This window comes from Nicotiana sylvestris, chromosome 6 (genome assembly GCF_000393655.2).
Source record: "Nicotiana sylvestris chromosome 6, ASM39365v2, whole genome shotgun sequence".
In the NCBI taxonomy this organism is placed as follows: domain Eukaryota; kingdom Viridiplantae; phylum Streptophyta; class Magnoliopsida; order Solanales; family Solanaceae; genus Nicotiana; species Nicotiana sylvestris.
In genome coordinates, this window is record NC_091062.1 from 128,341,106 (window position 1) to 128,413,194 (window position 72,089).

Sequence of the window (72,089 nt, forward strand, 5' to 3'; positions counted from 1 at the left end):
TTCTTCAGCCATGTTTTTAATAAGCTAGTCCTTCTCAGAGGATTCTAGTGTATAGTAGATTGGTTGGATAAAGTGAGGTATAGTTTCCACATATATGGAGTCGTTTTGGTGAGTGTCAGGTGCCTGGGTGTAATGGTGGTCATTGGTAGAGTTTTGAGGGTCAGGAATGGATTGTGGTGTATTCTAGGGAGTATGATAAGTGGCAGTTGGTGAGTACTGAATTAGTTGATGGTAGTGTTGTGGCAAAGTTGGTATTGGTAAGGGATTGAGATTTTGGGGTGGGTTGCGTATTGATGCAGTGTAGGAAGGTTTTGCGGATATTGGTTTGGTGTGTTTTGGGGAGGTGCTGGGTTCTTTGTGTTTTGTTGGTTGATGTCGGGGACATTTAGGGTGAGTGATAAGTTTTCCAAGTTGTGGACCTGCTCAAGCTCTCTTTGTAGCTCCAATATCTTTTGTTCCAACCTCAAGTCTAGATCATTTGGTGCCGGAGTACTCCGACCGTCTGAAGTTTCTACATTCTCAGCATTATCCTTTCGGATACCACTTAAGTCATCCATTTTTGCTTTTCCTTTGCCTTTTGTATTACTTGGACAAGGAGGAGGTGGAGGGCCTCTAGATCTAGTGTGATATGCTGATGATGCCAGTATGAGCGAACCAACCTTCAGGGATGGGAATAAAGAATAAGGAAAAACAAAAAGGTAACAAGTTAGTAAGGATTCTAAAATGTTTGCAATATTTAATCACATATTGCGAGAATGTAAATTTGTGTCCTAATTGGGAGCCTCGTTGTGCCCGAGGTAGGCTTAGTGAAAAATAAATTTGGAGAAATGTAGTGCCAATAATTGCCTCATTTCATTAATGTAAAAATAAACGACCCAAAATGAAATTAAATAAGATAATGTCACTAATGGCACTTGGCCTTATTACATTTAAAAAGCAAGTAAATCTAATCTACTTGGTTCCAGAAGGACCCTCTTCAGACTGGATGCTCTTGTCGATCAACTCTCCCAACTCGCGTAGGTTCAGCTGCAGGAATGCCCTTTCAGGATGCTCTCCTTCATTTCCTTCAGCGTTCTAGTAGTCAGTGACCCTTTTTCTCATCTTCCCTTCCAACTCCATTAATGTGTACTCTAGATATTCCAGTCTCTCGCTGGATTTAACATCTCTTTCTTTCCACTCGTTAATCATCTCCATATCAGCCTTATGCAATTGCATATGCTCAGCTTCAGATTCTCGAACTTTTTTCCGTAGCTTGTTGTACTTCACCTTTGCTTCGGCAACCTCGTCTATAATCCTGTTTCCTGGTCCAGCCCTTGGCTCAATGACCCCGGCTATGTTGTCTTCCAACCAAGAAGGGTAAAGGTATGAGTGGCCTGTGTGACATCGGTCTGGCTCAATAGTATCCTTCTCCACAATAATCTTTAAAGTCCACATGTGTTGCGCTTCGTTCTTGTACGGGATGGTGTCACCTTGGAAATTGGCTCTGAAGTGACACATTTTAGTGACCCTTAGTATGATTTGTCTCCTTCCTACTTGTCTCATAACCCTGAGAGGAGCGTAAAGGTATATGCCCCTCAACCCAATCAACACCAAGTATGCAAAATCTCTAGATCTGATAATGAATTCATCGGTAGGGAACCACTCGAACATCCACTAGACTTGATCCTCGGTCAAATTTTTTAAAAACTGTACCCATCCCGCAGCGTCCTCTGGCTGAGCAAACATGTTTCGAATATAGTTCATTCTTTTGGGATGATGGAAGGTTATGTGATCATTCCACAACCTTCGCGGAAATTCTTGACGGTATTTTCCCTTTTGGAGATGTTCCAACAACCAAACCTGTAGCAGCAAGTTGCAACCCTTGAAGAACCTGAACCCCTTCTGACACGCTCCAAATCCCGGTACATGTCTACAATGATCATAGGGATAATAGTGTATGTCTCCCCATCGATCCCATCCATCAGAGTTTTGGTCACCATGGCCAGCCTAGTATGGATCCTATCCCCTTGGATTGGGAACACCAGCATGCCCAAGAAACATATAATAAACACAAAGACCCTATAATGAATCTAACCTAAAGAAGTGATTGAGAACTCATCATAAAAAATATGGTAGGAGCTGCTGTGGCCGTATCTTTCATAAAGGAACTCAAAAGGTATGTAAGAGTCCATTAGGCATTTTAAGTTATAATTCTTCTTCAGCCTCATCATCTTCAGAAATCCCCTAGTAGTTAAGTGCTAACAGATTAGGGCTATCCCAAGGTATCCCAACAAATCCTCCTATTTCTTCTAGAAGGGGAGTCATTTCTATGTTCCCAAAATGGAACACAACCATTTCCTTGTCCCAGAACATAGTTGCAGCCTCGATCAGTATTTTGTTGGGCTGAAGGTCCAACAGAGAAGGCAAGTTTCCTAAGACTCATTTCATATGGTTTTGGTCACATGAAGGAAGATCCCTCCACCAATCTAGCAAGAGTGAGGATATGCTACCAACCATACCGAATCTGGAGAACTCGTGCCTTATTTTCTGCAAAACAAAAAGAGTTAGGCCATTTCCCCCTCTAGGTTCGTCTATTTATACAGTAATGATTAGCATATTGGCATTTATTTCTCCAAATTAATGCACATAATTGTGTTTACGTCCGTTGGGAATATGGAAAACCCGATGGACTTTGGACAAGTCTTGTCTTAAAGGGTTATTATGCGGACAACATATTAACCCGGCTAGGTTTGACCATGCACGTATAATTAACCAGAGTAAGGCTGCTATAGGGGTCTAGACTGGGACCCTCAAGTGGACAACTTGAGGGAGAAAGGCACGGAACCATTGAATGCACTGCTGATCGACTAGTTTTACCGCAAATACGCCTTTTCGAATTTAAAGGGTGATATATAGGAAGAGCGCAAACACTCATCAAGCGTTGCTATAGGATTAATTACGCACAAGTGGAATATGATGTTGAGTATGATTTATGTAGAAATAAATAGCATGTGTCAAGTATTTGCACATAAGAAAACATTAAATGCAGTATTTAAATAATTGAAAGACAGTTACAGAAAAGAAAACAAAGAGACAAGTCAGTTTCAGGAATAAAAAAATCATAAATGCTTGAAAATAGACAGTTAAATTCAAATAAGGGGAAAGGGTATGGGGGATAACGTATGTTTGGACTAATTCACAAAAGATAAGTTCATTATGGTAAGAGCTTAAAAATATCCCCAGCAGAGTCGCCATGCTGTCGCGCCCCCTTTTTCCCTTTTTGATAGGGAAGTCTGGGTTTCGACATTCATGGGGGAAATAACTTGTTTCCTTCTGGGAATCTATGTATTTGGAGAGTCGCCACCTAACGGATTATGGTGTGTTAGGGCACCTAGAGCAATTAACTCATGAGCTAGTTTGCATTACCAGAGATTAGGGTAAGGGCTCGAAATAACTTTGAGGGGAAGGTGTTAGGCACTCTTCGCAGTCCACAACGGTGGGTCCCGGCCGAACTTAAACTATATGAATTAGTCATTTTAACAAATAAACAGTTTCAACACATACTCGCAAATAAAGGCATGTTTTAACATTCTAAGTACATGTATGATTCAAGTAATGAAAACAAGGGCTAAGGTTGGAACAATCTTGCATATATATATATATATACAAGTAAAGAAAAGGAAATTCATTTAAGACATATAGGAATTGGGAAAGAGGGGTCCTAGGTTGGTTAGCCTACAGGATCACACACATGCAATGCCCGATCATAACTCCTCAATGAGGGGCTACACGTGACATTAGCGCGCAGTCATCATATCCTTACTACCCAATTCCCTCCCCTTCGTCATAGCCTAAAGCGTTCTAGCAACCTTAAAAGATATCCTATACGTGCACTACCCGTTCCTTCTTTGTGGCCCGAAGGTATTTAGGACCTCTAGTTTGGGTAGTTCTAGACCATCCTAAAGTATTTAAAGGAGAAAAATCTAGGCGACAATCAAAACAAATAAGACTGGACAAAAGAGAACAATTAAACGCTCAGATTTTACCTCCACAAATAGAGCAAGCAAATGCACGTCTTAAACACAGTTTTAGATATTTAAGAGAAGCCTTAGAATATGATATCTAGGTGAGCAGATACGCAGTACTAAATTTGGACCAAAGTGTCAACGACCTATTCAGCTTGCCTACTGATTTTAGACCTGTTGAATATGAGCAGTCATAGATAACAAAGCATAGGTTTACAGTTGCAGGTTTTTTAATCGCCATATAGGCTTGCCTAAGCGTATAATAGTGATGTCCCATGAGTATGGTATCTATTATTGATTAGGAATGCAGTAAAACAGTAAATAATTTTTAAACGGGCAATTTGGATCTTATAGGAATGCTTTCTAGTAATATTAATTAATGAGTGTTGAGGGCTATTAAAGAAATGAGTAGGTTAGTTAATCTTATTCAGAACTTATAGGCATGAGTCAAAGTTAAACTGATTTTACATCTAACTAAAACTGATTTTAGATCCTATAGGCAGGATTTCTATAAACTGATTTTAGACCCTATAGGTATGATTTCTACAATTAAGCTGATTTTATAACCTATAGGCATGGCTTCCAATTATGTAAAATGTAAAGCAATCAGAACTTATTCAAACCAAAGCAGTTCCTATAAGTATATTATCTAACAAACACATTTGAATCAAAATGGACCCTATAGACATAATTTCTATTAAAGCTGATTTTAAATCCTATAGGCATGATCTCTAAGGAGATGAACTTGAGTACATGTTGTAATGGAAACTGAACCTCAATGACTTTACACCCTATAGGCATGATATCTAATTATATGAAATGGAGCAGGTAGAATTCATTTCAACCAAAACATTCTATAGGCATATTGTCTAACACAACACATTTAAATAAACCCTATAGGCATGTTATCTACCCAACTTTACCCACAATATACAACTACCCTCCCTTTTCACTAGTCACCCCAATATTTGTTTACAATTAATTATTACAAACCAAGAATTGAACGAATTACATAATTATAAATATACATTAAATATAGGGAGCCTGAATTAGGCCCAAAGTAATTTCCAAGCCTTCAGTAGTGTCAAGTGCTCAAAGTTCCATAGCCAATTTCATGTCTAGGTGTGTTAGAGTTCCCTAAGAACCTCAAGGATCCCGGGCAGTTATCACAGACAAAACTTTCTCAAATAAGGACTGATTTATGTGCAGTGTGAAAGTGCTAGCCCTGATATGCCAGAGTTCAAGGAGACCTCAGGGATCTCTAAGCAGTACACATACCAGAGGAGCAGGACTTAATGAACTAAGAGTAAGTGGGAGTGCATAATTTTAACGGTGTAGAGAAGGGTCTTAGGGGTGAGAAGATTTTTTGAAAACCAGTACTAGTTTGAACAAAATAGTAGTTGGAAAAGCATGAAAAAGAACATCTTGAAATCAGAAAATCAGTCCTAGAATAGCTTCAAAAAATACTTTGGCAAATAGACTTTACACAAAGAGAAAGGGGTGGGGGACACATAGAATACACCTTAGTGATTGCAAACAAATACACAGATTCATCAAGAAGTTGTGGAATTAACAAGTTAGTTAACAAAATATGTTAAGACACATAGGTCTTAGACATGACCAATACACACAACTAGAGTACCTTTGAAAGGGCTAGATGTCATAACAGCATCTCATTAGTGGAGTAGAGTATGTAAGACTTAGATGAACAAACTAGACAAGCACTTAATGAAGCATTCAAAGTTTTTTAGAAATACTAATCACTTATAGGACAAGCAGAATTTGGACATGCTTGGTTAGACAGTAAACAAATAATGCAGCTTGGACATACTAGTGAACGAATAGGATTCATGCAATTATCTAAAGCAGGATTGGGCATGCTAAACAGAATACTAGTTATAGCTTTTAACAGAAAAAACTTAAACATGCTGAGTGAAACAATGACTAGGCAGTATAATCTAAGCATGCTGGTTACACATTAAGCATATGACAGTAGAATAGCAAGTAGAATTGGAAATCACAACTAATGAACTACAACAACAAAAAAAACACATAGTTTTGGAATGTGAATTGAATCAGGACATACCAGTTAAGGAGAGAATACAGAGTATAGAGCAGAGATGGTGCAAGTAGATAGCCTGGGCTTACAACCGGTTGGATTAGTGCGAATTGCAAGTAACAGAAGAGAATAGAGAGCTTTTGAGAGTGTAAGAGTGTAGATGAAATAGTGTTCGTGTCTAGAGGTTAAAATAAAGAGAGTTTTTATAGTAGCTCAAGAGTAGAGCAAATAAGGTAAAACAATCAAAAATCAGTAATCAAGGAATTTCAGAATCAGTTACATAAAGATTCAGCATAGTTTTCTCCATTAATTAAGGAAAATCAACCAATGGTAATGACAGGAACTAATTAAGGCAACAAGTTCAATCAGACCGAGTAAAGAAGTAAGAATCAGAGATCTTATTACGGAAAGGAGTTCAAATTAAAACAAAGAACTTCAGAATAGAGAGTCAAGGGTTTAATAAGGAAAGAATCTTGCAAAGAGTTAGTCAGTATCGCAGACAATTTTCAAATAAGGCAAGAAAGGAATAGTCAGGAAACAGATTGATAAATCAAGAATTCAAATCAACACTGATTAAAGGGTGAAAATATAGGTTTACTATGAATAGGGAAAAAATGAATATAGACACATAGAATCAGTAAAAAGTCGAACCAAGAACCTTAGTAGAGGCACATTAGGATAAATATCACAAGACATCGAATCAAACTAAAGAACAATCATAGGAACCAAAGCATAGGACAAAGCCAGTACACAAGTAAACTGGACAAACTCAGAATCCAAACAAAATATCGAAAAATTTAGGGTTTTTAGCATAAACGAGTTGGAGTTAAAGCAAACCTTACGAAATCGGTTAAAACGCATAAGAATTAGAAGATTAAACACTCAAAATTATCAAACATTTTAAAGAAAGAAATTTTCGGGAAACCCTAGTTAAGTAAAAATGAAAACCCATTCGAAAATCAGAAGGTTCTTGTAAAACTCATATGAAATAGGCTCGATCCATCTCAGATCTTGTACAGATCTAAGAAGTTCAAAGGGTAAAAATTAGGGTTTCGAGAAGAATAACACAGAGGTGAAGAAGCAGGCTTAGAAATCCATAGACATAGAAAGATCATACTCAAATCGAATTGGAACAACCTGAAATAGGCGTGCAAAGACCAAAGGAGTAAGAAGACTAACCCTGGTCCTTTGAGGACCCTAGAGATGATACCAGCATAGGAGAGGCTATTAGAGGCCTGGGGGTGGTGAGAAACCAGCATGAATGGCTATAGATGAGTACCGGCGAGGGTGGATTAGGGTTTAGACTTGAGATCATTTGAGAGAAGAGGGAATTAGGTGACGGCGGTTCGTTTATTTTAGGAAGGGGAATCTGGACCATTGATCAAAATGATCAACGGTCAGAATTTGGCAAGAAGTGGGTCGGGTTGATGCTGGGTTTGGGCTGGGTATATTTTAGGTTAAAATTGGGCTAGTTAATTAGGTTGGATTCAAATGAAAAAGGGGATATTTGTTAAATACGTAATTAATTGACAAACCAATTTTTAAAATGGTTAATAAATTATTAAAAAAAACTTTCATGCATGGAAATATTTTAAAGTTATTACTTAATATTTTAAAAATATAAAAGGCTATTTTCCAGTAAAAAATAATGTAATAATGCATGCATAAGCTACAATTGCAAAGTAATTGTAATTGCATCCTAAAAATACAAATGTGGCTATTTGTGCGATAATTGAAACTTAATACAACATGCAAAATGATAATATTAAGCCGTAAAAATTATTATAAAACTATTTTAAGATGTAATCAGTGATTGTTTTATAAAAACAAATACAGGGATAAATTAATTAAAATGTTTTAAAGATGCATAAATTGTATGAAGAAATACTGGTTGATGCCAAAGCATAGTTTTGAAAATATTATGAGAAAAATTGGGTATCAACATTAGTTTCTATAAATTGGTATCAGAGCAGGTTCTTTCCATCACGCTAACACCTAGAAAGGATCCTCATGGTTGCTCCGCCAAACTTTGAAGAAGGTCAATCTACCTACAGACCACCAAGGTTCAACGGACAATACTATAGATGGTGGAAGACAAGGATGCACGACTTCATCATTGCTGAAGACTCAAAGCTCTGGGATATCATCTGTGATGGACCCTTCATTCCTACGAAGACCATTGGAGACCCTGCAGTTACAGTTCCTAAAACAAGAAAGGAATTCAACAATGTTGACCCCAAGGCTGTAGAAAAGAACTTCGTCCCAAGAAAATCCTCGTATGTGGATTAGAGTAGATGAGTACAACAGGATTTCAGCATGTCAATCTGCTAAAGAGATTTGGGAAGCTCTCCAAACAACTCATGAAGGGACAATACAAGTAAAGCAGTCGAAGATTTACATGCTAACCACATCGTATAAGCTTTCAGGATGAAGGACGATGAATCAATTCGGGACATGCACACTCACTTCACATCTATCATCAATGAGTTTCACTCTCTGGGAGAGATTATTCCTAGTGACAAACTTGTAAGAAAGATACTCAGTGTATTATATGGTTCCTGTGAAAGCAAAGTAAACGCTATCATAGAGGCAAAGGATTTGCAGAAGCTGCCCGTTGATGAACTTGTTGGCAATCTGAAGACTTATGAAATGAAGAAGAAGGATAATTAGAGAAAAGAGCCCAAACGGGAGAAGAACCTAGTTCTCAAGACATACAACAATGACTCAGGTGGTGAGGATGCTGATATGGCTTACCTGACAAAAAGATTTCAAAAAATGGTTCGCTGAAATGGAGTCATTACAAAAAAGGGCAGCTCCAGTAAGCCAAAAGGCTATGACCTGTGTCATAAGTGTGTCAAGCCAGGGCACTTCATAAAGGATTTCCCTCTCCTCAAGCAAGATCAGTACAAACACAACATTGACAAAGCAGCAAAGAGGAACCTTGTTCTTGACAAATGATTCAAGCGAAAAGATGTCGCTGACAATGTTGTGAAACAATCTCTTGCTTCACGGGGAGAATCTTCCAGCGCATCCAAAGAAGATGATGATCAAGGTGATAGTTCCATGATGGCAGTGGAAAGTTAAGCAGCTGAGTATGAAATCAATCTTTGCCCTAATAGCAAAATCTAAAGATGATGAATATGACGATGATGATGATGATAAGGTAAACTTTCTAGATGTTCAAAGAAATCTAAAGACTTATTCTCCGAAAAAACTTATGCCTTTGGAAATGTTTTAATTTATGCTTATCATAGTCTTGTGAATTATAAAGATGCATTAGTTGTGGAACTAGGAGAAGCAGAACAGTCGAGAGATGATCTAGTAGTCGTTGTGGTAGATTTAAAAGAAACCATTGAGAGTCTGAAGAAAGAAAAATATGCCTTAACTGAAAAAATTACAAACATAGAACATGAAAGAGATGATTTAGTGGTTGTTGTGGTCAATCTAAAAGAGACCATTGAGTGTGTTAAAAAGGAGAAAGAAGTTTTAACTGAGAAGGTTGCTGACATTGAGCATGTGAGAGATGACCTATTAGTAGTGGTTGAAGACCTAAAGGAAATAATTGAGGAACTAAAAAAGGAAAGTAGGCCTAGGAAAACTCAAAACGGAAAGGAAGTTGCAAGTGAGGCACACCTTAGGCTGGAAAATGAGTTAAAATTAGTGAAATCTAGTCTGTGTGCCGAGCTTGAGAAAAACAGACAACTTCAGGAAATCTAGGTAAAGTGAAGAGTGACCTAGAAAAATCTCTTAAGTGGACCTAGTCTTCTGATGCAATCACTGCTATGTATACAAACAGTGAGGGAAATAGGCAGGGTATTGGGTTCCAAAAGGAAAAGACTCCCTACAACCCTCATAGCAACTACGTTACTGTACCTGATAACTAGCTTTGCACTCACTATGGTAACACCAGGCACTTTAAGGAAAATTGTAAGGCCAGATTTGAGTCTCAATAGAAAAACAAAGTTTTGTGTGATGCATGTGTAAAGGGAAAGCAAGTCAGATCTTCTTTCAAGCCTAAAAAGGAAGTTAGTACCTCAAGTCCACTCGATTTCCTCCATATGGATCTATGTGGACCTATGAGGGTGCCAAGCAGGTAAGGAAAGAAGTACATTGTTGTTATAGTAGAGGACTATTCCAAATTCACCTGGACTTTGTTTCGCAGAACCAAGGATGAAACCTTTCAAGTGTTTGTTGCATTTGTAAAGAAGATCCAGGTGAAGATGAGAAATAATGTAGTATGTATCAGGTCTGACCATGGGATAAAATTTGACAATGCAAAATTCAACGAATTCTGTGCTGAAAATGGCATCATTCACAATTTTTCAGCTCCAAGGACACCTCAACAAAATGGTATAGTGGAAAGGAAAAATAGGACTCTTGAAGATATGGAAAGAACAATATTGATTGATAGTGACATTGCAAAAAGTATCTAGGCAGAAGCCATCAACACTGCATGATATTTGGTGAACAGGTGTATGATCAGGTCCCTTCCGAACAAAACTCCATATGAACTGCTGAACGGAAGAAAGCCCAAGCTGACACATTTAAGGACCTTTGATTGTAAATGTTTCGTTCTCAACAATGGCAAGGAAGCACATGGAAAATTTGATGCCAAAAGCAATGAAGGAATCTTTCTAGGCTATTCATCACAAAGCAAAGCCTACAAAGTATACAACAAAAGAACTCAATGTGTTGAGGAAAGCATACATACGATCTTTGATGAATCTCACCATTTATATGGAAAGGATTTACATGATAAGAGTGATCAAGACAGAGAACAGTCAATTGTCCCCGGTGAAGTTATTGACATGGCAAATGGAAAGGCTAATATGATGAGCCACATCAAAGATTCAAATGAGAATGGTGCAACAATATCTCCAACTGATGAAGAGGAACCTAGTTCCTTAATCATAACAACTGAAGCTGAGAACAGAGTTGTCGATGCTGTCCAAGGCTCCCCACATGATGAGATGAGAAGAAATCAAGGTTCATAGTCAAAAATACCTAGACCTTCTCACATGAGGTTCAGGTGTCTAACTAGAAGCACAAAAGTTCATGCCCCCCTTGAACACGTAATCACTCCTCTTGATTCAGGCATTCAAACTAGATCAAAGGCAAGAGGCTCAATTGTCTTCTCAGTCTTTCCCTCTCAAATAGAGCCCAAAAATGTCAAAGAATCATTGAAAGATGCAGACTGGATTACAGCTATGCAAGAAGAACTCTATCATGAGAGAAACAGTGTATGACACCTGGTTCCACGACTTGCTGACCAAACCGTAATAGGAACCAGGTGTGTATTCAGAAACAAACTTGATGAGTTTGGAAACACAACAAGGAACAAGGCAAGGCTAGTAGTTCAAGGATACAATCAAGAAGAAGGGATTGACTGTGATGAAACTTTTGCTCCAGTTGCTCGAATGGAGGCGATCAAAATCCTCATTGCCTTTGAATCTCATATGGAATTCAAATTGTTCCAAATGGATGCTAAAAGTGCATTTCTAAATGGTTTTCTAAAGGAAGAAGTCTTTGTCAAGCAATCACCTCGATTTAAGAATCATGAGCATCTTGAGCATGTCATTAAACTTGACAAGGCTTTGTATGGGCTAAAGTAGGCTTCTCGTGCTTGGTATGAAAGATTGTTGAAATTTCTTCTAGAAAATGGATTTACAAGAAGAAAAATTGACAACACCCTTTTTCTGAAGAAACGAGGGAGGAACCTGTTCATTATGCAAACCTATCTTGATGACATCATTTTTGGAGCAACGAACGATTCTCTGTGTGAGGAATTTTCAAAACTCATAGGGAGTGAGTTTTAAATGAGCATGATGGGGGGATTCATTTTCTTCTTGGGTCTACAAGTCAAGCAAACTCCTAAGGGCACTATGATAAGTTAGCAAAAGTACATCAAAGAGCTTCTGAAGAAATTTGAGATGGAAAGTTCAAAGATCATTGATACACCCATTGCCACTACCACTCACCTAAATATTGATGAACCTGGTTCTCCTGTAAATGAGACCATGTATAGATGAATTATTGGGTCACTTCTGTATCTCACAGAAAGTAGACCACATATTGTTTTCAGTGTGGGACTCTACGCCAGGTTTCAATCCAATCCAAAGGAGTCTCATATGAAGGCTGCAAAGAGAATTCTGAGGTATCTCAAAGGAGCACAAGACCTAGTTCTCGACTATCCCTCAAGAGATAACTTTGACTTAATAGGGTATGTTGATACTGACTATGCTGGTTATCTTATGGACAGGAAAAATACTTCTGGCATGGAACATTTTCTAGGACCGTGTCTTATCTCATGGGGCATAAGAAAACAAAACTCAGCGGCTCTTTCAACTACTGATGCTGAGTATGTGGCAGCTGCCTCTTGCTGTGCTCAACTGCTGTGGATCAAGCAGCAGCTATAAGATTTTGGTGTGTTCTCTGATTGTGTGCCCTTACTGTATAATAACAATAGTGCTCTCAACATGGCAAAAAATCCAGTTCACCTTAAGAGAACAAAGCATATTGATGTGCGACATCACTTTCTTAAAGACAATGTTGAGAAATAGTACACATGCATGAAGTTCTGCAGCACAGAAGATCAAATTGCAGATATCTTCACCAAAGCACTGAGCATAGAGCATGACAAGAATGACTTGGCACTAGGGTTGATGAAATCAAGCTGAGGACCTGGTCCCTCCATGATTGGCTATGAAAGAAATGTATAGGTAAAATAGCTAAAGAGTGTTTTCTGGCAAAGACTAACTCATATGTATACTGTTACACGTAGACATGCCTGATGATTACAAAGCAAACAAGCAGCTAATGCATTGCACATTGGTCAAAGGATGAGGCTTACATTTGCAAAATCTGTCAGGGAACCTGGTTCCCTCGACACACTTAGTAGTTCCTCTATACTCTCATGCCCAATTTTTAAACAGTTGAAATAGTGCCACATCATTTAATTGTCAGTTTCTTTTCTTTCCTGCTTTTGAACCCAAGCATATCTCCCGTTAAGAAGCGACCCGACTACCCAAATTGACACATTTTCCTAACTGGTCTGTCATGACCCAAATCGATGGGCCACGACGGGCACCCGGTACCTTACTCAAGCGAGCACCAATGTAACGTATCTTTCTTGTTACATTATCATATACACGTGACATACGAGCCTAATAGGCCAACATAATCATTTATAAACTCAAAACATAGGCCGACAAGGCCGGACAATCTTTCACGTACATGACATATGTCTACAAGCCTCTAAGAGTACATAAATGTTATAAAAGTCGGGACAGAGTCCCGCCATACCAAACAATACGCGTCTAAATCATACTAACCAAGCAAGCAACTCCGAAGAAATTGGAGCGCACCAACATCTTCCGCTGAGCTGATAGCCTACTTGGAGGGCTCTAGACCTATCTATCGGGACCTGCGGGCATGAAACTTAGCATCACCATGCAAAAGGGACGTCAGTACGAATAATGTACCGAGTATGTAAGGCACATAAATAAATACATAAGAGACATGGAAAAAATATAGAGTACATGACTCAACCTATAAATCTGAATAACTTTGTAAATCATAAATTATTTTTAGCGTCATGAATATGCGTATGAATGTCATGTCGTGCATAAGTACATGTTTCATAGCATCATCAGCCTCTGAGGGCATCCCATCATATCTTCTCCGCCACTGTGGGCAAAATCATCATCGTATACCAGCTGATCAGGTGGTGGTGCGTATATAAAGCCATAACCTTTCCCATCCATATACATATATATACATACATATATACGCGTATATAACGTTGTTTGAATCATATTTCAGCCACTGTGGGCAACATCATCATCATATACCAGCTGATCAGGTGGTGGTGCGTATATAACGTCGTAACCTTTTCCCATATATCATATACATATATTTACATATATACGCGTATATAATGCCATCTGGACATGGGTCAGTGAACATGTATGAAATGCATGAAAAATACGTAATAATCTCAATATTCCTTCCAGATAAATTTTTTTAACTACGTATTGTTCTGAGACCCACGAGCAGAAGATAATAATATTTCATGGGGAATCAAGAATATAGACACCCCTACTATTTCTATGAATAGAGTAATTTATGGAAACTGTGTCTTTGCTCGTTTCATTAGTATCATATGGACCATGCCAAAAGAAAGAAGGGTAGCCTTAACATACTTTTTCCTGAAACTATTTCAACGGAATGAAGATTCTGCTTCTGAATCCTTGAACAAAATTGTGGTTCGAATTTTGACTAAGGATTTTGGACGAAATGTTTCCTGATTCAACGTTCTTGCTTCTTGAACGCTGATGCTTTGATATTTAGCCAAGAATGACGTTGTTGCTTTGTTACTTTGCCAAGAATTGGACGTTGCTGCTGAGATCCTTATTACAAGGAAATTAGATCCATTCTTTTTCTAAAACTTTTGAAAGACTCACCTTTTTTGGGTTTACTTTTTATGTTAATTTTTATCCTAGTTTGTCCTACACATGCCACCTATTATCAAGACTAAAGAGTCATTCCTATCCTATGTTACTTGCTGCCACGTAGGGATAGGAGTTATATTAGGCTTATCCATAAATATATCCCCAATTAATTTGGTAATGTCTCGTTACCCGGTAATTAATCAATTACCCGCAACATTGAGAATTATTCCTACTTACTTAAAATATTACCCACTTTTCACATACCTTATATGCCTTACTATTATGGTCATGTGGTACCTTGTATGGTACTAGTCCATAAATACCGAGTATTTTAGCTTGAGCCGTGTTTTATCCCAAAATGCCAAACTTTGACAAAAAATCATTTTTTTAGACTTGCTGCCCCTTTCACCTTCATGAATTTACTAATCACTTGTGAAATAGCATAATCCTTATAATCCCCAAATAATCTTTTCCTTGTACTGATGTCAATTACCTTACGACAAATTCAATATAAAATATTGCAGGGTGCAATATCATTGTAACTTATTTGTGTGAAGCGTAACATCACCGTAATGTAATAGTGTTGGGTACAACACTGTCGTAACTTAATACTGCAGGACATAACATCAATCATAATATATTATTGAAGAGCATAACATCGATGTAATACTGCGGGGCGTATTATTCCCTCATTTGGAACATTCGTCCTCGAATGTTGACCGATGCACTTATCATTTTCGTAACTGATATCTTTCGAATACTTTAGAACTTCCCTTGCTATCTAGGCGATTGTTCTGTGAATAAGTCCAAAGTCTAGGGCATTCCCACCTTAGGCCTCCTTCTCACACCACAACTTGTAGTCAGAATCCTTTCAATCTCGTAACTGTTACTACCTTTCATCATGCAGCCTGTACAATTTTGACCTTGTAAGTGTACCCAATCTCTAGGATTCATATGTAGAGCTTGATAAGATGTTCTTTTGGGCATCTATGAGTATACTGAAGTTCTTCGCTCGGTACTTTGTTGAATTCACGAATATTGCTATATCTTATCTCATAGGTCCGTTTAGCCATCCATATGAATTTACTACCATAACACTTACTTTAATTTATCATTGCTGAGGTCTGCTACCAAATCCCAGCTTACTCTCGTTGCTTATTCCATATGTATAAATTTATGTCTTTTAATGCTTCCTCATTACTGCTCATCTTTAGAATGACGGCTTAATCTCATCTCATACTTTGTGACTTTTGTCCATCCATTATTGATTCACCTCAATATTGATCTACAATATACAACTGATAACTTGAATCTTTTTACGCAATACTTTGTCCTTAGGGATTACGTTACATCAAGGAATATTCGAAGTAATTTTCCTGATCCACTTAGCGGTGATATTGTACTTCAATATATGTATTCTATAGCATCCCAAGGTGATTCTCTTACGTGGGTATTTTAATCTCGTACAATTCCTGAGCCCCTTTTCTTTCTTTCTCTTTTTTTCAAATCATTACTCAATCGAAGGCCCGAACGTCATCCTTTATCTGACACAATTATATCCTCATTTTATTACTAGGTCAGTATTTCATTCCTTCTAAATGCTATTAATCTTAGACTTCTTTGAGTTCATTAAGGCTATAGTGAGCTTTGTATAACATAGAGAATCCATTAGCTCCCTTGTTTTCATGGGCCTAATCCTGAGGACTAATCCATTCTCGTCACCTTCTCACTCGTCTTTTCTCGTTCTTACATCAGTCATAAAACTTTTGTCGCTTTACTATACTTTAGCTTGCGACCTATACATATCTATTTATACTACTCGTAATCTTCCTTCAACTTGCTTGAATTTCCTTGTGTTATTTTAGAACATCAAGCGAGACACCGTCTCTAACTCTTCTTTACTTTCTTAACTAGATCTGTCAGTATTTAGAAACCATAGGTTGGAAGACATGTCGCCGATGATTCCGTTATCACTCATTGTTATTGGATCCCCGTGATTATAGCCTTCTATCTAAAGTATGGATTATTCATGATCTTCTGCCTTTGAGTATCTCATACGTTGTTCACATTTACCTTACATACCTTAAAATTTCGCATCATATCTCCTATCCTTTTCCTGACCTCACTTCCACCTAGGTGTAATTCACGTCCATAACTTGAATCTCTATTATAATACTCGCACCTCTGCTACATATACAATCTGATGGGAGCTTCGTACTGACTTCTTATAAGGCTGGTACTTCTTCTAACTGGCTTTCCTGTAGAGCCATAATAGATTATAGTTGTTATGTTATTTATCCCGAACATCTGATATTAAGAGTGATTCTTTCATGTTCTCAATCATAACTTCTATAATTCTTCTAGTTCCAATAATCAGACTCTTGATTTACTTGGGTGATGTAATTTTTTAGCTTTCTCTTCCTTCCGATCAGCCTTTATGTAGGCTTAAGCTATCATCTGATCTGTGGCTCATGGTATTAGTTATTACCTTAACCTTTCATAGGCGTTATAGAATATTTATGATACATTCTTCTAACAATTCAATCTTTTGTCTATGCCCTGGGCTCAATTCTTTTTTTTTTTTAAAACTTATACCGAAGTCTTTTATGGCTGTATGATTGTCAACAAGTATAATGCTCCAAAATCTTGAGTGTATCCATAACGTACTAACTCTATATCATTGATCGAATGATTCCTTTCGTTCCATCTCAGCTTTCTTTAAACATATGCAATTACTTTCCTGCTTTTTATGCCCCTTGTTGCGTGCATAATTAACTCATCCTAGTTCCCACATATGCCAGGATTTTTTTGCAACTCATATAGTCTCGAATATTACCTTCGATCATTCTCCTTGTTCATTAGCCACGGTAGGTGCCACTTTATTTTGGAGGGAATACAATTTTTGTTGTGAGACTACTTTTACATGACCCTTTCTTCATTAAGTTACTATGCTTAGGTTGAAACCTTCTTCCTCATTTCCTGAGCTAGTCCTTCACTATAGTACTTAGGGAAGATCCTTTGACTCTTGTAAAGATGCGAGCTTGTTATATCGTATACTTGACGAACCTTCTACTGTCCTTCCTTTCCTATACTTATCCGTAGTTACTTATCTCCACTCCCTTGTGCTTGTGGGGTTGCTTCTGGACTGATATTTTGACCGTCTTCCTGGTGGCACTCTCTTTTATTTTTGTAACACTCATGCAGTACCTTTTTAACTTCTCCAACTCCTATATAAATATATCTCAAGTATTATGATGTCATAACTATGAGGCTGAATTCTCCATGTTGGGGTTTACTACATTTATATTGTTTGATCTGCTGATTTGTCTGTAACTTCTTATCTAGTCGCGACTAGGCTCTTCCTAAATCAACTACTAACTACTCGTTGGTCCATTCTCATGTCAATATTCCGCGAAATCTTTCTTAGGTTATTTCCTTTGTCTTAACTTATGTCTCGCACTGACTCCTTTTCTATCAATAACATCTCGGGCAGGGAACCTTACTTCCTCTCATTGACGTCGTGTTTGCATAATGTTCTGGAAATGTAGCATACACGTAGGAGCTGAATAAGTGTAATCTCATTCCTTTTTCGTGTTTACCGTATTCTTCATTTATTACTCCACATTCCCCCCTTTAGGGGAGTACTAAGACTTGGAGCTATGACGACCTGCCTAAAAATGTTTTTCCTTTTCATCTTAGGCGTCCTTTCACATCATCGATGACTCTTACTGGCCTTGCGGTAATCCTTCCGTACCAAGGATAGCAAAATCCCTTACTCACGATGGTGAAATTTAGTATAACTGGCACATACAGTCCCTTAAGCTGAACTTTGCTCACATTTGCTTGTTGTAGGGAAGCGTCTTCCTGAATGATCATTCTCTGAATTTCTCATGAATCTTCTTTTGTCGTCCATTCTATTATTGCCGGAACAAAATCTGAAATTACCATGATGCCGAGTACTTTCCAATCATTCAGTCCCTAATTCATGTTTAGTTTATCTTGTTCACCAATCCATACTGGTTCTATTACTCTGGGGTCTAACTTTTCCTCTTGGTAATCACACTAGAGTTGCGAATTTATTTCTTGAAATGAGGACATGATTGTATGTCCTATACTCTTTTGTTGTCCTAAGGCCTATCACTTCTCGTTTCTTCCTTCACTTGACTATAGATTTTGTAATATTGTCATCTTTTGATATACCATTGTCATCCATGTATCACATCTTACTCATAATGTTTTATTAACTCTTTTCTTATTTCCCGCTAACATTTATGCCTATCACTTTATTCTGAAAACTTGAACAAGACATTCTTTTGCTCTTAGCTTCCCTTTGCTCTATCCAATGGCTCTTCATGTTGCTTAACGTTCTCGCTTTACTAGGGACGCGAGCCACACTAAGTTAATATTTATTCCTTCAAGGATTATAGTGCATGTATTTGTAGTACTCATATCTGGCTGCACTATTTCAGAGTGCACCATCTGGTGTCTCATAAAGAGATCTATTAGCATATTTGCAATATCCTTCAGAAATGTCAACTGACGCAAACAATTCATTCATCATATCTTCTTATACTACTTCTGTTAATCCTATAGGGCATATCTGGAATGGGTGAGACCAATTGTACATACCTCTGTTGCTATTGAATATAACTCAAAAAGCTTATGTTCCTCTGCCTCAATTATAAACACCATTAGCCTTCATTAATTGGGTGCCTCGTACCCTTCTTCATCTTGCTTCTTTTGCTTGTTGAAACCTGTATTTATCTTCTTAATCTCTCATTGTCTTTTACCTTAAAGATGGATAGATATTCTTGCCTTAAGGCTTCTTATCAGGAAGCTTGCACCTTTCAGTACACCCATGATCTGTTAAAGACCTCACATTTACTTATCGTAGGCATTATACAAAAATCCAATTCCTCTGACTCAGCTCTTCCACAACTATCCCTCTTTCCAATCCTTCTTTCCGGATGTAGGTATCATTTTATTACGAATAATAAAAAAAGAATTTCGGAATTTGAATTCTTATAAGTGAGCTCTACCACACGATCTAGAGTAAGAAGAAAGAGTGACAATCATAAATGCCCTTATAGCCTCCTGCTTATAAGTGTGGTGCATGACATACCCATAAATAAGACTCTACTAGACACGGCTTGTAAACATCCTTAGGAAAGAACTACTCTGATAACACTTTTGTCACAACCAAAACCGATGGGCCACGACGGGCACCCGGTACCTTACTCAACCGAGCATCAACGTAACGTATCTTTCTTATTACATCATCATATACACGTAACATACGAGCCTAATAGGTCAATATAATCATTTATAAACTTAAAACATAGGCCGACAAGGCCGTACCATCTTTCACGTACACGACATATGTCTACAAGCCTCTAAGAGTACATAAATGTCATAAAGGTCGTGACAGAGTCCCGCCATACCAAACAATATATGTCTAAATCATACTAACCAAACAAGCAACTCCGAAGCAAATGGAGTGCACCAACAACTTCCGTGAAGCTGATAGCCTACTTGGATGGTTCTCGACCTGTCTATCGGGACCTGCGGGCATGAAATGCAGCGTCCCCAGGCAAAAGGGACGTCAGTACGAATAATGTACCGAGTATGTAAGGCACATAAATAAATACATAAGAGACATGAAAGAAATATAGAGTACATGACTCAACCTGTAAGTCTGAATAACTTTGTAAATCATAAATTACTTTTAACGTCATGCATATGCATATGAATGTCATGTAGTGCATAGGTACATGTTTCATAACATCATCAGCCTCTGAGGGCATCCCATTATATCATATCGGCCACTGTGGGCAAAATTATTATTGTATACCAGCTGATCAGGTGATGGTGCGTATATAACACCATAACCTTTCCCATATCCCATATACATATATATACATACATATATACGCGTATATAACGTTGTTTGAACCATATTTTAACCACTGTGGGCAACATCATCATCATACACCAGTTGATCAGGTGGTGGTGCGTATATAACGCCATAACCTTTTCCCATATATCATATACATATATTTACATATATACGCGTATATAACACCATCTGGTCATGAGTCAATGCACATGTATGAAATGCATGAAAAATACGTAATAATCTCTATATTCCTTCCGGATAAATGGTTCCAACTGCGTATTGTTCTGAGACCCATGAGCAGAAGATAATAATATTTTTCATGGGGAATCAAGAATATAGACACCCCTACTATTTCTATGAATAGAGTAATTTATGGAAACTATGTGTTTGCTCGTTTCTTCAATATCATATGGACCATGCCAAAAGAAAAAAGGGATAGCCTTAACATACCTATTCCTGAAATTATTTCAACGGAATGAAGCTTCTGCTTCTGAATCCTTGAACAAAATTGTGGTTCGAATTTTGACTAAGGATTTTGGACGAAATGTTTCCTGATTCAACGTTCTTGCATCTTGAACGTTGCTGCTTTGATATTTAGCCAAGAATGACGTTGTTGCTTTGTTATTTTGCTAAGAATTGGACGTTGCTGCTCAGATCCTTATTACAAGGAAATGAGATCCATTCTTTTTCTAAAATTTTGGAAAGACTCACCTTTTTTTTGGTTTACTTTTGATGTTAATTTTTATCCTAGTTTGTCCTACACATGCCACCTATTATCAAGACCAAAGAGTCATTCGTATCCTATGTTACTTGCTGCCACATAGGCATAGGAGTTATATTAGGCCTATCCACAAATATATCCCCAATTAATTTGGTAATGTCCCGTTACCCGGTAATTAATCAATTATTCACAAAATTGAGAACTATTCCCACTTACTTAAAATATTACCCACTTTTCACATGCCTTATACGCCTTACTATTATGGTTATGTGGTACCTTGTATGGTACTAGTCCAGAAATACCAAGTATTTTATCTTGAGCCGTATTTTATCCCAAAATGCCAAACTTTGACAAAATATTATTTTCTTAGACTTGCTCCCCCTTTCACCTTCATAAATTTACTAATCACTTGTGAAATAGCATAATCCTTATAATCCCCAAATAATTTTTTCCTTGGACTGATGTCAGTTACCTTACGACAAATTCAACATAAAATACTGCAGGGTGCAACATCGTCGTAACTTATTACTGCGAAGCGTAACATCACCGTAACGTAATACTACTAGGTACAATACTGTCGTAACTTATTACTACGAAGCGTAACATCACCGTAATATAATATTGCTGGGTACAACACTGTCGTAATTTAATACTGCAAGACGTAACATTAATCATAATATATTACTGTAGAGCATAACATCGACGTAATACTGTGGGGCGTAACATGGTTCCTCACCCCTCTTAAATAAATCCAGTATTAATCACTTTCACCATTTTTCACATAAAAAATCTAAAATTCCTCTTTTACCTTTTTCAAACCAAATGATCTCTTCTTCAACCCACCGCACTCCACCATGTCTGAACACCAGGAAACACAAGATATTCCAAATGTCGTCCCCACTGTGTCTTCATTTGTTAAAGCGTTAGTGATGATCCCACACTCTCCCCTCCGACCAGTCCAAACCCTAAGACAGAGTCACAACCACCCTCTACTTCCTCTCCAACCCAATCGAGTATTGGTTCTCATCGAAGTCGCAAAACTTCAACTCACAAGAAATTTGTGGCCATGACCTCTCATTCTGCCTCACCATAAAAAATGGTCGAAGAAGCTATAGTGGAGAAAGTAGAAAATCAAGAAGTTTCTAGCCTACCAGTGGAGGAAATATCTTAGAAAGAACAAGATGTGGGTCATACCAGTGATGAATCAACAGTGACAGCTCCTGGCCTTCATTCTACATGTAATACTCTTCCTACCTCTGAGTTTACCATGGGGTTACAGGAACAAAAGGACATAGAAAATATGTTGTCAATAGCTGCTGAGGGTAGTGTTTTGGGGGGTAGTGAAGGTGTGTCTAAGTCTCAAGGGGAAGAAAATGGTGCAGAGGTCGGGGGGAGGGAACTGGTTCCTGTCGAAACTTTGGCACATGACAGTACTACTAAGGAACCAATTAAGGGACCTGATCCTTCCTCCCAAAAGGATCCCTCTGTTTCTAATTGGGATAAGACCCTAGTTCTTCACAAGAACCCTAGGTCAGTACTGACCCCACCCCCTCTCCTCATTTCTATGCTGAGCCATTATCCATTGTGGTTCCTGAGATAAGATCTCTGTCTGAGGAGGACAATGAAGATAGTGAAGAGGAAGATTATGATAATGTGGCTCTTGCGAGATTTATTGGTTCTAGGAGTAAAAAGGTCGCTCCCGAGGAGTCAACTCCTAAGAGACCTATCACTAGGTTGTAGAAGAAGTAAGAACTTGAGTCTGTTCTAAAGAAAAGTAAAGCAGAATAGAAGAAAATGAGATTGGTTAAAGGTGGAAAGGTAGTGCCTCCTACACTAGTTGTTGAGGTTGATTAGGAGGAGGAAAAGGAACTTGTTGTTCCTGAATCAAAGAACGAGTCATCTATGAGTGAGATGGATGTGAGAAATGCCGAGGGTGAAAAATCTAGTGAACTAGTAAATGTGTCTGGTGAAAAACCGTTTGAAGAGTCTATGAACGAGTGGTTGGGGAGTCTGCTGAGAAAGTGTCCAAGAAGTCCACAGACAAAGGGAAGAGTGTAAGAAAATCAGTGAAAAGGAAGGTTGGTGCTAGTGAGGAACCTTGTTCCTCAAAGAAGGCCAAGGTTGGTCCAACCCAGGATCCTGGCAAGGAAAATTTAAGAAACCAAAAGGTGTTGTGGGGTCGCACATTTGCCCCTGATATTCTTGAACTATCAGGAATGTGCCAATTGGATGACATCATTGAATACCAATAGTGGACACATCTGTTCACTAATGACAGTCCTAAGGTTTATGAAAAGGAAATGCGCAGTTTCTATGCCGACTTCTTCATAGTTGAGGATGATAAAATTTGTCTAAAAGTGAATGGTGTTGATTTTGTGATGGATACCATTGTGCTGGGAGCCATTTTGGGTGTGCCTACTGGGGGTATGTCTTCTGTTAAGGGAACTTGCCCCTCAAACTTCAGAAATGCCATCTTGAAGGATCAAGTAGGCCAGCAAAGGGAACGGGTACACAAGAAGGCCCTCTTACCAGTGTACCAAATGTTGTTTGAATTAATGAACAAGGTTCTGCTCCCTCGTAGAAAGACGATCCATTACATCACGAGCAAACCTAGTTCTCATGGAAGCACTAGATGGATACACAACTATAAACCTGCCTGGCCTTATGATAAAACACATAAAGAAGGTGGCAGACTTCAAGGATGGTAATTATGGGCTGCCTTAGGGGTTCCTCCTCACTAAGGTCTTTGAGTTCTTCAAAGTCCCTTTGGGAAAAGCTAAAGTGGGTACTCGTAAACTAACCTTCTCTAAAACCACCCTCGAGGAGTGTGAATGCATTGAAAAGAGTAGAAGGGTTGGCATCACTTCTACTATCTCTCAACTGATCAATGCTTAGAATAGTGCCACTGAAGAGATAAGGAATTTGAAAGCAAGGAATGCCATTCTCGAAGGACAGCTCAGTCAAGTTCAGGAGGTACCTGGTTCCAGCAGCTCTCAAAGCACAGAAGTTGCCCATCTGACTAAAGAAAATGTTGACCTCGGGAAACATGTTGAGGACCTGAAGGAAAGACTGATCAATGAGCAGGTGTCAGCTAATGCTCGAATGGACATTCTTCTTAGAACTCTTGCCTCTTTATCTGGGCCTTCCCCTTCCAGTGCTCCCTAAAAAGTGTTCCCTTTCCAGTGTCAAGTTCTTAGTGTCTGTCTTCTATTTTTAGTTATGATGATGGTTATGACTGGTAACCTTTCTTTTTACTATTTTATTTTGTGGATGTGGTGGTAATAATGGAATTGCTCCCTACTTAATATCTAAATATTAATGAAAGCTTCTTCTTTTTGTTGTGTATGCCTTGCTCTTATATTTTATTTTTAGTCATGTTTGTGTGCACACATGTGGTATAAGTTTACCAAGCTAGACTTTTCTTTACTTATTGCTTGTTACTGATCTTTTTATGATGCCAAAAATGGGGAAAAATAATTGAGGGGGAATACAGGATATGTGTAAGTCATCATGGTTCTTAGGGGGAACTTCAATTATAAGTCTGTCATCATCAATAAAGAGGAAAATTGATAGGTTATATTGTATCCTTGTTATGTTTTGATGATCAAACAAACTTAATATTAAGAACCAGCTAGTGAACATGTTACACATCCTCAAGTACTCAAGATCAACAAGCCTCAACTCGAGGACATAGTTAAATTATTCAAAGTCCAGAGAAATAGCAGAGAGAACAGATGGACACCAGTTCCCTTGGTGACTGTACTAGTCAACCCCCAGATAGCTGTAAAGTTGCAACCTGCACATGCAGCAGAGCAAATAGTGCGACAATCAACTTTATGGGGAATGCCTTTGTACCAAACATGCTTAAATCATTCAAATGATGTCACCTATGCAATATTAAAATTGACGCAAAAGGTAAAACATTACTTGAACATTCAAGAATTATCAAGAACTTTCCCAAGTGATCTATCAATCTGGCAAGTGACATTCAAGGGCATCAAAAACAAAGAACAACATAACAACGAACCAGTTTCCTGTATCGAGTGATTGCATATCCTTAGTTGTGTTGCATCTTTGCTAAAGTACTCAACTTGTAATTCCTACTTAGCTTAATTAGAAGCATTGTGTAGGAGATCTTTGTAAATCATAAACCTTTGTGTTTGTATCTTGGCTAGAGTTAGTCGAGTCGTAAGTCTTTGTAATAGAGTTATTACAAAGTGGCTTGTAATAGAGTTATTACAAGTTAGTGAGGGATTAAGAGGTTGATTCCTAGGTTACAATAGGTTGTAATCTAAAGTTTGCTCAACAGTGAAGTTGAAATCCTACAGGGTTGGTCATGGTTTTAATCCCGTGAGCTGGGGGTTTTCCACGTAAAACTCCATTGTGTCATTTATTTACTGCAGTGTGTGTGTTATGTGGGAACAAATAGAGAACCTGGTTCTCTATATAGTTTTGTGGACCTTTAGTTTCTATCAATTATGTCATTCCCTTTTTGAACTACTAAGATTTAAGTATGCGAAAAGGCTTTCTTACCACTTAAGTTTGCATCAGTTTATAAATCCGATATGTGAACTCTTGGGTTTCCTGTTTGAACACTTTTACTTGAGAAATGGCTACTAATAAAACTTATGATTGTGTGTATTGCTCAGTTGCTGCAGACATGGATTTTATTTAATATTTTGTATAGCCACATCATCCATTCATTCACATTTTGTTGAACCTATATGTTCAAGGTTATTTAGGAATTTAATGGAGTAGGTCAATTTCATCTAATCGGTTTATAGGCTACACCTGATTGTTCATGACAAAGCTAAAAGAAGAACCTATCCTACATAGTTAAGACCATTCTCTTTCATTTCAACTCAGTTTGAGAAAATAACGCCACAAAACTTTGAAGATACAAATTGCCCACTCAAAACTTCCTCAGTTCTCGTGTAGAGCCTTCATCAGATATAGTCTACTAAAGCTTTGTCCCGCAACACTGCAAAACTTTCAGGTAATTTTGTATCGGCTAAACCCCCTTTTCAGTATTTAATCAACTGTTTCCGTAGGGCTCACGAAAAGGGCAAGAAAATTGCATCGATGAAGGATAAAAATGACAGGTCTGAGATGGAATTGGTGGTTAAACAAGTTAAAAAGCTTGCGGTTTCTTATTGTAGGATACATTTAGGGAATTGAATGGAAGGGTGAGTTTGAATGGATTTCTAAGAGTGTGTATTTGGATGGAAGGGTTATTGAGATGACAAGTATAGAAGGGGGAGAGGGAAAGGGGAGGTGGGAGTTTGGTAGGGAAGACGAGAGAGGTGGGAGGGAGGGGGAAAGAGAAGGGGAAAGGGAAAGGTTTTTTTTTCGGTCTCATTTATATTTATTTTGATTCTCATATTTTATTAATAAAAACAATACTTTCCATGGGCCTTTGCGGCGTGATTTGCACACAACTTAGCCATGTCAGCTGCGTCTTTCACATATGCATAGTCAACGTTCAAATATGTTTATTAGTATCTATTACATCAAGTTGGAGTATTCAAATGGAAAACGTACAAGTTCATGTATCGGCTTTAAAAGACCCTACAAATTTAAGTGGCCAGAAGCCATTATACAGTTTCAATCATTTACTTGCAAATCATTGTGGAAAGTACTGTAAACGTTGATTTCATATGTGGGAAAATTTTCAAGGCCGTCGAGATTCCAGGAAAATTTGCATGAGGAATTTGTATGTGATGAGAAGCAGAGATATAAGCGAATTTAGGATTTGAAGTTTATTGGTTCTTACAGTTGACCTCAAGTTAGCTATTCAAGCATTTATGAGCTGATCTCTAGATGATGAGAGGCGGTATAGATAAACGTCCTTGTAGAAAAATAGTATGGCTTCGGAATAAATGCGTCCTGTTGATGGGGAAAGAAAGACCAACTGCCATGTGTATATACAAGATTTCATTGTACGTATCTGCAGATACGAAATAAAGTTGCAACTCTCCTCCAATAAATTCAAGAGGTTAAGAACAACCACCTATGTGGTTGGGAATTTATCCACCCTGCTCTTTGTCATAAGCCAGAGATTTCAAACAACAAATAATGAAATTTTAGCTAGTTATAATTCATGAAATGACTACATTTTCCCGTTTTGGGCATCTTCTCCTTTTCAAACAACATATAGCATGTGCCCACATATCCAAGATATTTTTGCTAGTTTCTTGTTTGTGTTAATCCCCAATTCGTAGGGAATATATATATCTAAAAATGTGCTAAAAGCTATGTCCCATAAGACCGTAACAACATCTCTCTCTCTCCTGTTTTATGGAGTGGAAACGGATTATCTTTACCTACTAGAGATAAATGTATCCTAGTGTTACATGGTGTTCGCACCATGCGATGACTACATTATGTTATGATAATTAAGAATTTACTCGTCCCCGCGGGGTTTACAACAAACTTTCAATTTATTATAGTTAAGTGATTTAATATGATCAATATATCGATAAATTAATCATGGTTAAGTGACAGAAGACTGTGTATAAACACGAATCATACATCTATTAGTTTGGTTTAAATACACGGTATGAGAAGTTTTTACCTATATACTACCATATCCATTAAAATTTGAACTAGCTAGTAAGCTTCAATGACATCAAATTCACCATGATACAAGAGTATTAACATGGTCAAAGAAATTCCTACAATTCGTAAATTATTTATGTTTCAAAATATATGTTTGACGTTTTAAGAAAAACAAGGAGCATTTGTAATTTCTTCTTCCTTTTCAAATTCATCCTAATTGTACTACTCCATTTTTGGTAAAAGCTTTTGTGATTAAGGTTATTAGATGTATCTGAAACCCATAAAAGACATATAAAGTATGGACAGTAATTTGAAAGTAAGGAGTTAGAGGAAATATAGTGTAGTTCTGTTTGAATTCCCAAAGACTAGTCAGCAAGGACAGTAAAGAGAATTTATGAGGCTGCACTTGTTAAGTGATTCCAACTACCAACTCAGGCTTTGGGGACCCTTTCATTTACTGTTTCTCATGGACTAGTTGCTACTCTATTTATAGAATGTTTTTGCATCCTCATTTTTATTGTCAACAGGTATGTATACTAATTAATCCCTAGTTCCATTACAGTTTATCCTAGCTAGCAAGCTTCAATGGCACCATCTTATTATCAGCTTGGATTCGCAGTACTATTCATCACTTTGGCTGTTGCCACACTTCAGTTTTCTTCTTGCCATGTCTTGAAAGGTTCTGTCACTTGCCTAGACTGCAACCACCATTCTGATCTCTCAGGTTTAATTTCTATTCCTATTCGTTACAGCCTAACCTATTGATGTTTGCAGTTATCTTTTCATCATTTTTCCACTTTAAGATGGAAGTAATCCAATGCTGGAAAAATATTTTATCAAAGTCTTGGCATAGCAGTTGTTTGCAGCTTTTCTATAGCAGTTGTTTGCAGCTGTTCTAAAGAGAGAAAAAAAAACATGTTTTAACTAGGTTAAGGCTGTTATCTAGCTTTATTAACTTTATTTTGGAGCTGGTTATGCGACGCAATATTAACTACTGCCATTCAGATAAATTATGATACTCCCTTTGGTCCATAATAAGTGACATTTTGGCTTTTTTATTTTGGTCAAAAATAAATGTTCTTTTATATGATCAAGCGGGAATTAATTTATTTTTTTAAATTTGCCTTTATTTACATATTCGTCTTTCAAGTTAACAATATGCAAATTTTAGTTAAGGATAATTTAGTCAAAGTAACTTTTTTTTCTATGAGTTAGTATTTTCTTAAAGGACAAAAAATCACTTATTATGGACCGGAGGGAGTACATATTTGAGCAAGAATTTTTAGTTAATGAAAGAGAAGCAATTATGTTTTGGAAATTTTAATTTTTATCATCTTTTAACCATACTTTTCAAAATTGCCCAGGAATAAAGGTTTCAGTGAAGTGTAGCCAGGTGAAAACACTGGCCATGGCTACAACAGAAGAAGATGGCTCTTTTGTGTCAAACCTTCCTTTTGACACTAGTCCAACATCAACAGCTGCAAACATTTGCTATGCCAAAATTCTTGGAGGTCCTAAGCAGCTATTTGTTTCAAAAAAAGACACAGACCCAACAGTTGTCAAGTCTCAAGAAGTTGATAATTCCTACACTATCTCTAAGCCCTTAAATTTCTACACAAGATACTCTAAGTTTGGTTCATCAAAGACAATTGATCTACCAGTTCCAAAGGAGTGGGGACTTGCACCAACTAGCTATTATATCCCTTTCATTCCCATCATTGGCATACCTTAAGTATACCACTCTTTTAAGTATTGTAGGTCCTTATGATTAATTAGAGTGTGGGAAATTAAGTGGAAGGAGAGAGCAGTCTTTTATATAAATGTTAATTATAAACATATGTCTATAATATGTTTATATAGGTTTGGCTGTAGAATATTGTGCAATGTTCATGTTTAGTACTTATTTGCAGCAAGGACTTGGTTTGTTAGTATGTGTAGCAACTTGATTAGTAGCTAGCCAGAACTAAAGTTGGCTGTCTTTAGAGATATTAATTTGCCTTTTTTGGGTGTGATCCCGTTATATGCCTCTTTTGTTTCATATCACAAGATATATATCAAGAATATTAATCTTTTTGAATGCAAGGGAGACCCTACAGCAAATCTGACAATTTGAATAAGTTTACTCAAGTATCATTAATGCGTTCAATAAATTTCCACCTGTAATAGGTGAGGACGTAAGTAATACTTGAAACTTGAGATATTTCATATGGTCAAATTGTCCTAGCAAAAACTGGAACATTGTAATGATGATGTGTTTTATTTTTGCGAACAACAATATAATTGCATGTTATTAATTAGGGAAAATATAAGTTACCCCGATTATGTCCAAAAAACTCAATTATACACTCTAATTTTGCGGCATCCTTTTATTCTCTTATTTTTGTTCAAAATAGAATTAATATCACCCCAAATGCTAAAAAATTTAATTTGATTAAAGAAATAGGCACGTAAGACTGAAAATAAAGAGAAAAAGGAGAAAAAAAAAAACCGGCCCCCTCTCTCCTCCTTTTTTTTAAACGGAAAAGGGTTCAAAATGCCCCTAAACTAATGGAAAAGGTTTAAAAATACCCTTCATCTACCTATTGGGCTAAAAATACCTCTTCATCCACTTTTTTGGTTCACTTATGCCCTTTGACCGTTAGGTCAATGCTAAATTAAAAATAACTATTATTCTTTTTGTAAAACTTTAAAACAATTGCAAAATATTTTTGTTTTTTTAAACTAACGCAACAATAGTCCACTAATTTAGTAAAGTCTTCTTCTTTTTTTTTCATTTTTACAAAAAAAAAAAAATCAATTCTTTTGTAAAAATAGAAAAAAATGTTTTTAATAAAATATTTTCGTTTTTTTAAAAACTGAAAAAAATATTTTCAATAAAAAATTTTCGTTTTTGAAAAATATTTTTTTTCATTTTTTCAGTTTTTGTAAAGCATTTAGTTTTATTTTCGTTTTTCAGTTTTTTTTAAAGAATAAAATATTTTTGTTTTTTAAAAAAACTGAAAAAATGAAAAAAAAATATTTTTCAAAAACAAAAATATTTTGTTGACAATATTTTTCCAGTTTTTAAAAACGAAAATATTTTAATAAAAATATTATTTTCTGTTTTTACAAAAAAAATCGGTTTTTACAAAGAAATGTTTTAAAAGAACTGAAAAAATGAAAAAAAAATATTTTTTGTAAAAACGGAATTGTTTTTTGTAAAAACTGAAAAAAGAAGAAGAAGAAGAAGAAGAAGAAGACTTTACTAAATTAGTGGACTACTGGTGCAATAGTTTAAAAAACGAAAATATTTTGTAAAATATTTTTAAAATTTTAGAAAAAGAATAATAATTATTTTTAATTCAGCATTGACCGAACGGTCAAAGGGCATAAGTGAACCAAAGAGGTGGACGAAGAATTTTTTAAACTTTTTCCAATAATTTAGGGGTATTTTGAACCTTTTTCCGTTTTTTAAATTACAAACACCCTTTCTTTATAACTTTCTTTCTTTCACCACTCATCCCCACTCTCATTAAGTATTTCGTCTTCTCTCTGACTAGGTAACCACACCATTGAACCCAACTAAGTTACTTAAACCTCAACCAAAGTAATTACAGAAAATAATTATCAGGAAGAAAATAAATTGACAAATCTGAAAATCAATCTAGACAATTGAAGGAAAGTCAAATGACACCTCCTCAGCTCGAGACTGCAGTGTCACACATCAAGTCATGTTTCTTTCTGATGATGTACTTTTTTCTTTTTGTCTAATGATTGTTAAAGCAACTCAAGTGTTTGAATAGGTTAGAACAAAGTAGAAACTAACAATTTTATTAATGATCATCTGGTTTTAACTTCTATTTTATCCAAGTGTTTCATCAGGAGGTTTTTAACTACTAGTATAATCTTTTTGATTTTAATCCTGGAAAATTTTGCTGGGTGAATCCAAATTTTATACCCGTAAACAATGTCTTTCTTCTGAAGAAAAATCCCATTTGTCACCATAACAAAGAGACAGTTAATCGATGTTGCCGGCAATTTTTTTTTCAGCAAGCTTCCATTTTTTCCGGTCAAATTTTAATCTTTTTCATTTTATCTCTCTCCCCAATCTCCTTTCTCTTGGTATTACTTTGCCAAGAATAATATAACATTAAGTTGACACTAAAACTTTTGAAACAATTTTAGCTGGTTTAAGGGGCGGCAGCTTACACCGGCGATGGAATTTAAGGAAGGGATTTTGTGAACAATAATTCTGAACGAGATGAAAAGAAAAAAGAGAGAAAAAGAGTGAAAGAAAAGAACAAAAGAGCGAAAAAAGTATAAATACATCAGTTGACTATAATGCTTGGATACCACTTTCAATTGGGAATAAAGGACCACAGTTATCCCACTTATTTTTTGCTGATGATATTATTCTCACATCTAAAATTACAGATAAATTATTAATACTCTTACTCATTTTACATATCAACTAGCAATTTTGACAAATCAAAAATCTTTTTCTCCAAAAATTGCTCACCTAATATACTCCAAATCTTCCACATGAACGAAGGGAAAAGTTTTGAAAAATACTTAGGATTTCCTTTATTTATTCATATGCCTACTAAAAGGGATTACCAATTCTTAATCGACAATTTCAAAAATGAATTAGCAGGGTGAAAAACTAATTTTTTATCAAAAGCAGGAAGGACTACTTTAATTCGCTCAACTTTAAACCATCTTCCTAACCACCTTATGCAATATATTAAAATACCTACTCATATACTTTCCTACCTCATCGTTATCAACATAATTTCCTATGGGGCACAATCCCATAGAAGAAAAAATTACATTTAATCAAGTGATCTACCATCACACAATCTCTAGATTAAGGTGGGTTAGGTATACAGAACCTCACTTTAAAGAATCGAGCTTTGCATGCAAGTCTTGCAAAGAGGTTATTTCAGAATCCTAATCAACTATGGGCACAAGTGTTATTACATAATTACTTACGACCATTACAATTGATCAAAAACTAAATTTCAACAAGTTGGGGTAATATTATGAAAGGATGGTCCTACTGTTGTTTAGGGTATAAATGGAATCTAACAACGGGACATCATGTAAAATTCTGGAATGATCCTTGGATTAGTCAGAATTACTTACTTCATAACTGCTTATACGGACCCTTTCCCCAATTTTAGGAAAACAAAAATGTTTCAAATTACTATTATAATCATCAATGGCATTTCAATATATTACCTTTCACTTTACCAAATCATTTACAATCTGCAATCAAAGATATTTATATGCCAATAACACCCTCAACATATGATCAAATATATTGGGCTCTCACACAAAATGACATATTTTCTGTCAAATCAATGCACAATTCTATCAATAATAATATAAATCCTACAACAACTAATCCAATAAATAGCTATAGCTGGATTTGGAAACTCCATATTCCTCCAAAGATATCATTCTTCTTATGGGTACTTTGTCATGATAGACTTCCAACAGCTACGTATCTCACAAGATTAGGTATCCTTAATTCATCTATATGTGCACAGTGTCATATGGCCCCTGAAACATTACAACATATATTTCTGAAATGTCCAACTGCCATACAACTTTGGACTATGCTTAAGATGTCAACTTTCAATACAAATTCCCCTCTATCCCATAATGCTACTATAAATTGGTTATACCAATTTATACATCAACCATTACTAGTCACCCATCATAAAATTCCAAATACCACTTTCATCCCATTTGCATTATGGGAGCTATGGATTATACGTAATAAAAACACTATTGATCATGAATTTTTTTTTACATATATCTTTCATATTTAAAAAGGCTGCAAAATTTTATTACCTAACAAATCCCATATCAAAAATATTATTCTCTAATACCGTTATATATAAAATGGCATCCCCCAAACAATTATACTTATAAGCTTAACATTAATGGATCTTGCTCACTTAACCAGACCAAATATGGCATTGGTGGTATCTTTCGTAATCACCAAGGCAACTGGATTATAGGATTTGCAGGAACATCAATACAAGGGACAAGTATTCAGACAGAACTTCTAGCCTTGCTCATGGGCCTGAAAATTGCCGTCCAAAAGAATCTCAAACCACTCATCATTGAGAAAGATGCACACGCCATACTCGGTATGTTCAACTCTCCTACAATTCAATACACTAATATAATTAATGATTGCAGGTTATTACTAGTACAGCTGGATAGTGCCTCTCTCCATAGCATCTATAGGGAGAAAAATTGTGTTGTAGATAGTCTAGCAAACTATGGTGCCATGCATGCAAAGGAAAACTGTCTACTTTTTGGAAGTCCACCATCTTTTGTCTCATCTTTATATCATCAAGATCAAAATGGGATGCTCAGAAGAAGGTTGATTAAAACTCGGTCTGTTTTGTGTAATAGTAGTATTTTAACTAGTACTGTACCTAGTACTAATAGTAGTGTTTTAGCTAGTTCTACTTTTGTTAATAGTAATGGTTCCTATATAGGGGCCTTAGGGACAAACTCTCGTAATGTAAATCTGATGCCACTAATGCATCTCCTTAACCACTCTTTTGTACAAGCTTGATTATATATAATATAACTATCCTTTCAACCAAAAATAAAAAAAAATAAAAAATGGTGCCTAATGTAACATAATAATGTAACATTATATTACTCGAAATTAAATGAACACACCCGTAGTCACAGCATAATCATCATATAGCCATCCGACCACTCATCTACTCATAAATTCCACTCATAGGGACGCCACCAGACATATAAGTCCAAAAGCACGTGCTCATTCAATCAACATCTCTGTGCTCAAGCTACAGTCAAAACTCGGCCTCAAGTCCTCCAGAATGGCTCATCATCAGTATACCAAAATCACATCTCGCACCTCATCCATGGAATCACAAGCCGTCGATGCACAGCTGATACCGAGCGCTCATATGCACATACGAATGCTCGGAAGGAATTCAAAGGATTATGCTTCAAGCTGAATCGATGCCGCACGATAAGGAAAGAAAGATGGGAAGTATATCCTAAATTCCCTGTAACCTCTCGAAGATAGGTATGGACGTCATCATACTGATCCGCAAGACTCTACTAGACACTTGCTCATAACTTGTAGAACCAATGCACCTAGAGCTTTGATACCAATCTGTCACGACCCGAAATTCACTAGTCGTGATGGCACCTAACCCAACCCGCTAGGTAAGCCAACTAATAACTATCTAATTCCAATAATACAAATAAGACAATTAAACAAAAGAAATTATCTGAATCTTATACATTTCCCCCAAAATTAGTAGTACAAATTATGAGCTTCTAAGAATATAGTTTACAAAGCTGATATGAAGTAAATACATCGTCTGTCTGAAAAGTACATAAAAAGAAATTTATGAATCTAAGGCTACCATGAACAAGAGGCAGCTACAATCGGAACGCAGTTACATCTCCAGATCCAGCTCCCATCGAATACAGCAATATCAACAGCCAACATCTGCACGTAAGGTGCAGAAGTGTAGTATGAGTACAACCGACCTCATGTACTCAATAAGTAACAAACTTAACCTTAGGTTGAAAGTAGTGACGAGCTAGAACATAGGTCGGGGCCAACACGAATAACCAACAACATTTCATAACAACGTAAAGAAATTAAATAAAGAAGTACTCAGAGTTAAAGTGCTCATCCTTTTCATAGTTTTTCGAAAATAGTTCCGCTTTTCAGGTATATCAGTGAAAACCCAACACTTTTACCGAAATCGTCAAAAATACGAGTAAGTTTGAAAACTGTGAGTTTTTCCAAAAATTCTTTCAACAGTAAAAATGATGTTTAATTTTCTCTTCAGATAGCAAGTGTAAAATACCTCTCAATGCCCATATGTCAATATACGTGAGAAGTCATAAATGACGTAATACTGTATAGTATGAGGAAAATGCATCTCTATGTATGTATGTCATGTGCATGTCAAATGCGATGCGATTTAGTGAAAGAACCATATGCATACTCTCAGAGTATCAATTCACTCTATCCTCCCATATGCATACTATGTATGTATGTCATGTGCATGTCAAATGCGATGCGATTTAGTGAAAGAACCATATGCATACTCTCAGAGTATCAATTCACTCAATCCTCCCAGTTACTCAGTCCTCACCGTCACTCGGTACTCGCACTCAGTAGGTACCTGCTCTCACTGGTAGTGTGTACAGACTCTGGAGGGGCTCCTACAGCCCAAGCGCTATATAAGGCCAATCATGGCATATATCAATGAAACATGCTGCAGCGTGCAACCCGATCCCATAAATATCCTCATAATCAGGCCCTCGGCCTCACTCAGTCATCAATCTTTCTAGTCTCTCGGGCTCTGAATGTCATGAAACTAGCCCGATAACAATGATATGATGTATCAGTAAATAACAACTGATATTTAGATATGATATGAATGCTTGAATATGACTGAGTACGCAATATTAATAAAATCTATAAGGTGACAACAAGAAACGACCACTATGGGTCCTCACAATATTGACATAAAGCCTAAACATGATATCTAGGATGATTAACAGCTCATTTACTTTATCACATGGTAAAAATACAGATATCAATAAAATAGGACCACTATACAGTGCCGTGGAAACAACAGAGTCACAATTCATTGGGTGCACGCCCACACGTCACCTAGCTTGTGTGTCACCTCAATACCAATCACAACACGTAATTCGGGGTTTCATACCCTTAACACTAAGTTTATAAGAGTTACTTACCTCGAACAAACCAATTCCAATACCAAGCAAGCCAAGAGATGCTTCAAAAATGCCATCACACGCGTAGCGACCTCTGAACGACTCAAAACTAGCCAAAAGCAACTTAAATACATCAAATAAAGCCCAAGGAAATAATTTCAAATGATAAAGATCGAATCCTTAATTATCAAAACCCAAAACCGGCCAAAAATCACACCCCGGACCACTCCTCGGAAACCGACAAAACTTATAAAATCTGACAACTCATTCAATTACGTGTCCAACCATACTAGTTTCACTCAATTCCGACTCCAAATCGATGTTCAAAACTCAAAAATTCATATTATGAAACTTTAGGCCAAAACTCCCAATTTCCTCTTTAAAATTCATCAACCCCAAGCTAAAATCGAAGATAGATTCATGGAATATAACTAAAACCGAGTAGAGAACATTTATCCCAATTCACATGGTGAAAATTGCTTCAAGAATCGCCTTAATCCGAGCTCCATAGCTCCTAAACATGTAAAAAAAAACTGAAACCCTCTAAATAGAGTACTTTATAATCTGCCCAGGCATCCTTTTATGCGAACGTGGGAAAACCATCGCATTCGCAATGAATAGAAATACACTGCCTCCAAACGACTCTATGTGATCACGAACATACTCATGCAAATGCGAAGCACACAGGCGACCAAGCTTAGCAAATGCGTCCAGTACTACGCGAACGCGCATAAGAAATTCCAAATTCCCAGTTGCCCAGCTCAACACTATGCGAACGCAGCCTCATTGTGCAAACGCAAAAAAGATCTTGCCCCAACTCTATGCTAACGTGGGTCATGCTTCACGATCGCGAAGAAAAATTTCCGCTGCTATCGAAATACACTACGCGTTCGTGACACTTGCCATGCGAATGCGATGAAGAAATGCGACACCAGATATCAATAGAACACAACAACAAAAAATGAAGGAAAAATAGTCTGAAACCTGTCCGAAACTCACCCGAGCCCCTTGGGACCCTGTCCAAACGTACCAGCAAGTCCCATAACATAACACGGGCCTACTCGAGGCCTTAAAAACCAAATAACAACATCAAAATGACAAATCACACCTCAATTTGAAATCAATGAACTTTAAAGCTTCAAACTTCCACAACCAATACCGAAACCTATCAAATCACGTCCGATTGACCTCAAATTTTGCACACAAGTCACACTTCACATTATGGACCTGCTCCAACTTCCGGATCCCGGTCGAACTTTCCAAAAATTGAACTTCTGCCATTTCAAGCCAAATTCAACTACTGACCACCAAATAACAATCCAGACATGCTCATACATCCAGAATCACCTAACGGAGCTAACAGAACCATCAAAATTCCAATCCAAAGTCAAATACTAAAATGTCAAACTTGGTCAACATTTCCCATTTAAAGCTTCCTAGTTGAAACTCTTTCTTCCAAATCAATTCCGAATAACCTGAAAATCGCAATAGCTGATTCACATAAGTCATAATACATAACACAAAGCTACTCATGTCCGTTAACTACCGAGCGAAGTGCAGATGCTCAAAATGACCCGTAAGGTCGTTATAGGACGCCAATGCAGTGACCTCGATAATCTCTGAATTGATAAAGCTCTAAAAACCAGCAACCATCGTGCCCGAAAATACCTAGATCTGCACACGAAGTGCAGAATGTAGTATGAGTACAACCAACTCAATAAGTAACAAAACTAACATTTGGGCTGAAAGCAGTGATGAGCTCAACCAATAGAGTCGGAATACAGAGTTTAACAGTATGGAAATGACAGGAAATATGACAATAATATCTCAGAGAAACTCAAAATCTGTTGGTACATAGTACAGGAATGTAGACATGCTTTCAGTTTAACAGTTAAGCTCAATACAGATAAAATATGCCAAGTAGGACTGATTTGAGGAATATTATATCTATATATCTACATGCCGATGTTCATATCACATGTGATGCAACACAATGAAAACCTCAATTACTCACACTCCGAGAGTACTCAATCTGACTGTCTCAATTCTTGCTCATCACACTCAGTCACTCAGCACTGTACAGTACCTGCGCTCCCTATTGGTATTTCAGATTCTGGAGGGGCGTATCCTGCCCAAGTGCTAATAATAAGTCAAGCTGCCCTGCTGCGGCATGCAGCCCGATCCCATAATGATAAAGCCTAAAAGGCTTGTTGTGGCGTGCAGCCCAATCCACATATAAGCCATAAGGACTGTTATGGAATGTAACCCGATTGACAAATCTCACCCACAAAACGACTCTGAGCCCCAAACTTAGTTATCAATGTCTCCAGTCTCTTGGAATCACAAATATCATGCCAATTAGCCCAAAAAATGATATATAACACAACTATAAATAGAAATAGAGACTAAGATATGATATGCAAATTATGGATATGACTGAGTGCAAAATTGCCATCTAAGCAAATAATTCAACAACAGAAATGACTACAGTGGGTCTCAACAGGATAAGTATACATTCTAACATGATTTCTAACATGAATGTGCAGCTTAATTACTCTAACACATAGAGATCACATGAATAGCTACAAGGTTTGATGACTACATAGTACTATGGAATCGACCGGATCACAATTTCTACAGTGCATGCCCACACGCCTATCACCTAGCATCTGTGTCACCTCAACACCAACCACATAACACATATTTTAGGGGTTCCTACACTCAGAACCATGTTTAGAAGTGTTACTTACCTCAAACCATATGAATCTCTACTCCAATAAGTCCTTGCCTCGCGAGTCAGCCTCCGAACGCCTCGAATCTAGGCACAAACAACTCGATACAATCAACTCAAGCTATAGGAATCAATTCCATATGAAAAAGCTATGTTCTTTAACAAAAGTCAAAAAGACAACTCAAAAAGTCAATCTCGAATTCAGGTCTCGGAATCCAACAAAAGCTAAAAAGTACGAACACTCATTTAACCACGACAACCATACTAAAATTACTCAAATCTGATCACAACTCAACCTTCAAATCCTCAAATTAAATCCTAAGAAGTTTCTACAATTTTTTCCTAATTTTTCAATCCAAAACACTAATTAAATGATGAAAACAATGATATATTCATGTAATTTAACTAAATCCGAGTTAGACTCACTTACCCCAATTACTCCCTTGAAAATTTATCCAAGAATCGCCTCACTCCGAGCTCCCAAAATTAAATTGTTAAATATAACTCAAACTCTCATTTTTGAAACTAGTTGAGAAGGGGGAGATAGCAAAGTTAGACAAGATTGGAATGGGCATAGGAACATGTATTGATGTACCAGATCGGCTATAATATGCCTAAATGACCCTTCTTCGGTATCGCGAGAACTGCTTTGTGATCGCGAAGCACAAATTCACAAGCTGCCCAACTTACTCTCCGCGAACGTGGAATCCCACAAATGCGTGTGACCCCAACCTTCTCTTTCTTCTACGCGGACGCGACTAAGCCTATGTGTTCGCGATACATTAACTACCAAAGAAACACGATCGTAGACCTTACCTTGCGATCGCATAGAACAATATTCCATTAGTGACAAACAACCCTTCCCAATCGCGATATCCCACTCGTGATCGCATATAAGGAAACCTGTAGTAGAAATCAGCAGTTCCTCCAAGGTTCAAAATGCGCCGAACATGGTCCGAATCACATCCGAGGCTACCGGGACCTCAACCAAACATACCAACAAGTCGTAAAACATCATACGAACTCGCTCGAAGTCTCAAATCACATCAAACAATACTAAAACCACAAATCGTGCATCGTTTCAAGCCTAATGAACTTACGAACTTCTAACTTCTACATTCGATGCTGAAACCTATCAAATCAACTCCGATTAACCTCAAATTTTGCACATAAGTCATAATTGACACAACAAACCTATTCAAACTTCGGAACCAAAATCCGCGCCTGGTAACCACAAAGTCAACTTTCGATCAAACCTCTCAACTCTCCAAACTTCTATTTTTTCCAATTATCACCATTTCGAGCCAAAATCACCTACGAGCCTCCAAATAAATATCCCAGCACACTCATAAGTCCAAAATCACCACAAGGAGCTACCATAACCATCAAAACTCCTTTACGGAGTCATTTGCACATAAGTCAACATCCGATCAACTCTATCAACTTAAGCTTCTAACCTTGGGACTAAGTGTCTCAATTTCTTCTGAAACATCCCCAAAACCAAATCAACTACCCCGACAAGTCACATAACAACAATTGAGCATAGAATAAGCAATAAATGGGGGAACGGGGCCACAATACTCAAAATGACTAGCCGGGTCGTTACATTCTCCCCTCGTAAGCAAATGCTCATCCTCGAACGGGTCTAGAATCATATTTGGAGTCTCAAATAGGCATGGATATATGCTCCGCATCTCCTGCTCGGTCTCCCAAGTAGCCTTCTCGACTGGCTGACCTCTCCCTTGTACCTTCACTGAAGCTATGTTCTTTGACCTCATTTTTTAAACGTGTTGATCCAAAATGGACACCGGCTCCACATCATAAGTCAAATCACCATCTAACTAAACCGTGCTGAAATCCAAAACATGAGATGGATCGTCAACATACTTCCGGAACATGAAAACATGAAGCACAAGATGAACACTCGATAGACTAGGCGGAAAAGCAAGCGGGGTGAGCCACCTCTCCAATTCTCTCAAGCAACTCAAACGGGCCAATGTACCGAGAGATCAACTTGTCCTTCTTCCCGAACCTTATAACACCCTTCATGGGTGAGTGAGTAATACCTTCTCATCCACCATATAGGCAACATCGCAAACCTTTCGATCGACGTAGCTCTTCTGTGTAGACTTCACCATGCGAAGCCGATCCTAAATCAACTTAACCCTATCCAAAGAATCCTAAACCAAGTCAGTACCAATAGTCTAGCCTCGCCCGGATCAAACCAGCCTAACAAAGACCGACACCGTCTCCCATACAAAGACTCATAACGAGCCATCTAAATTCTCAATTGGTAGCTGTTGTTGTAGGCAAACTACGGAAGTGACAGAAACTGATCCCAAGAACCCTCAAAATATATGACACAAATGCATAACATATCCTCCAATATCTACATAGTGCGCTTGGACTGTCCATCTGTCTAAGAATGGAATGATGTACTCAACTCAACCTGTGTGCCTAACTCTTGCTGCACTTCTGTCCAAAACTATGATGTAAAATGCGTGCCATAATCTGAAATGATGGACACCATCACACCATGAAGGCGAACAATCTCGCAGATGTAGATCTCAGCCAACCGCTTCAAAGAATAAGTAATGCCAACAGGAATGAGATGCCCAAACTCTGTCAACCGATCTAGAATCACCCAAATAGCATCAAACTTCCTAGAAGTCCATGGGATCCCAACTACGAAATCCATAGTGATCGCTCCCATTTCCACTCCGGAATCTCAATCCTCTAAAGCAATCCTCTTGGTCTCTGATGCTCGTACTTCACTTGCTGACAGTTTAGGCACTGAGCTACAAACCCCACTATGTCCTTCTTCATCCCCCTCAAAAAATAGTGCTGCCTCAAGTCCTGATACATCTTTATAGCACCCGGATGAATGGAATATCCTGAATGGTGGGCCTCCTCATGAATCAACTCATGTAGCTTATCCACACTGGGCACACAAATCCGACCATGCATCCTCAACACCCCATCATCCCTAATAGTAACCTCCTTGGCATCACCGTGCTGAACTGTGTCCTTAAGGACAAGCAAATGGGGATCATCATACTAACTCTCTCTAATGCGATCATATAAGGAAGATCGAGAAACCACACAAGCTAGAACCTGACTTGGCTCCAAAACATCTAACCTCATGAACTGATTAGCCAAGGCTTGAAAATTTGATGCAAGCGGTCTCTCACCAACATAAATAAATGCAAGGCTACCCATACTCACCACTTTTCTACTTAAGGCATCGGCCACCACATTGGCCTTCCTGGGATGATATAAAATGGTAATATCATAGTCTTTTCCAACCATCTCCATTGCCTCAAATTTAGATCCTTTTGTTTGAACAAGTGTTGGAGACTTCGATGATCATAAATACCTCACAAGACACACCGTAGAGATAATGCCTCCAAATCTCCAATGCATGAGTGATGGATGCCAACTCCAAATCATGAACAAGGTAGTTCTTCTCATGGGGATTCAATTGGCGTGAAGCATAAGCAATCGATCTACCCTTCTGCATCAAGACACACCCAATACCAATCCAAGAAGCACCACAATACACTGCATAAGAGCTTGACACTGAAGGCAAAACTAGAATAGGAGATGTGGTCAAGGAAGTCTTGAGCTTCTGAAAGCTCTCCTCACCCTCATTTGACCACCAAAATGAAGCACCCTTCTGGGTCAACCTGGTCAATATTGTTGAAATGGACGAGAAACCCTCCATAAAGCAATGATAATATCTGGCCAAGCCAAGAAAGCTCCGAATCTCAGTAGCTGAAGACGATCTAGGTCAACTCTGAATCGCCTCTATCTTCTTTGGATCCACCTTAATCCACTCACTGGACACCACGTGTCCCAAGAACGCCACTGAACTAAGCCAAAACTCACACTTGGAGAACTTGGCATAAAGCTTCTCCTCTTTCGACTAGTGTAGTACAATCCTTAAATACTGGGCATACTCATCCTGGCTACGTGAGTACACCAAGATATTATCAATGAATACTATGACAAACGAATCAAGAAATGGCTGAAATATATTGTTCATCATATGCATGAATGTTGTGTTGGTCAGCCCGAAAGATATCACAAGGAAATCATAGTGACTATAGCGGGTCCTGAATGTCTTCTTCAGAATATTCGAGTCCTGAATCTTCAACTAGTGATACCCATACCTCAAATCAATCTTAGAGAACACCCTCACTCCCTGAAGCTGGTCAAATAGATCATCAATGCGTGGCAACAGATACTTGTTCTTTATTGTAACTTTGTTCAACCGCCTACAATCAATGCACATCCGTATAGTACCATACTTATTTTTCACAAACAGAACCGGTATACCCCAAGGAGACACACTAGGCCTAATAAACCCCCTATCATCAAGCTCTTGGAGCTGCTCTTTCAATTCCTTCAACTCTGGTAGTGCCATATGATACGGAGAAATAGAAACGGGCTGAGTGCCTAGAACCAAGTCAATACCAAAATCAATATCCCTGTCGGGTAGTATGCCCGACAGGTCTGCAGGATAATATCTGGAAAGTCTCGCACTACCGGAACAGAATCAATAATAGGAGTATCAGCGCCAACGTCCCTCACAAAGGCCAAATATGACAAACACCCATTCCCAACAATCCGTTGGGACTTCGGATAAGAAATCACACTAAAGGAAACATTCTAAAGAATCTCTCCACTCAATCATTGGAAATCTTGGCATCGCTAATATCACGGTCTTATCGCGACAATCCAGAATAGCCTGACATACAATCAATCCATACCCAAAATCATGTCAAAATCAAACATACTAAGCAATAAGAGATCAACTCTAGTCTCAAATTCCCCAATAGGCACTACACACAACTGATATACATAGTCCACAACAATAATAAAGCCCACCTGCGTAGATACATGAACAGGTGAAACTAAGGACTCACGGGGCATATTCAAATAACGAAAAAAATATGATGATACATACGAATAAGTAGAATCAGGGTTAAATAATATAGAAGCATCCTTGTGGCATACTGAGACAATACCTGTGATCACTGTGTTTGAAGCAATAGCCTCTGGCCTGGCAGGTGTCGCGCCCTCTTTTTCTCGCAAAATCGGGCTTGTGACATTTAGGAGGACAACTCGTTCCCTTTTGGGAATTGGGTTTTGGAACTTGAAGAGTCGCCACGTAATAATTAAGTGCATTAGGACACTAAGAAGGGTTTGAGTCTGAAGAACCAGAGTTTGGGTAAGGGCTAGAAATTATATCGACGGGAAGGTGTTAGGCACCCCTTAAGATGCACTAGTGTGGTTCCCGGCCATGTTACAATTGTGACTTCATATAATCAAATAAACAATTAAGGGACTCAAATAGAAGGGGATTTTCACATATTATTGCAAGCAAATTGAAAGTTTGAAGAGAATAAAGAAAGCAGAAATTTTAAGTAAATAGTTCGGACAATAAAACAAGTTAAAAAGAAAGGGGGTTCTAGGTTTACAAACAATATGGATCACATCAATGCAATACCCGGTAATCACTCCTCAAAAGAGGGGTTACACGTGGTATTAGCGCACCGGTCATCATATCCATATCTACCCTTCCGACCCCGTTGAGGTATTAAAGCACAGAATGATATCGTTACTTATTGTATGCTAGTACCCGCCCCAATCCTATCAGCCTCAGAGGCATTGAGACTACTAATCCTAAAGGGGAGGGAGTTGGGGCTTTTCCAGAGTTTTCAAAAAAGGATAAAAATCTCGGCGACAAGCAATAACAAATAGCAGTTAAAGGGGGAACAAATAGCATTTAAGGCTCAAGTAAGCCTCCTCATTCAAAGCAACAAATTATTTAGCATGACTTACAAGTACTGGTTATGGTCTGAATTAAATTAAAGCGTAGGATAGGCTGATTCATCACATATTTCTCAGATGAAGAGTCCGAATTAGCCTTGTCTAGATGCAGTTATCAAAGACTGACATAGTTAATTAATCACCTAATAGTTTGCCTAAGTGAGGCCTATAGGCATGACATCTAATAGAGCTATATTGGTTTTAAGGAAAATTTTTGCTGGTTTTATAAAAAAAGGATATGTAGACTTTAAGACTGGTTTTAGATTCAAAATGGGACTGGTTCAGTTGATTCATTCCTATAGGCATGATCTCTAAGTGTCATTGGTTTAAAAAAAGTTACATAAATGCGAGAACCCTATAGACATGATATCTAGAATGGATTGGTTATTATTAAGCCTAAGATTGTTTGCCTAACGGCAGGTATATGCAGAAGTGCAGAAAAACTTATAGGCATGTTTTCTATATGAAGAACCTATAGGCATAATCTCTAAGATGCAAATCTTATAAGCATGCTTTCTAAAATGCAGAAATGCAGGACTTATAGGAATGTTTTCTAAATGCAGTAATGCAGAAGTTATAAAGACTTATAGGCAGGGTTTCTAAATGCATGATGAAACAATCTTATAGGCAGAATTTCTAAATGCATAATGAAACAATCTTATAGGCATAATTTCTAAATGCAGATATATAAATGAAAAAATGTTGTGATTGCAGAAATAGAACCTAAAGCATGATATCTACCACATATGCATAACATGAGAGATCCTCCCCCCATTTTTTACTATACACCCCATAATTATTACAAATTATTACAGACCCGAGTGAATCAGAAAGATAAGTAAAATTACATCAGAAGTTCCAGCTACATCTAAACAGCCTAATTCAGACTCGAAGTCCAACAATATGAGATAAACCAACTTCCACGAATAGATTTCCAAAAGACTTTCTCATATTTGGAGCATGTCAAAGTTCCCAAGAGTCTCAAAGGGACTCCAGGCAATGCTTACACCCCAAAACATTGCAGAATTAAGAACATAGTGCAGTATGAAAATGCCAGCCCTCAGATGTCCAAGTTCAGAGGGAACTCAAGGTCCCAAAGCAAGGCTCATAAGAGAGGGGCAGAACTTACGAGTCTAAGAATAAGTGTAAGTGCATAGGGGGAAAGGAATCAGGGAGAGACATGGCAGGCTGGTGGTCATGCCCAACAATTGGAATGCTGGCACACCCCCTGACCAACCTGCTAGCAAAACATTAAGAGTTAGGATCCATTGTGGATTAGGTTATGGAATAGGCAGTAATTAGGATACTGTCAGGCCAAGACCTTAACTCAGGAATATAGAAGGGAATAATGGTAGGGATTCATAACAGAAACAGAAGCAAGGAAGAAAAATATTTAGCACAAATTACTGAACATGAGCAGTAAAGTAAACAAAAAGTTTGAAATTGTAGAGTGAACACATAGGGGTGAGGCAGAAAATTAAATGAAAGACATACCAGTTTCAAAGGAAAATAAGTAAGAAAATAGTAGCCTTGAGAGAGCCAAGTTGCAAACAAAGTAGTTCCAAAAGATCTCCAAGCAAAGACAAGTATTGAATTCAAACAATATTGCAAGACAATAAGAATCAGAAGTGTTTTTGTTCGTGTGTATATCAGTGTGTGTAAAGAGGAAAGACTAGGTCTTTATATAGTTTTGAAAACAAGTAATACATAGGCAAAGGATTCACAAACATGGAAATAACAATCAATTAGTGTCAATTAAGACAACTGGAATCCTTTAATTAAGGAGTCTAGTTCAAACGGTTAGTCAAGACAGAGTAAGGAAATAAATTAGTTCAATAGGGATGATTAGGGCAGAGAAACCACATAGTGCATAAACAAGGTCAAATACATAGTGAGTAATTAAGGAAAGTTGTAATAATAGTGTATTTACAAAGTAAAAATAGGGCATCAGTTCGAAAATCAATCAAGAGGATCCCGGATCCAATTGTAATCACAAGGAATCAAGGTAATAAAGGAAAGAATCATATAAGTATAGAAATGATTCAAACACTGGTAAAGAATTACAGAAGGAATACACGAGACCATGTATTTAAGGAAAACATCACAAGCATAGAATTTCTACACAAAGAGATCAAAATAAACAGCCAGTAGGGTAAAAGAGGTTCAATCAAAAGAAATCAGTAATGAATCATTAGCCTTATTAAAGGGATTTCAGAATCAATCACTTGGTTGTGAAAACCTTTTGAAAGAGGAGTTTTTCTCATATATAAAGCACCTAAATCAAACAAAAGAGTCGTTGACTCTAGAAAAGAGTTATTGAAAGTTTCTGAGTCACAAACAAAAGGATTCAAGTTCGATTACAGGCTCATAGTGAGTCTGCAAACCTAGGGTCCCAAAGTGGAACCCTAATGCCACATATCAAAGAAAATCCCTAAATCTTTAGGGTTTCAAATAGAATTAGAGGTGAGAAATCAAAGTCATTGAGAGAGGCTTAGAAGCCCCTTTCAAAGGCTTGTGAGAGGCAAACGTACACAAATGAATTCAGAAGAAAGAGAGGCTGCAAGTTTTAAACAAAGAAGGTAAAAACATGGCTAGCAGGAACATCAACAAAATTTAGTAAGGTTAAACAAAATCAAAGAGCTCAAACTTAAACACATATAGCAAGGAATGAGGAACAACAAACTGAGTTAACATGTGAGCATGAGAGTGACAAAAATAACAGAAAGGTCTTTCATAATCAGAGAAGAAACAAAAGAGAGCAAACTCGAGCATAATAAGAAATAAACATACGAGTATAAACACACATAAAGAGAGAACCAAGGAGTTAGAAAACATTTAAAGAAACTTTCCAGAAACACTAAAAATCGAATTTGAACGATTTTGAAAAGGAAATTTTGGAGAAAATCTTAAAACGTCAAGTAAAGACAAGGCATGGCACAGATCTAAGAAAAAATAAGTAAGTATAGAACCTTAGATGGCTTAAAAACAGTAGAGAAGACCCTAGAATGATAAGGTCTTGAGGAATGTCGGATCCTGAGTCGAAGAGACTCATATTGCTCGAATACGCCAAAAAATGGCCGGAGAGGCCATAGATCTTACAGATCTGAGACAGATCTAAAGGGAGCCATTGAAATCGGCCTTCAAACCTCGAGTGGCTTAGGTTAACGGTGAGAGAGAGTGAGCACAGGCCATCCATGGCCAGGAATGACATGGATTCCGGTGGAAACATGATAAAAGTAGGTGGGAATCGATTAGGGTTTCGGGGAGGGCTAGAGAGGATTTGGGAGATAAAAAGAGTTCAAAGGCAGTGTCTTTGATACAAATGAGTTAGGGTTAGGGGGTATGGGAATTATAAAAGGAAAGAACGAATCACGGCTGTTGATCAAAATGATCAACGACCAGGATTAAAGGGGAGGCCGGGCGGGTCTGAAAATGGGTCAAGGGGTCGGGTTAAAATTGGAATTGGGATGGTCCGATTGGGGTTAGGATTGGGTCAATTTAAGGGATAAAATTGAAAATGAAATAGGGCTGTAATTGAAATAGAAATATGCTAAATGTTAAATAGTCAATTTTCTCTTTTATTTTATAAAAATAGTGAAAAAAGACTTTAAAAACAAATTAATAGTACTAACCCAACTAATAATGCATAAATATTAATTTAAAAATATTGAAACCAATTTTACAATTATAGAAATGCTATTAATCTTAAAATAGGCTATAATTGCAATTATATGCAATTTAGTCTTTTAAATACCAAATAAATTTGTAAAAATATACAAAAATTATATTAACTATATTTTTGTATAAATATGGGAATAAAATAAATTATTCACTAAAATTGATGATTTTGGGAATAATTATGGATTTTGTACTGCTAAAATAGATAATAAATTGATTTTAAAAATCTTTAAAAATTAGGAAAAAAATACTAAAACTCTTAGGCATGCTTATATATGCATGTACATGCTATTTTGAAAGTATTTTGTATAACAAATACATTGGAAAAAATTGGGTATCAACAGCTTGCCCTCTTTACCTGGGAAGGATGAAAGAGTTGCCGGGTAAAGATATGATGATCAATTTGACCGAATGAAACGATTTGAAGAATTTTGACCGAGCTTTGATTCCTGAGCTGCCTACATATCCCTGGTCTTATAAGAATCAGGCCATATGTAGTTCCGGATCCATTGGCGGAATATACCGATGGAGATTTCAAAAAGCGGACGCGATGTTCGGGTTGAGAAGGATGGTCAGAGTCTAATAAGCTGCGGGAACTGGAACGAGATCGCCCCTGCTGAGACAGGCGTTGCTAGCTAGTTTACCTGCAAATGAGCATATATTGTGCATAAATTTAAACGTGATGCAAGTTCCCATTGGACCATGAATGCTGTCTTCGGGCGGTTGGGATGACGTCCTCGGACTATGACGTCCTGGGACATGAAGCGTATGATAAAGGATTTGCAAGCTATGAAATGATGTTCTTGGGCTATGAGAATGATACCTCCGAACTATGATGCCTTTGAATAATGATATGCAAAAGATAAAATGGGGTCCTCAGGCCATGGCATGGCATTCTCGGGCTATGCAAATGGTGCCTCCGAATAATGACGCCTTTGGACAATTTGGCGATCTTTCAGCCCATGAAATGCAGAAGGTGGAAATATTTCAGCCGATGCAAGACGTCAATAAAAGGTGGCAATATTTCAGCCGATGCAAGAGTGATAAAGTGGCGATATTTCAACCATGCGGGATGGAGACAGAGCTTAGTCTAGGAAGGCAGAAAGGTAGCCTTATGCAATGCGGAGAAATGCAGATGGAGATAGAGCTTAGTCTCGGAAGGTAGAAAGGCAGTCTTATGCAATGCGGGGAAATGCAGATGGAGGTAGAGCTTAACCTCGGAAGGCAGAAAGGTAGCCTTATGCAATGCAGGAATGCAGATGAAGATAGAGCTTAGTCTCAGAAGGTAGAAAGGTAGCCTTATGAAATGCAGGGAAATGCAGATGGAGACAATGCTTAGTCTCGGAAGGCAGAAAGGTAGCCTTATGCAATGCAAGGAAATGTAGATAGAGACAATGCTTAGTCTTAGAAGGCAGAAAGGTAGCCTTATGTAATGCAGGAATGCAGATGGAGACAGACCTTAGTCTCGGAAGGCAGAAATGTAGCCTTATGCAATGCAGGGAAATGCAGATGGAGACAATGCTTAGTCTCGGAAGGCAGAAAGGTAGCCTTATGCAATGCAGGGAAATGCAGATAGAGACAATGCTTAGTCTCGGAAGGCAAAAAGGTAGCCTTATGCAATGCAGGTAAATGCAGATGGAGACAATGCTTAGTCTCGGAAGGCATAAAGGTAGCCTTATGTAGTGAGTAAAAGGGCAAAATGATAGAATTTTCTTAGCTGATAGCGGATCGAGATATTGCGACTGCTGGGGATACTGTGTCTGCTGGGAGCACTGTGTGCGGATAGCAACTGTGAGTAGGTGCAATGGTTCTGAGAGTTATATTCCTGAGCAATGTGAGCTTCATGAGTGTATAGTATATTTTATGATTTTGCAATTCAAGTGCCTGCGTTCAAAGAAAAATCATGAGTTTTGTAAATAAGGGAGGTTAGTTTGTATTCCCGCTGGCTCTGCTTGACCTGCTCGGCTCCGTTTCGATGATATTGGGCGTATCATTGGGGTAGCGTTGCTAAACGAAGCAATTTTGGTAACAGACATGCATGATTTAGTGACAATAAATACATAATTAAGAATACTTTTATTAGATGAACCGACGACTGCGACGTGGTCCAAGATATTGCAACTTCTCTCGCTCCGAAATTTCGAGGGTCCTCCTCAAAATTCTGCCCCAGTTTACTGGGTTGCTGCTTCTGACGGCTGCTTGCGTCGAATGGCTGAAATTACTTCGGAATTTTGAGGGTCCTCCTCAAAATTCTGCCCCATTTCCAATAGCGAGGGGAAATGAAAATTTTATTAAATTATGACCAAACCCATAGGACTACCTATGTATCCCCTCTTAAATGGGAATCAGGTCAGGCATAGTTCAAATTACATCATATGAGGAAAGCATAAAAGTTACACATAGTATCGCTTCACTGCATCTGAATTGATTGGCTTCAGCCAAACTTCACTGTCCATTTCTGCAAGTATGAGGGCTCCTCCGGTGAGGACCCGGTGAACCATGTATGGGCCCTACCAATTGGGAGAGAACTTCCCTTTGGCTTCCTCTTGATGTGGGAAAATCTTCTTTAACACCAGCTGCCCCAGTGTAAACTATCTCGACTTGACTCTTTTGTTGAAGGCTCTGGACATTCTGTTCTGATAGAGCTGACCGTGGCAAACTGCATTCATTCTCTTTCCGTCTATAAGAGCTAGCTGCTCGTAGCGACTCTCTACCCACTCTGCATCGTCAAGTTTGGCTTCTTGTATGATTCTTAAGGAGGGAATTTCTACCTCGGTGGGAATGACTGCTTCTGTACCATAAACCAACATATAGGGAGTTGCCCCGGTTGATGTGCAGACTGTGGTGCGGTATCCCAACAAGGCAAATGATAACTTCTCGTGCCACTGCTTATGCTTTTCTATCATCTTCCTCAGTATTTCTTGATATTCTTATTGGCGGCTTCTATAGCTCCGTTCATCTGAGTTCTGTAAGCTGTAGATTTCTTGTGTTTGATCTTGAATGTTTCACACATGGCTTTCATCAGGTCATTGTTAAGATTTGAACCATTATTAGTGATGATTGACTCCGGAATTCCGAACCGACATACAATACGCTCGCGGACAAAATCTACTACCACTTTCTTAGTCACTGTTTTGTGTGATGCTGATTCAACCCATTTGGTGAAATAATCAATTGTCACCAGAATGAACCTGTGTCTGTTTGATGCAGCATGCTCGATTGGTCCGATAACATCCATTCCCCAAGCAACGAACGACCATGGCGAGCTTGTTGTAGTAAGCTTATTTGGAGGCACCTTTATAATGTCTGCATGTATCTGACAGCGATGGCATTTTCGAACATACTGTATGTAGTTCGTTTCCATAGTCATCCAAAAATAACCAGCTCGGAGTACTTTCTTGGCTAAGACAAAGCCGTTCATATGCGGACCGCATGTCCCTGCATGAATTTCCTCCAATAGCTTGGATGCTTCCTTTGCGTCGACACACCTTAATAACCCCAAATCAGGAGTCCTCCTATACAGGATTCCTCCGCTATGAAAGAAGTTGTTAGATAATCTCTGAAGTGTGCGTTTCTGAGTAGGATTTGCGAGTTCTGGATATTCTCCTTTCGTCAAATATTCCTTGATATCATGAAACCAAGGTTTTCCGTCCGCTTCTTCTTCTGCATGAGTGCAGTAAGCTGGCTGATCATAGATCTTTACTAGAAAAGGATCAACGAAGTTCTTGTCTGGGTGCTGTATCATGGATGATAGGGTAGCCAATGCATCGGGAAACTCATTCTGAACTCTGGGAACATGTTGGAACTCTGTCTTTGTGAACCTCTTCCTCAATTCCTGTACATGATGCAGATAAGGGAGTATCTTGGAGTTCTTGGTTGCCCATTCTTCTCAGACCTGATGTATAAGCAGGTCTGAATCTCCGATCACTAGCAATTGCTGAATGTTCATGTCAAAGGCCATCTTGAGCCGTAAGATGCAGGCTTCGTACTCAGCCATGTTGTTGGTGCAGGGGAACCTGAGCTTGGCAGACACCAGATAATGCTGGCCGATTTCTGATACTAGGACCGCTCCTATGCCAATTCCTTTGAATTTTGCTGCTCCGTCGAAAAACATTCTCCAACCATCATAGGGTTCTGCAATATCTTCCCCCACGAAAGATACCTCTTTATCAGGAAAATATGTCTTTAGAGGCTCGTATTCTCCATCCATTGGATTTTCAGCAAGATGATCTGCCAGTGCTTGTCCTTTGATTGCCTTATGAGTTACGTAAACAATGTCGAATTCACTCAGTAGGATCTGCCACTTGGCTATCTTGCCAGTGGGCATGGGCTTCTGAAATATGTACTTCAAAAGATCCATCCTTGATATGAGGTAAGTGGTATAGGCACAGAAATAGTGTATCAACTTCTGAGCTACCCAAGTCAGAGTACAACAGGTGCATTCCAATAGAGAATATCGGGCCTCGTACGGGGTGAACTTCTTGCTGAGATAATAGATGGCCTGCTCCTTTCTTCCCGTTTCATCATGCTGCCCCAGAACACAACCGAAAGCTCCATCCAATACTGCGAGGTAGAGTAATAGGGGTCTACCTGGCTCGGACGGGACCAAAACTGGCGGTGTTTATAGGTATTCCTTGATTCTGTCGAAGGCTTTCTAACAATCATCAGTCCATTTGGTAGCGTCATCCTTCTTCAACATCTTAAAGATTGTCTCACAAATGACAGTGGATTGAGCTATGAACCGGCTGATGTAGTTAAGTCTTCCCAAGAAACTCATAACCTCTTTATTGTTCTTTGGTGGTGGCAATTCTTGGATGGCTTTGACCTTTTTCGGATCCAGTTTTATTCCTCGACGACTCACAATGAACCCAAGTAGATTTCCAGCAAGAATCCCGAATGCACATTTGGCGGGATTCAGCTTCAAGTTGTACCTTCTTAGTCTGTTAAAGAACTTCCTCAGATCTTCAATGTGGTCATTGGCTCTCTTGGATTTGATGATGACGTCGTCTACATATACCTCGATTTCTTTGTGTATCATGTCATGGAAAATAGCAGTCATGGCCCTCATGTAGGTGGCCCCAGCATTCTTTAACCCGAACGACATCATTTTGTAACAATACATCCCCCACGGCGTAATGAAAGCCATTTTCTCCGCGTCTTCCTCATCTATCCATAACTGATGATACCCAACAAAACAATCAACGAACGACTGCAGTTCATGTTTGGCGCAGTTGTCAATTAGAATGCATATGTTCGGCAAGGGGAAGTAGTCTTTCGGAGTGGCCCAGTTGAGATCCCGGTAGTCGACACAGACTCTAACTTTCCCGTCCTTCTTCGGCACTGGCACAATATTGGCTAACCATGTTGGATACTCTACTACCTTGAGAACCTTGGCTTTGACTTGCTTGGTGACTTCTTCCTTGATTTTCAAACTCATGTCAGGTTTGAACTTCCTGAGCTTCTATTTTACTGGTGGACATGTCAGATCGGTTGGCAGTTTGTGAGCTACAATAGATGTACTGAGACCAGTCATGTCATCATAAGACCAGGCGAATATGTCCTCATATTCCCTTAGAAATTCTGTGTACTCTTTCTTTTCTGATGGTGACAGATGAATGCTGATTCGTGTTTCTTTGACATTTTCTACATCTCCCAGGTTGACAGTCTCAGTTTCGTCCAGGTTAGACTTAGGTCTGTTCTCAAAATCCTCAACCTCTTTAACAACCTCTTCTAGTATATCATCTTTTTCTGAGTCTATATCCATTTGTTGCGTTGTCTCGTCGCATGTCACAATCGTCGGTTCATCAAGTTAAGTAATAGTAATGCTATTTAAATAATGAAAATGATAAAAAGTAATAAGAGTAAGATTAATAAGAAACTGCAATGCTTTGGTAAATTTCATAATTTTTTTGAACATTAGAGCTCTTATTTCAATATTAAAAATGCGGCAAGAAAGTCAATTAGCGAAAAATAAAGGTAATGCATGGTGCTTCGTTTAGCCTTGCCACCCCGAAGCTTTCCGGGCCCTGGTTCTTCTAATGGACCAATTGTTGAGGCATGCTCCTCGGCTCACAGCTTGTATAGAAAGGCTTTTGTCACGCCCCAACTTTAGGAGGCACGACCGGCGCTCAATCGAGTGAACCCAACTGAGCAAGCCTTGTCAACCACTATCTACCCAACTCGATAGGAATAAGGAAGCCATACTTACCTTTATTTAAACTAGGAAAGATAGTACATTAAACACGGTTAGTTCATTTTATATCCCAACCTTAAACCGTAGTTAAGTTTCCAAGTTCCCATACAATTACAATGTAGAAGAAAGCAAGAGTACAAGGTTACAACATGGTCCATTGACCTATCCAATACCCATACATAACCCACACAAACGTCTACGGAGCCTCTAAGGATGCAAAAACGTGATAACAATGCCGGCAACAAGGCCCCGGCTATACCTCAAAAGTGAAAGTCCAAAATAAGAAGATGTGCAATGTAGCCCCTTTAAGGAGAAGGGGGCTCACCAAGATCTTGAGAAGAAGGTACTTCGCTACGCGCGATCGGCACTATCCGCAATGGAGCCACCTACATTCATTAAAAAAAATGTAGCGCCCCCAGCAAAAGGGACGTTAGTGCCATCGAATAGCACTAGTATGTATAACTAAACACCATTTTACTAGAAAGAACTATCAAGCAAGTACAAGTAAATAACATGAGTAAATCAAATATGCAATTCATACAATCCTTCGTATAATTTCCAAAACTTAGCTTGGGGCATTTCTTTCATATCTTCATCACTGTTCTCAATACCACTGCTATCTTGAGCGGAGTCCAATCACGACCCGACCGGCTAGGTTACCTCATTGGAGGCATATATCTCAATCACTATTTCATTTCCCTTATCCGGAAGTCAATAACAGCACATTACCACCATGTGTGCGGCATGGTGTCCGATCACGACCCGATCGGCTAGGCCACCTTACCTAGGCGTTGTTCCTTTCTCATTAATCATCACATCTTAATCTTTATTTCATGCATATCATGTCAAGTCCTTAGCACTTAGGGACACCATTACCACTTAATCTTCCATTATCAATATGCATTTTACAAGTTGTAATCATAGGCATATACAAAGGTAATTTAAGTTGCAAGCACATGTAAGTGAGCACATAGCTGTCATGAATAATTCTAAGTTTCAATCTTGGTTTATAGCCTAAGCATTTCAACACATAAATTGTATTCTTCATACTTATCTAATTGACAAGAATGGTACATTACTCACATTGAGGTACATCCTTCACATATAGGTGTAGATAATTGCAAATCAGTTAACGCGCAATAACAACCAATACATTAACCAATTCAAATCTTACCACACTTTCGTAAATGCCAACAGAGATCAATTTCTAATAAAAGGGGATTTTAGCCATACATACCTTGTTTAAGCTTTCCTTAAGTTACTACGACGTTTCGGAAATTCTAGCATTCCCAATCTACTTGAGACATAACAAAATTGAACACAAATTAGGAAGGTATTCATGGTTTCAGCTCATTTGAGCATTTTATCAAACACTAGTTGAGCATCTTGATTTTAAATCTCTTTTACAAGACTTACTTAATTCCCCAACCCAATCTTTACTTATTTATATTTATCAATCTTCCCACAAACCTAATTTGTACATGCATGTATACATAATACTATTACCCCAAGAATCATACCTCAATAACCCATCTCACAATCTCTACATACCAACACAACCTAGGTTAGGCACCTATGGCTTTCAATCACCATCCCATGAGTTACAATACTTAATCTATACTCATATTTCCATAATAACTCCATATATGTAAGTGTAAGGTGTAGGATTACCTCTTGTAGACCAAATCTTGAAAGACAACTTTGGGGTGTTCTTGAGATTTTGAAGAAATCCTATGAAATCCAATCAAAATCATGTTGTAACTAGTGATTGAGAAGTGAAATCACCATGAAAACACACTTAAAAACTCACCTTAGGTGTGCAATTGGATGCCTTGGTCGAGTTGGGGGTGTAGAAGAAGCCCTAAGCTTGAGAAATGTCTCAAATTCTCTTATTTCCAGTCCTTAGGTGTATTTAAAAGCCTTCCACTAGCACGATCGTGCACCTGGTCGCGCTAAAGTAGCGCGATGAAGGCAGAAAGCTTCGCAATATGCGCGTCCACTAGCGCGATCGCGCACCTGGGCGCGCTAGTGACACAAGCTCAGTAAACTGGTCATAACTTTCTGTATACACTTTCAAATGACGAACGGTTTCTTGAGTTGGAAACTAGACTCAAAGGGCTTTAATATTATAGGTTGTTCATCACACAATTACTTATATAACTGGAGATATGTTTGTTTAAAGTGAGGTCTTGTGCGCACTCATTTACAACTTTTGTCTAATATGAAATTTTCCAACTTGGCTTAGACTTAGGCCTCTCCTTAGATCCCAATTCACCTCTAATATGAATTATATGCTTATTAACATATCCAATTGATACCCATTATATCATGAATCCTCATTTGCATACAAAATAAAATAATTAGCCTACCTTGGCACGACGAAATCTTAAGTTACTTGGAAAAAAATTCTGGGGCCTTACATCCTCCCCCCCTTAGGATCATTCGTCCTCAAATGAGGATCAAGGTTCACTCATTATTCATCCTTATGTAACCTCTGCTTTTTCACATTATGGAATATATCAACAGCCCGAATTTGGCTAACTCTTTAAATTTTCAAAAATTTCGGCAGAGTTTCCTTTGTAACTAGGACTATCCACCTGTCAGAGGGCCCCAGATACACATCCCAACAGAATATAAATGTTCCATAGACATAGCATAACTTGTTCAACACCAACCATGGCCGCATGGGCAACATACATAACCAAAATGGAATAGTTTAACATAGATCAAATCTAAAGATAAGAGTTTATAGGAACCAAATGCATGAAAGCTATTACATACCTATTCAAACAAATGTGGGTACTTCTTTCTCATTTCTTCCTCGGCTTCCCAAGTGGCTTCCTCCACTTACTGGTTTCTCCATAACACTTTTACAAAGGCAATTTCATTATTTCTCAATTTTCGGACTTGCCTATCAAGAATGGCAACGGGGATTTCTTCATAAGATAGCTCTTCATTAACCTCAATAGCTTCAATTGGCATGATAATGGACGGATCTCCCACTACCTTCTTCAACATAGACACATGGAAGACCGGATGTACCATCGACATCTCGGGTGGCATTTCGATCTTGTATGCCACTTGACCTATCCTCTGAATGATTTTGTATGGTCCGACATACCTTGGACTTAATTTCCCTTTCTTCCCGAATCGTATGATGCCCTTCATGGGGAAACCTTCAAAAATACCCAATCATCTTCTTTGAACTCCAAATCTCTGCGACGAATGTCCGAATAAGACTTTTGGCGACTCTGAGCAGTTTTCAACCTCTCCTTAATAATCTTGGCTTTCTCCATGGCCTGATACACGAGGTCCGGCCCTATCAATTCTGCTTCTCCAACCTCGAACCACCCAATGGGAGACCTGCATCTCCTACCATATAGTGCCTCGAATGGTGCCATCTGGATACTAGCATGGAAGTTGTTGTTATAAGCAAATTCTATGAGTGGAAAATGGTCATCCCAACTTCCCTTGAAATCAATAGTACAAGCACGCAACATGTCTTCAAGTGTCTGAATAGTCCGCTTTGCTTTCCCATCGGTTTGTGGATGAAAAGTTGTGCTAAGGTTTACCTGCGTACCCAAACCTTGCTGAAATATCTTCCAAAAGTTGGCCGTGAACTGAGCCCCTCGATCTGAAATGATTAAGACTTGAGTGCCATGCAACTTGACTATTTATTTGATATACAACTGAGCATACTGTTCCGCTGTGTCGGTAGAGTTAACTGGCAAGAAGTGCGCTAATTTTGTGAGTCGGTCAACGATCACCCAAATTGAGTCGAACCTGCGCGGAGTGCGCGACAGACCTACTACAAAATCCGTATTGATTATCTCCCATTTCCACATTGGAATTTCTATGCTTTGAGTCAATCCACCAGGCCTTTGATGTTCGGCCTTCACTTGTTGACAATTTGGACATTTTGCTACAAAATCCGCCACATCCCTCTTCATGTTGTTCCACCAATAAATTTCCTTGAGATCATGATACATTTTTGTAGAACCGAGGTGCACGGAATACCTTGATGTGTGAGCTTCTGCCATGATCCTTTCCCGAAGACCGTCGATATCAGGAACACATAGGCGGTCTTGGTACCGTAAAGTACCATCATTCATGCCAAAGGAAAAAGCTGTGTTATTGTGTTTGTGAATCCCCTCTTTCAATTGTGCTAACAATAAATCGTTGAATTGCTTTTCCTTCACCTCCACTACAAGCTATGATTCAGCTCTATTTTGTATAATTACCCCTCCTTCACTAGAGTCCGCAAGGCGAACTCCCAAACTGGCCAACTGGTAAACCTCCCTGGCTAACGACCTCTGATATGCCCCCAAATGAGCCAGACTCCTCATAGATTTTTGACTAAGTGCATCTGCCACGACATTAGCCTTTCCTGGGTGATAGAGAATGTCGATGTCATAGTCCTTGAGTAACTCTAGCCATCTTCTTTGCCTTAGATTCAACTCTTTCTACTTGAAAATATATTGAAGGCTCTTATGATCCGTAAATACATCCACATGGACCCCATACAAATAATGTCGCCAAATCTTTAGCGCAAACACCACTGTTGCCAGCTCTAGGTCATGAGTTGGATAGTTCTTCTCATGATTCTTGAGTTTCCTGGAAGCATAGGCTATAACATTGCCGTGTTGCATCAACACACACCTAAGCTCGATCCTTGAAGCATCGCTATACACCACAAATCCCTCTGTACCCTCTGGCAGGGCTAATACCGGTGTTGTTGTCAATCTTGATTTCAATTCTTGGAAACTCTTTTCACAAGCATCAGACCATTGGAATTTAACTGTTTTCTACGTCAATTTAGTCAATGGAGAGGCAAGAGTAGAAAACCCCTCCACAAACTTCCTGTAGTACCCATCTAAACCTAAGAAACTGCGGATCTCGGTTGGAGTGGTAGGTCTAGGCCAATCCTTCACTGCTGCAACCTTTTGAGGATGAACCATAATTCCTTCCCTAGAAATGACATGACCCAAGAATGCGACAGATTCAAGCCAAAATTCACATTTTGAAAATTTTGCATACAATTGATGTTGCTGAAGAGTCTGTAGAACTGCCTTGAGATAGTCAGCATGGTCCTCTCAACTTTGGGAATATACCAGAATGTCGTCAATGAACACTATCACAAAGGAGTCTAGAAAGGGCTTGAAGACTCGATTCATAAGGTCCATGAAAGCTGCGGGGGCATTTGTTAGCCTAAAAGACATCACCATAAATTCGAAGTGCCCATATCGAGTTCTGAAGGCTGTTTTTGGAATATCCTGCTCCCTTATCTTAATTGATGATACCCGGACCGCAAGTCAATCTTTGAGAAAAACGTAGTACCCTGCAATTGATCAAACAAGTCATCAATTCTTGGCAGAGGATATTTGTTTTTGATTGTGACTTTGTTGAGTTGCCGGTAGTCAATACACATATGCAGCGATCCGTCTTTCTTTCTCACAAACAAGACCGGTGCACCTCATGGAGACACACTCGGCCGGATGAAACCCTTCTCTAACAAATCCTTCAATTGCTCGTTTAGCTCTTTCAATTCTGCCAGTGCCATTCTATAAGGTGGAATTGATATAGGCTGCGTGCCTGGCATCACATCGATACCAAAGTCAATCTCCCTATCTGGGGGAATCTCAGGGAGCTCATCTGGAAAGACGTCCGGGAATTCATTCACAACCGGTACAAACTCAAGTCTAAGCGCCTCGGCATCGACATCCGTAACTCGAACTAGATGATAGATACACCTCTTCTTGATCATCTTTGCGGCCTTAAGGTAGGAAATAAACCGACCTCCAGGCACTACATTATCACCCTTCCATTCAATAACGGGCTCATCGGGGAATTCAAGCCTAATAGTTCTAGTCTGACAGTCAAGTTTAGCAAAGCATGAATAAAGCCAATCCATTCCCATTATTACATCAAAGTCGACCATCCCTAACTCGATAAGATCGGTCGTGGTATCCCTACCCCGCACTACAGCAATACAACTCCTATAAACTCGAGCAGCCAAAATTGACTCACCAACCGGGGTAGATACCAAGAATGGTTCATGAAGCTGCTCCGGTTCTATCCCAAATTCCATAGCAACAAATGGGGTAACATAGGATAAGGTGGAACCGGGGTCAATAAGTGCATACACATCATGAGATTGGACAGTCAGAATACCAGTAACCACATCTAGAGAAGCCTCTACAGTCTGGCGACCACTCATAGCATAGAATCGGCTGGGACCTCTTGAACTTTGCGCACCACCCCTAGATGCACCACGCCCTGTGGGTGCTGGGGCACCTCGAGCTGGAGAGGGGGCTGAAGATGTAGCAGCTGCTGGACTGGAAGGCTGAGTTGTGCCCCTACCTGCTCCCTGGCGAGATACATGACAATGTCTCTAAATATGGCCCCTCATCCCACATCCATAGCATATAGGCAACTCCATATAGCAAATCCCCGAGTGCATCTTCCTGCACCTGGGGCACGGGGACCTCTACTGATGCTGGAACCTCTCTCCTGACCGACCTCGCTGGTGGGATCCCCTGTTGCCCAGACTAGTCCTGAAATGACTTCACTGCTGCTGGCTGGGCCCTAATGGTGGTGCACTGGCTGAAGACTGTGCAACAGACTGGGAAGGCCCTGATGATCCTCCCTTAAAAGCTGATTTTCCCCCACCTAGTGACTCTCCTATGTTGCCTATAGACCGGGCCTTGCTGTTACCCTCTCTCTCCATTCTGTTCTTCAACTTACGGTTCTTTGTGGCCTGAGCAAACGCTACCATCTTCCCGTAATTCATGTCAGAATTCAATACTGCTGTAAAAGCCTCATTAATAGTCAAATGATTGAGACCCTAAACAAACCGACGCACTCTAGCCTCCATGGTGGGCAACATATGAATAACATACTTGGACAAGCGAGAAAACTCCATGTGGTACTCCCACACACTTCTGTTACCTTGCCTCAAATTTTCAAAATCTGCTGCCCGGGCTGCCCTTGTCTCAGCAGGCAGGAAATGATCAATGAAAGCATCAACAAACTCGCTCCACCTAGCCGGAGGGTGCCCCTCCTCTCGGGAATCCTCCCACAACTCAAACCATGAATAGGCCACCCCTTTCAGATGGTAGGTAGCCAACTCTACTCCCTCTGTCTCAGTCGCACGCATTACCCTGAGGGACTTGTGCACCTCATCAATAAAGTCCTGAGGGTTTTCTTCTGGATTGGCACCTGTGAATACCGGAGGGTCTAACTGAAGGAATCTGTTTACCCTGGAACTAGTAGAATCCCCTGGCTGGCTGGATGAACTGGGTGCAACATTTGCCCTCTAGGCCTGAGAGGCCACCAACTGAGTCAAAATCTGAATAGCTCCCCTAAGATCCCCATCAGAAATACCAGAATCGGAAGCTGGGGCTGGAGGTGAAATAAGAGTATAAATGGGAGGGATAGTATTACCCTCCACAGGTGTTGGAACTAGGGTAGTCTGCTCTGGAATAAAAGCATCAAGCATAGTGATAGCAGGGCAGCTACCCTCACCCATAGTAACAAGCAGTGATTCATCAGCCACTCCTGAAGTGGCATTAACATCGGCTTCCTTCCCAAATCTCACTTTCTTCTTAGGTGCCATTTACTGAAAGATAGAACAATGCACTAATTAGAGAGGGAACAGTTTCACCGCACGATCCAGAATATCAAAGAAGGGTTAAATTCCTAAATGTCCAAATAGCCTCCACCTTATAGATGTGATCAACAACACACCGATAAGAAGGACTCTACTAGACACGGCTTCGAGACATCCTAAGACACATTAAAACCATAGGCTCTGATACCAAGTTTGTCACGCCCCAACTTTGGGAGGCGCGACTGGCGCTCACTTGAGTGAACCCAACTGAGCAAGCCTTGTAAACCTCTATCTACCCAACTCAATAGGAATAAGGAAGCCATACTTACCTTTATTTAAACTAGGAAAGATAGTACATTAAACACGGTTAGTTCATTTTATATCCCAACCTTAAACCATAGTTAAAATTCCAAGTTCCCATACAATTACAGTGTAGAAGAAAGCAAGAGTACAAGGTTACAACATGGTCCATTGACCTATCCAATACCCATACATAACCCACACAAACGTCTACGGAGCCTCTAAGGATGCAAAAGACGTGATAACAATGCCGGCAATAAGGCCCCGGCTATACCTCAAAAGTGAAAGTCCAAAATAAGAAGATGTGCAATGTAGCCCCTTGAAGGAGAAGGGGCTCACCAAGATCTTGAGAAGAAGGTACTTCGCTACGCGCGATCGGTACTATCCACAATGAAGCCACCTATATTCATTAAAAAAATGTAGCGCCCCCGGTAAAAGGGACGTTAGTGCCATCGAATAGCACTAGTATGTATAACTAAACACCATTTTACTAGAAAGAACTATCAAGCAAGTACAAGTAAATCACATGAGTAAATCAAATATGCAATTCATACAATCCTTCATATAATTTCCAAAACTTAATTTGGGGCATTTCTTTCATATCTTCATCACTGTTCTCAATACCACCGCTATCTTGAGCAGAGTCCGATCACGACCCGACTGGCTAGGTTGCCTCATTGGAGGCATATATCTCAATCACTATTTTATTTCCCTTATCCGGAAGTCAATAACAGCACATTACCACTATGTGTGCATCATGGTGTCCGATCACGACCGATCGGCTAGGCCGCCTTACCTAGGCGTTGTTCCTTTCTCATTAATCATCACATTTGATTCTTTATTTCACGCATATCATGTCAAGTCCTTGGCACTTAGGGCCACCATTACCACTTAATCTTCCATTTTCAATATGCATTTTGCAAGTTGTAATCATAGGCATATACAAAGGTAATTTAATTTGCAAGCACATGTAAATGAGCACATAACTATCATGAATAATTCTCAGTTTCAATCTTGGTTTATAGCCTAAGCATTTCAACACATAAATTGTATTCTTCATACTTATCTAATTGACAAGAATGGTACATTACTCACATTGAGGTACATCCTTCACGTATAGGTGTAGATAATTGCAAATCAGCTAATGCGCAATAACAACCAATACATTAACCAATTCAAATCTTACCACACTTTAGTAAATGCCAACGGAGCTCAATTTCTAATAAAAGGGGTTTTTAGCCATACATACCTCGTTTAAGCTTTCCTTAAGTTACTACGACGTTTCAGAAATTCTAGCATTCCCAATCTACTTGAGACATAACAAAATTGAACACAAATTAGGAAGGTATTCACGGTTTCAGCTCATTTGAGCATTTTATCAAACACTAGTTGAGCATCTTGATTTTAAATCTCTTTTACAAGACTTCCTTCATTCCCCAACCCAATCTTTACTTATTTATATTTATCAATCTTCCCACAAACCTAATTTGTACATGCATGTATACATAATACTATTACCCCAAGAATCATACCTTAATAACCCATCTCACAATCTCTATAATACCAACACAACCTAGGTTAGGCATCTATGGCTTCCAATCACCATCCCATGAGTTACAATACTTAATCCATACTCATATTTCCATAATAACTCCATATATGTAAGTCTAAGGTGTAGGATTAACTCTTGTAGACCAAATCTTGAAAGATAACTTTGGGGTGTTCTTGAGATTTTGAAGAAATCCTATAAAATCCAATCAAAATCATGTTGTAACTAGTGATTGAGAAGTGAAATCACCATGAAAACACACTTAAAAACTCACCTTAGATGTGCAATTGGATGCCTTGGTCGAGTTGGGGGTGTAGAGGAAGCCCTAAGGTTGAGAAATGTCTCAAATTCTCTTATTTCTGGCCCTTAGGTGTATTTAAAAGCCTTCCACTAGCACGATCGCGCACCTGGTCGCGCTAAAGTAGCGCGACGAAGGCAAAAAGCTTCGCAATTTGTGCGTCCACTAGCGCGTTCACGCACCTGGGCGCGCTAGTGACACAGGCCCAGTAAAATGGTCATAACTTTCTGTATACACCTCCAAATGTCGAACGGTTGTTGCGTTGGAAACTAGACTCAAAGGGCTTTAATATGATAGGTTGTGAATCACACAATTTCTTATATAACTGGAGATATTATTGTTCAAAGTGAGGTCTTGTGCGCACTCATTTACAGCTTTCGTCTAATATGAAATTTTCCATCTTGGCTTAGACTTAGGCCTCTCCTTAGACCCCAATTCACCTCTAATATGACTTATATGCTTATTAACATATCTAATTGATACCCATTATATCATGAATCCTTATTTGCACACAAAATAAAATAATTAGCCTACCTTGGCACTACGAAATATCAAGTTACTTGGAAAAACTTTTCGAGGCCTTACAGCTTTCCTCCCCCTCCTCCTTGAAAATGACACAACAGTCCATATTATTATCTTCCGAAAACAAATTCCTCATTGCCGCCAGTGCTTCCTCTTCTCCCGACCCATATATGACATTGGCGGGCTGGAAGGTCTGTTCCAAGCGAGGTATTAGATGCTTCAGTGGGTAGTAGGGACTGCGCCATGGTGGCGACCATTGGTTGAATTCCTCCCAAATGTATTTATATCCCAAAACGAAAGTGGTATCGTGTTTCTTCAACTTGATAGGCTTAGCGATTCCTTGGAGATTCTTGCCAAGTTCCTTGCCAGGTTCGTATCCACACCAATTCAGTATACATTCAATTTTGCTATCCCACTATTTGTCATTGTCCACGGCGTTGACTCGCTCAATGTGATGGTAGGTTTCTCCGCCTATCTTCCTTCTTCCTCTGATTGCTGGGATGGTCTAGCGACTGTATATGGAATTGCTACCATCGGCGTGAATAATTACCTCTTGGTGATTCCACTCGAATTTTACTGCTTGATGTACGGTTGATGCTACAGCCCTAGCGGCATGGATCCAGGGCTGTCCCAATAGCAAGTTGTAAGATGCTGGGACGTCTATCACTTGAAAATCAACGTCGAACCAAGTCGGTCCCATTTGCAGACACAAACTGATTTCCCCAATAGTGGACCTTTGGGATCCATCGAAAGCTTTGACATTGATGGCTCCATCCTTGATCTTATGCAGGCTCTTTCCCAATGTTCTGAGAGTCACCAATGGAAAAATATTGAGGTTGGACCCTCCGTCAATCAGGATTCTGGTGATGAAATGATCTTCGCACTGCGCAGTGATGTGCAAGGCCTTGTTGTGTCTTAGCCCTTCATGTGGCAGTTCATCTTCGTGGAAAGTGATTTTCTGACACTCCAATACTTGCCCCACCATGTTTGCCATTTCTCCTCCAGTTATGTTGCTGGGTACATATGCCTCGTTCAACACCTTCAATAAGGCATTCTTATGTGCGTCAGAGCTTTGTAGTAGAGCCAAGATAGAGATCTGGGCTGGCGTTTTGTTCAACTGATCAATGACCGAATACTCTTTGGCTTGTATCTTCCTCTAGAGATCATCAGGCCCAATCTCAGTAATGGTTGATCGTCTAGAGGCCTGCTTACTGGACTCGGCTAGATGTTCTGGGGTATAAACCCTACCGGTTCTTGTCATACCCTATGCTGCAATTGCTTCTCCGGATTTAGTTTTCCCTTTCCTTCTCGCCTTAGCGGTGTAATCCCGTGGTATGGCCTTCGTACGGAACGGTGCTACGGTTGTCATGGCCACCGGGATGGGTACCTTTGCCTTGGATGGTAACACAACCACTTTGAATGGTACAAGTGTCTTTGGAGACCCAAATTTGACCTCAATAGGTCCTGGCGTCTTTGAAGAAGAAGGTGCTTCGAACTCAAGTGGTATGGACATGTCTACTTCAGCATTTTCAGAAGGCTAGATCTGGACCACAATCGGATTAAGTGTGACCATTGGTTCCTTTGGCTCGTCACCTTCAGCAATCAATTCGATCGACCCTTTGGGGTCCCAATCGTCCTCTATCTCAATCATGTGAACGCCCCCACCCTTGTGGTCATACAGAGGGTTGTTGCGGACATTCAGAGCTGGCTCCTTTGCTATGATGATCTTGTTGTCAATCAAAGCTTGGATCTTATCCTTTAGAGAGCGGCAATCATCAATGGTATGCCCCTTTATGATGGAATGGTATGCACAGGTTTTGTTTGGGTTGACCCATTGGGAGGGGTTTTTGGGGTTTATGACAGGGATAGGGTGATGTAACCAACAACTTTGAGCCTTTCATACAGCTGGACGATAGGTTCGGCAATGGCGGTATACTGTTTGGGGGGTCTGCGGTCGAAGTTTGGTCGGGGTCTAGGAAAGTTTTGGCGGGTGGGAGGTGGTTGAGTATTGTAGGTTTGGTAGAAATGTGCAGGTTGGGAATATCTGAGTGAAGTGGGCTGATATGTGGGAGGTAGAGGTGATTGGTAAGTAGGTGGTGGAGTTTGGTAAGAGGGCGATGGTGCTTGGTAATTTGGGGTGAGTGGAGGTATTGGGTAGGTTTGGTATTCAAACGGGGATTTTGTTCTTTGTGCAACCATCACAGCGCTCACGTCCCTTTTCTTCGACGTGGCACCAGACTGTAGAGCCTTGTTGGTGGCCTGCAAAGCTTCAAAGTTAGTGACCATACCACTTTTGATACCTTCCTCGATCCTTTCCCCTAGCTTGATGATGTCGGAAAATTTCTGGCTTTCAATCAGCATTAACCTTTCATAGTATTGTAGGTCTTGAGCTCGGACGAAAAACCTATTCATTTGTTCTTCTTCTAAAGCCGGTCTGACCTTAGCAGCTTCTGATCTCCAACAAGTAGCATACTCGCGGAATGTCTCCGTGGGTTTCTTCTTTTAAGTTCTGGATGTAGAACACATCTGGTGCATTTTCCTGGTTAAACCTGAACCTGTCCATGAAATCGGATGCCATACTTACCCAATTTGACCACTTCTGAGGGTCTTGGTTGTTGTACCAAGACAAAGCATCTCCTTTCAGACTCCTCATGAAGAGTTTCATGCAAATATTTTCGTCCCTCCCTACTCTGACCAACTTGTCGCAGTATGTCCTCAAATGAACTCTCAAATCCTCGGTACCGTCAAACATTTCGAACTTAGGAGGTTTGTACCCTTTGGGCAGTTCGACATCTGGTTGTATGCAAAGGTCTTCGTAATTTAGTCCTTCAATCCCCTTACTTCCCTTGAAGCCCTGAATTCTGCTAGTCAGCTTCTTGAGTTCCGTGGCTAGATTCCTGATAAGAGAGTCGTTGTTATCAGACTCAGGTGTGCTTGAAATAGGTTGAGTATAGTATGGTGTGGTTTCCACATAGATGGGGGTGTTGTAGGGATGATCATTTGTGGAGTTTAGTGGTTTAGGAATGAGCAATGGGGTGTTGTATGAAGTGTGGCATGTGTTGCAATGGTGATGGGGAGCGGGTTGGTTTTGTGGTTTCGGGATGCTTTGTGGAGGTGTGGGGTTTTGAGTGTTGGAAAAGTTGACATTTGGGGTAGTGAGGGAAAATGACAAATTCTCCAAGTTCCGAACTTGGTCCAGTTCTTCCTAATACTTCAATAACTTCTGTTTGAGCTGGGAGGCACTTTCCTTGGAAACTCAAATACCCTGAGGAACCTCTACCCTTTCAACTGAGTTCTCCTTTCTGATGTTGCTCAAATCTTCCATCTTTCCCTTGTTCTTGTTTTTGATAGGACTCGGAGGAGGAGGAGGAGGTGGAGGGCCCTTGGATATTGTGGAGTAAGATGACGATATCAGAGTGCACGAACTAACCTTTGGGGAGGGGAATAAACAAAAGGTAAAAACAAAAAAGGTAGCAAGTTAGTGGGGATTATGAGAAGAAAACGTTGCAATATTTAAACACATAGTGCAGGAATATAATTCGTGTCCTAATTTAGGAGCCTCGTTGTGCCCGAGGTAGGACTAGCGACAAGTTGATTTGGAGAACTTATAATGCTAAATGCCTCATTTTATTGATAAAAATAAGACAAATCCCAAAATGACACTAAAATAGCAGAAAATAAAATGTTACTTATGGCCGTTGGCCTTATAACATTTAAAGCAAAAAAAGACTCCTAACTACTTGGTCCTAGAAGGACCTTCCCCAGACTCGGCATCTTTAGCCCCATCGAACAACTTCACCAGCTCACGCAGTCCGAACAGCAAATAAGCTCTAGCCAAGTATCCTCATTCGTTTCCCTCAGCGTTCTGGCAGTTTTCAATTCCATTCTTCAATCAACTTTTGATAGGCTTCTTGAATCTCCTGGTGCTCACTCTCGGATTCCTGAATCCTCTTGCGCAATTGGTTTTACTTGACCTATGCTTCGGCCTTTTCATCAATGATCTTGTGACCTCAAACAAACCCAGGTTGGCCCACACCATTGTGATTGTCCTTCAGCCATCCTGAATAGTATGGGGCGCAGCCAACATGGTATCTGTCTGGATCGATAGTATCTCTTCCCATGATGATCTTGAAATGCCACATATGCTGAGCTTGGCACTTATAAAGACTATCATCAGCTTGGAAGTCAGCCCGGAAATGACTCATCTTATCGACCCTTGGTATAACCTGCTTCCTACTAGCCTGTCTCATGACCCGGAGGGGGACATAAGGGTAGGTTCCTCTTAAACCGATCAGTATCAGAAACGGTGCGTCCCTGGATCGGGCGATGAACTCGTCAGTAGGGAACCAATCGAACATCCATTGTATTTGATCCTCAATCAGATTTTCAAACAGCTCCACCCATCCTTTGGCATCTTCTGGCTGAGCAAACATGTCGGGCATGTAGTTCATTCGCCTTAGTTGATGGAAGGCTATATGATCGTCCCAGTCTCTACGCTGAATCTCTTGCCGATATTCACCCCTTTGGAGATGCTCCATGAGCCAGAGCTGGAGTAGCAAGTTGCAGCTTTCGAAGTGTGGGGCTCCTTGTTGACGCTTTTCCAAGGCTCGGTACATTTCTGCAACGATCATGGGCACTATGCTAAAGGGTTGCCCACCAATTCCCTCCATTAAGGTTTTAGTGACCATAGCTAGCCTGGTGTGAATCCTTGCTTTCTTCATAGGAAACACTATCATCCCCAAGAAGCAGAACATAAAGACAAAGACCCTTCTGTGGATATGCCCCAATGAGGTGAGGGCGAATTCATCTAGGTAAGTACGGTAGGACTTACTATGGTCGTACCTCTCGTACAAATAGTCGAAATGAATGTAGGAATCCTTCAAACAGGTCAAGCCTGTGTTTTTCTATAGTCCCATCATTTTGAGAAAACCCCTACCCTTGCAATTTTCCGGCATAAGTAAACCCGGAGTCTCCCATGGAATACCAGCTAATCCTCCTATTTCCTGGAGCAGAGGTGTCATCTCAATCTCCCCGAAGCGAAACACTGACCTATCACAGTCCCAGAACAGAGTAGCAGCTTCTATGATTTTGTTGTTGGGTTGGACCTCCAAGAGAGAAGGCAAATTTCCTAAGTATTTCCGGACAAGAGGCTGATCACTGGAGTGAAGATCCTCCCACCAGCTTAGCAACCTTGGGTGGATGTTGGTGACCATGCCAAATCTGGGGACTTCGTGCCTCATTTCTGCAAAATAAAGTGTTAGACCCTTACCCCGCTAGACTCGACTATTTAAACCAATAATTAGCATAAGCACCATTTAGTTCTCCAAATAAATGCACAGAGCATGGTAACGTCCGTTTGGGTTCCCAAGAAACCCAGTGGACTTTGGACAAGGCTATCTTAAAGAGTCATTATGTGGACAACATAAATAACTCGGCTAGGTTTTGACAATGATGCATGCACAATCAAACAAAGTAGGGTTTCTATAAGGTATTAGACTAGTACCCTTGAGCGGACAACTCAAGAGGGAAAGGCACGGAACCGTCGACTACACCGTTGATCGACTGGTTTTACCGTAAATACGCCTTTACCAAATTTAGGGGGTAATGATATCAGAAGGGCGCAACCACTCATTATAAGCGTTGCTATGGTATTTTGTTTGGCACGAGTGGAATGTGATGTTGAATATGAAATTACAAGTTGTCATGTATTTGCACGTTCATAAAGTAATGATTATAATAATTGCTCATAATTACAACAATATTGAAGGAAAGCGGTAAAAGAATGCATTAGAGAAAAGAAACAAAGAGCCAAGTCAGTTTCGTAATATAAGAGAAATAAAGACATTAAATAAAGGAAATAAAGAAGCAGTAAAGTCACAAATAACATGAGATGGTAAAAGCCTAAAAGAAGTATCCCCAGCAGAGTCGCCACGCTGTCGCGCCCCCTTTTTCTCGCGAAATCGGGCTTGTGACATTTAGGAGGACAACTCGTTCCCTTTTGGGAATTGGGTTTTGGAACTTGAAGAGTCGCCACCTAATGATTAAGTGCATTAGGACACTAAGAAGGGTTTGAGTTTGAGTTTGAAGAGAATAAAGAAAGCAGAAATTTTAAGGAAATAGTTCGGACAATAAAACAAGTTAAAAAGAAAGGGGGTTCTAGGTTTACAAACAATATGGATCACATCAATGCAATACCCGGTAATCACTCCTCAAAAGAGGGGTTACACGTGGTATTAGCGCACCGATCATCATATCCATATCTACCCTTCCCACCCCGTTAAGGTATTAAAGCGCAGAATGGTATCATTACTTATTGCATGCTAGTACCCGCCCCAATCCTATCATCCTCGGAGGCATTGAGACTACTAATCCTAAAGGGGAGGGAGTTGGGTCTTTTCCAGAGTTTTCAAAAGGATAAAAATCTAGGCAACAAGCAATAACAAATAGCAGTTAAAGGGGAAACAAATAGCAGTTAAGGCTCAAGTAAGCCTCCTCATTCAAAGCAACAAATTATTTAGCATGACTTAGAAGTATTGGTTATGGTCTGAATTAAATTAAAGCGTATGATAGGCAGATTCATCACATATTTCTCAGATGAGGAGTCCGAATTAGCCTTGTCTAGATGAAGTTATCAAAGACTGACATAGTTAATTAATCACCTAATAGTTTGCCTAAGTGAGGCCTATAGGCAGGACATCTAATATAGCTATATTACTTTTAAGGAAAAAGTTTGTTGGTTTTATAAAAAAAGGATCTGCAGTCTTTAAGACTGGTCTTAGATTCAAAACGGGACTGGTTCAGTTGATTCATTCCTATAGGCATGATCTCTAAGTGTCATTGGTTTAAAAAAAGTTACATAAATGCGAGAACCCTATAGCCATGATATCTAGAATGGATTGGTTATTATTAAACCTAAGATTGTTTGTCTAACGGCAGGTATATGC

General features: G+C 39.1%; 3 protein-coding genes across 3 annotated transcripts; 2 read left to right on the forward strand and 1 right to left on the reverse strand.

Moving 5' to 3' along the window:
• The first annotated feature begins 11,993 nt into the window (after positions 1-11,993).
• LOC138871266 (secreted RxLR effector protein 161-like) lies at positions 11,994-12,479 on the forward strand. The gene is made up of 2 exons (XM_070149141.1): positions 11,994-12,082; positions 12,164-12,479. The coding sequence occupies exons 1-2, from the start codon at positions 11,994-11,996 to the stop codon at positions 12,477-12,479; spliced, it is 405 nt and encodes a 134-aa protein (XP_070005242.1).
• Positions 12,480-28,197: 15,718 nt separating this feature from the next.
• Positions 28,198-29,770, forward strand: LOC104235230 (uncharacterized). The gene is made up of 2 exons (XM_009788951.2): positions 28,198-28,412; positions 29,053-29,770. The coding sequence occupies exons 1-2, from the start codon at positions 28,274-28,276 to the stop codon at positions 29,418-29,420; spliced, it is 507 nt and encodes a 168-aa protein (XP_009787253.1). The 5' UTR covers positions 28,198-28,273; the 3' UTR covers positions 29,421-29,770.
• A 30,570-nt stretch (positions 29,771-60,340) lies between these two features.
• On the reverse strand, positions 60,341-61,084 carry LOC138871267 (uncharacterized). Its single transcript, XM_070149142.1, has one exon. It carries the CDS (start codon positions 61,082-61,084, stop codon positions 60,341-60,343), a length of 744 nt encoding a protein of 247 aa, XP_070005243.1.
• Between the last annotated feature and the right edge of the window lie 11,005 nt (positions 61,085-72,089).

Bases quoted from the DNA above. Each gene is read 5' to 3' on its own strand.
- LOC138871266 (XM_070149141.1), top strand. From the start codon at position 11,994: ATGGAAAGTTCAAAGATCATTGATACACCCATTGCCACTACCACTCAC. The intron at 12,083-12,163 runs GTATAGATGAAT...ACTCTACGCCAG, and splicing joins TCTCCTGTAAATGAGACCAT to GTTTCAATCCAATCCAAAGG.
- LOC104235230 (XM_009788951.2), top strand. From the start codon at position 28,274: ATGGCACCATCTTATTATCAGCTTGGATTCGCAGTACTATTCATCACT. The intron at 28,413-29,052 runs GTTTAATTTCTA...AAAATTGCCCAG, and splicing joins CCACCATTCTGATCTCTCAG to GAATAAAGGTTTCAGTGAAG.
- LOC138871267 (XM_070149142.1), bottom strand. From the start codon at position 61,084: ATGAGTGGTCGCCAGACTGTAGAGGCTTCTCTAGATGTGGTTACTGGT.